General features: G+C 46.4%; 6 protein-coding genes across 8 annotated transcripts in view; 2 read left to right on the forward strand and 4 right to left on the reverse strand.

Moving 5' to 3' along the window:
• The window catches only part of LOC123053554 (non-specific lipid transfer protein GPI-anchored 11), a 1,031-nt gene extending 69 nt beyond the window's left edge, over positions 1 to 962 (forward strand). The window contains exons 1-2 of the mRNA XM_044477018.1: positions 1 to 437; positions 562 to 962. The exon at positions 1 to 437 is cut by the window's left edge and continues 69 nt beyond it. Of these exons, the coding sequence (XP_044332953.1) occupies positions 80 to 437; positions 562 to 794 (591 nt within the window). The 5' untranslated portion in view covers positions 1 to 79 and the 3' untranslated portion in view covers positions 795 to 962. The remainder of the gene's footprint in view (positions 438 to 561) is intronic.
• Positions 963 to 1,064: 102 nt separating this feature from the next.
• Positions 1,065 to 2,741, reverse strand: LOC123053553 (uncharacterized). Its single transcript, XM_044477017.1, has 5 exons — positions 2,313 to 2,741; positions 1,993 to 2,086; positions 1,862 to 1,899; positions 1,637 to 1,772; positions 1,065 to 1,565 (listed from the first exon to the last, which is right to left on the reverse strand). Exons 1-5 carry the CDS (start codon positions 2,724 to 2,726, stop codon positions 1,153 to 1,155), a joined length of 1,095 nt encoding a protein of 364 aa, XP_044332952.1. The 5' UTR covers positions 2,727 to 2,741; the 3' UTR covers positions 1,065 to 1,152.
• Positions 2,742 to 5,483: 2,742 nt separating this feature from the next.
• LOC123049471 (lysine histidine transporter-like 6) lies at positions 5,484 to 7,840 on the reverse strand. The gene is made up of 7 exons (XM_044472381.1): positions 7,783 to 7,840; positions 7,501 to 7,628; positions 6,639 to 7,416; positions 6,268 to 6,373; positions 6,097 to 6,188; positions 5,947 to 6,015; positions 5,484 to 5,864 (listed from the first exon to the last, which is right to left on the reverse strand). The coding sequence occupies exons 1-7, from the start codon at positions 7,810 to 7,812 to the stop codon at positions 5,766 to 5,768; spliced, it is 1,302 nt and encodes a 433-aa protein (XP_044328316.1). The 5' UTR covers positions 7,813 to 7,840; the 3' UTR covers positions 5,484 to 5,765.
• A 6,568-nt stretch (positions 7,841 to 14,408) lies between these two features.
• On the forward strand, positions 14,409 to 17,885 carry LOC543463 (14-3-3-like protein GF14-B). Of its 3 annotated transcripts, none has more exons than XM_044477020.1 (6): positions 14,409 to 14,643; positions 15,520 to 15,969; positions 16,048 to 16,126; positions 16,272 to 16,394; positions 17,321 to 17,437; positions 17,538 to 17,885. In XM_044477020.1, the coding sequence occupies exons 2-6, from the start codon at positions 15,560 to 15,562 to the stop codon at positions 17,598 to 17,600; spliced, it is 792 nt and encodes a 263-aa protein (XP_044332955.1). In that variant the 5' UTR covers positions 14,409 to 14,643; positions 15,520 to 15,559; the 3' UTR covers positions 17,601 to 17,885. The 3 variants fall into 3 exon arrangements, with proteins under 3 accessions (XP_044332955.1, XP_044332956.1, XP_044332957.1); XM_044477021.1 differs by having other exon boundaries at positions 14,414 to 14,735; XM_044477022.1 differs by lacking the exon at positions 14,409 to 14,643 and having other exon boundaries at positions 15,500 to 15,969.
• Positions 17,886 to 20,156: 2,271 nt separating this feature from the next.
• On the reverse strand, positions 20,157 to 23,040 carry LOC123053556 (uncharacterized). Its single transcript, XM_044477023.1, has 2 exons — positions 22,449 to 23,040; positions 20,157 to 20,535 (listed from the first exon to the last, which is right to left on the reverse strand). Exons 1-2 carry the CDS (start codon positions 22,806 to 22,808, stop codon positions 20,377 to 20,379), a joined length of 519 nt encoding a protein of 172 aa, XP_044332958.1. The 5' UTR covers positions 22,809 to 23,040; the 3' UTR covers positions 20,157 to 20,376.
• Positions 23,041 to 26,017: 2,977 nt separating this feature from the next.
• LOC123053555 (prohibitin-3, mitochondrial) lies at positions 26,018 to 27,204 on the reverse strand. The gene has a single exon (XM_044477019.1). The coding sequence runs from the start codon at positions 27,083 to 27,085 to the stop codon at positions 26,228 to 26,230; it is 858 nt and encodes a 285-aa protein (XP_044332954.1). The 5' UTR covers positions 27,086 to 27,204; the 3' UTR covers positions 26,018 to 26,227.
• Between the last annotated feature and the right edge of the window lie 43,727 nt (positions 27,205 to 70,931).

Raw genomic sequence — 70,931 nt, forward strand, 5'->3', positions numbered from 1 at the left:
GATGCTATAAATCCCCACCTCCACCGTGGCCAATCACTCGATCAGATTCTTCACAGGCAAACTTGCAGAGAGCAGCACGATGGCACCGATGGCGGCTTCGGCTACTGCATTCTGCGTCGCGCTGCTGCTGGTTTCCCTGCCCCGTGCCCATCCGGCGCCTGAACCACAGACGACGGGGTCGTCGTCGTCCAGCTGCACCACCGAGCTCCTACGCCTCCTCCCCTGCCTCTCGTTCCTCGACGGCGGCGCCGCCGCGCCGCCCGACACGTGCTGCGCCAACCTGGGGAGCATGGTGCACGACCAGCCGCTGTGCCTCTGCCAGGCGCTCAGCCAGTCCGGCTCCGGCAGGTCCCCAGTCGCCGTGAATATGTCCCGCGCCGTGCTGCTGCCTTCCGTCTGCCGGCTCGATCTCCCCGCCGCCGCCAGCGCCTGCTCAGGTACCATAACTCAGCGCTGAATACTCTCCATTCGCGATCTCTTTCTGCAAAATGATTTTCTTCGGCCAGGGAATCTACACATACTGAACTGAAATGTCTCGTTGGATTAATAACTGTCTTGAAGGGCTCCTTCCAGCGGGACAAGAACCATCACCGCCGGTGAGCACGCCAGGCATGAGTGTGAACTCCACTGTTCCATCGACGCCGACGCCGACGACGCCGATGCCACCGCTGACAACAGCCGCACCGACGACCACCAGCCAGAATCCGGGATACAGCAGCGGGTCCAAGCTCATAGCTGATGCCATTTCTGCCGCACTTGGTTTCATGGCGCTGGCAACAGTTTTAGGCTTCTAGCGTTCTGAAAAGATCCTCTAGACTTTCTGCAAACTAGCATTTTCCTAGAGAACTTAGTTATTCCCCCATGTTTTTCTTAGCATCTGTAACAGCAAGAGGATTTAGTGGTTGAAGGAGTAATATGCTCATCCGGATGTTCTCCTGAATAAATAATTTTCACTTCAATTCTTTTTCGATGTCTTCTCCGTTCCATTTGTGCACTGGGTTCTTGTTTCAGCCAAGCACTATCTTGATAAATGATCTAGGGAGTAATTATAGAGTACCACAATGTGCAAAACTCTTTCAAATTTATAAGTCAGTTGGAACATAATCCATATGATAGGAAAAAAAACTACAAGAAAACAGCACAATATAACAGCTAATCCTTTTTCTCTTCTAAGCACAAGAGGTAGGCAACAATGCCAACAACTGGGATAAACCTTGCTACATTCACAAACTCTCTAGCTTTTGGTTTCACGTTCTGAAGATTGTCTCCAATCAACCATGGCTGGAATATCGAGTATAGCAATATGTCCCACAGAAATGCATAAGCAAGCCGCTCGGTCAAGACATAATCCTGCGCATATTGCCACCGGTCCAAGACGCCTCCAAAATCAGCATCTGCACGGCCGAAGAAAGCCCAAACAATGGATAAAATGCAGACCAGGCCACCAGTTATGCCTACACCTGATGCACCTCTCACCATGAGTGAACTCAGTTTTGATGTCTGCGGTGGAGGCTGGTTCTTGTCGACATCGTTGAGCCGGATTGCCATGTAAGGAATCAAGAAAGCTACAAACAAAAATAGATGTAAGATAACCTGAACTGCTCAGCTGGTTCATTTTGGGTCAAGGAGATCATACTATTTGTGAGGAACATCTGACAGCCCCACAAGATGTCGAGCGATCCCTCGTACCGGTCCCTCCTAGCATCTGTGAAGAGGAGCGGTGCAAACAGCAGTGTCCAGGCAATCACAAAATTGAACAATCCTTCTGACACCTAAGCAACGACTGACGAATTAACACACACACTGTACCCATAACCATAAGTAATGTCACAAGAAAATACAGTATGTGTTAGTTTCTTACTGGGTGCATCACAGGGGATTCGAGCAGGTGCACTCCAGCTACACTGACAAGCAAACTCACCATGAATCATGGCCGTAATGCTGTGAGTTTCAGATTGATGTACGCCTGAAAATTCTGGAATTTGCGCGTACCGGAGTTGATCAGGGGCAGGATGAAGAAGAAGTTGAGCGACAGGCCGACCAGGTCAGTGATCGTGGCTTGCGAGATAGCCCACAACGGGTCGCCCTGCATCACGATGCTAATTAATCGATGACTGGCACACTTTCTTTTCATCTTTTGAATGGAATGAATGATTGGTAACCACAGAGCACGATAACTAGCCCCTTTTTTCCGATTAACGATGGCTAAGCTTAAATGATGCTCCAGTTCACAGAAGAAAGTGAACAAAATTTGCTTGCATTGGAGCTAGCGGCATGCAAAGAAAGTGAACATTTGTGTTTTCCGTACGGACCGGAGCGTACGGGAGGAGGAAGAGCCAGAATATGTAGGCGGCCTCGGCGCCCCATAGCGCCGCCTGAAGCAGCGCGCGTGTCCCCTCCCCGTCAGTCGAAGACGCCTCGCCTCCGGCGCCGCCGCGCTTGGCCGCGCACGGCGGAGGGGCCCGGGCCCCTGCTCGCCGCAGCGAGGGGGCGGTGCAAGGCGAGACCATCGGCCGCGCCGCCGCGCGATAGGGGAGAGCATGAGGGGCGAGGAGCGTGGCGCGGTAGGAGGAGGCGGCACTGCAGAGGAGTGGAGGTAGGGGTGGCGCCGCCATGGCCGCGGGCCGGTCGGTGCGGTGAGGGATCGGGCGCGGCGGGGATAAGCGCTTTTGGAGGGGCGCGTCGCGGTGGCGCACGATTGTCTGAGTTCGTGTATACGTGGCCATTCTGGGCACGACACACTTCAACAGCATTATACAAAGTTCGATTGGTCATATGATTTTGGAGAGGATTTTGGGGGAAAAGACATTTATGGTTGCAATAACGTCAACGGTCAATTTTCGCACGAGCCAAAACAATGTTCTGCGATTGCGCTTGTTCTCGATCCGGATACATAAAGGAGGTGTTTGGATTAGAAAGTGGTAATGTAAACGATAAGGATATTAGATCACGCTGGTAACGGGAACGTAATGGATAAATCTCTGTTCCGTTTGGTTGATGCCTGTAAAGGAATTAAAGTTACGGTGTCTGCTTCGGCGTCTTCGCGGCCAGTGGGTGCAATGGAAGGAGAGCAGACAAGGGAGGGGAAAGAGAGTACTGGTGACAGGAGGAGGGAGGGAGCCTGGACCTTGCAGCGAACGGTCCGACCAACGACAAGGGCGAGCTGGGGTGGCGACCAGGACAAGATGCGCGTCCGTGTCGGCGTACGACAATCTACGGGCCACAGGGCCCTTCTACGTTTGGCACACAAAGGGCAACAACAACCGTAGAGCACACGAAGAGTTTACCCAGAATTGGGCCGCTGTGAAACGTAAAACATACTCTTGATGAATTTGAGCTCTGGGTTTACAAGAGTGCAACCTTGTCGGCAGAGTGCTTGGGAGGTGCAACTAGCTACTGTAAATGGGCAGGGTGTCGATCCTTGTAAAGGTAGCAATGGGCCCTTTTTTATAGATGAAAGGGGTCACCATAATAGCAAAATCGTAATTACGGAGGGCAAATAGTGGCTACAACGCTATCATACCTAACCCTGACGGTATAGGACAAAAGCATTAAATGCATCGTTAGGTGTCATGCTGGGGGTGAATACCAGCAAGGGAGCGTTGCTCCACCTGTACCGTCAGCCCAGTTACCTCTTATTATCGCGACACGCCTTCTGGACGGGTGTCAATAAAGTCGTTCTTCGGCAGCGAACTGCCACGTACCCCGACAAGCTCTACCTAACTGTCTGCACGCTCGCCACCTGTCGGCAGACTTCCGACAGACCGCCAAGGTGGAGCGTTGGAGGGAGCTTGTCGGTCTTGAGCTTGCCGGCCCAAAGCTTGCCACCCTGGAACTTGTAGGCAACTTGAGTCTTAATCTTTAGTACTTCTCGATGACCTGCCTTGAGGTCTTCTTCATGATTTTTATGTATCAAGCTTCGAGTGCTTGAAATAAGTTCATCTTCTGCCAAGCCCTTCCCGGCGGGAAGGCTACAACTGTCTGTGCATAGTCAGGGGTATGAACGCCCATATTCAATACACCAACAGTCTGGTTACTCACCAGCCATTAGAGATGGGGGAGGTGGCTCCGAGGGGATCAGGGAGGCGGTGGTGCCGGACTCGAAGGGGATCGGGGTGGCGGGGACGTTGGTCGGGGAGTATGGGGTCGTGGGAAGAGGAGGTGCGTGCGGTAATGCAACCCTTTCCCGGGGGGTGTGGGTGGTATCGATGGAGAGCTGGGCTGTAAGTTCACGGGGGCAGCCCCCCATTACGGCCTACACATAACAAACACGGGTAACATTTTGGTTTACCGCATAAACAGGTTATGACGATTTTTTCCGAACAAACACCTCCAAAGGGTAACCAGAGTACATGTCACCCCAAACATAAACCGTGATAATGTCGGGATTTCTAGACCACCGAACGACCACTATCGGCGAAACAAGCCGCCGCCGCTCTTTTATTAGAGCCAGTTCAGCTTTATCGATCACAGTCAAAAAGTCTTCGTGCACTTGCATCTAAGGACCATCACACCAGAGCTGCAGTTGTCGTCGTTGAAACCTTTGACTTGGTCTCAAGCTTAGTTATGAGCATGCCAACTTTTCTCCTAATTTGTTTTGAATTTTAGCTTCTCTCCTATTTTTTCTAGGCTCACAAGTGTTGCTAGTTCGGGTTTTCATATCGGGTTTCCAATATTTTGTTGGCTAAAATACAACTCTACTAGGAAGTGTTTGGTTGCAGAGCGGTAACGCAAACGCAAACGTAATTGGGTTACACTGTTAACGTAAACGGTATGGGCAAAATTCATACTTTGTTTTGCTACCTACGCTGTAACGTTAATGAATACCAGAGTTGGGCAAGTACCAGCCGAGGGCGAACCGCTGGCTGGAAGCAGATCCAAGCTGTGCATGGCGGGCGAGGAAGGAGGCGGCATCGTTCGTGTCTTGGGAGCGAGGCCCTCACAGCGAGGCTAACAACAATGACAGCAGCGGCGGCTGCAGCGATGGCGCCGACGGCGGACGCAACGACGGCGACCGGAGCGGCGGCGGATGCAACGACGGCGACGGTGGCGGCTGCAGCGACGGCGCCGGCGGCGGACGCAACGACGGCGACGGTGGCGGCTGTTTGCGGCGGCGATGTGGACAGCTGGTGGCGGCAGAAACGCTTTAAGCAGAGGAGATAGCGAGGAGGGAGACACCGCAGCGGCTTTCATTGCGGACAATTTCGTCCGGTAACAGATTTGAACTAGGCTGGGATCTAATACCGCGTTATGTGATTACGGAGCAACCAAAACAAACAAGATTTGACGGGATCCGTTGACGCTGTAATCAGGTTACGATACAAAAGCACGAACCAAACACCTCCTATACTTCAGCACAACATCGTACCGCCGCAAGCAGATGCATATATTAGTTCTAACTAAAACCACAGGTTATTTTATATAAAAAAACTAAAACCATAAAGGATGGCTGGGTGTCTCCCTATCTCTAGTGCCGTTGATTCTTGCTAAAGAATTCATAATAATTTACAGTTGCAACTGTTTTCACGTTGCAACAGATTTGGAACCAAGATGTGACAAAGTACACGATTTGTATTGCAGCATAGTATGGACAAGGTTTATTAAGTGACGGGCACAAGGTACTACGCCGACCACTTGGTTTGACACTCCGCAGAAGCAGGTCACCCTCTGAATCGAAGCCAACGACCTTCAGTGATTCGGTAACAGGCTACTGTTACACTGAAGGCACGACGACTACCTGGAGCTAGCTAGCCGGGCGTACGGTTTCAAGAGTAGAACTGGAACGTGGAGGCGTCCTGGATGATGCTCCTTAACCCGCCCATGGTGGAAACCAGCATCAGCAACACCCCAACGACGATGCACCCCTGCAGCAAAACCAATTGTCAAACAATTGACACAACATATCCTGAACCCTCTCTCTCAATTCAGGTGTCCGGAGATGTGTACCCAGTTGGCGAACCACGGCGCGCTGAACCTCCGAGGCTTCTTGATCTTCAGCCACAGGATGCAGGGGAGCTGCAGCAGCAAAAAAATCATGGAAGCTCAGCCCATAAACACGTACAACATCGTGATCGGTGGCGAGGCAACGGGACTTACGAAGAAGGAGGTGGGCGTGAATCCGAAACCCCCGAAGAAGCCAAGGAGGTCGCCGAAGAACGGGAACGTCACGGCGACGAACAGCGTGAACGCTGCAACGACGTGTAATTCGATCAGTTCATGGACAGATTGATGTATGCATGTCATTTCAACGATGTGATCGATTCTTACCGACGTAGGTTGATCGAGCCACCAGACGGAGCAGCAACCCCGGAGGAACCCTGAACCTCGTGGTCAGAAACGTTTCCATGCTTTCGAATATTGGCATGGCGTATACCTGAAACGTTGCAGTGGAAGTTAAGTTGGTCAGTGGTCAGTTCCATGTTTCAGCCACTGCTGGCTCAGTGCTGCAGTCAACGTTCCAAAAAAACAGGTTCCATGGTGCCAATGATCTCTAAAGCTCATTAGTAACTCCATTGTGCCATATTCTGTGACCACTACAGAAGGCTTTCTAGGAAATGGAAGGTTTCTTTTGACGATTATTATTCTCTGACCACTTTTTGTTTTTGTAGGTTCATGTCATCCAAGAGTATATGGCTTACCTGATAGCTCCCGACGACATGGATGACCACCATCATGTTGGCGGCGGCGACGAGCCAGGGTGGGCGCTCCAGCGCCACGAGCACGTTGTCGCTCACGTCCTGGCCGAACGTCCAGTACCCGATGAAGGCCACGGGGAAGTAGCAGGCGGCGGTGACCATGTAGGCGGCGACGGTGCCCTTCCACATGGGCACCTTGGACGGCTTGGTGGGCGTGGACGGGATGGTGGCCTGGATCTCCAGGACCACGCCGTGCCCGGCGAACGCGAACGCCACCTGCCCCAGCGCGCTGCACACCCGGAACACCGAGTCCGCCGCCGTGCCGGCCTTGTACGCGTAGCTCACCCCGGCGACGGGGCCCTTGGCCAGGCACGCCGCCCACGATATGGTGGAGTAGCTGAGGGACATGACGGCGGCGGCGAGGGAGATGGCGGTGATAGAGTTGAGGTCACGAAGCTGGGAGAGCAGGAACTGGGAGGAGCCGAAGATGCAGATCCAGTAGGACTGGTGCAGGCGCGTGCAGCCCGGGCACACCGACTCGGCGAACTTCTGCAGGCAGTTGCCGCCGGTGACCATGTAGACGACGTCGCAGCCGAGCTGCACGATGAGCTGCTGCGGCACCACCACCCACAGGCCCAGCCGCGGGCCCAGCGCGTGCACGCCCAGGTCACGGTACCGGTCGAACCGCACGCCGGGCACGCACTCGTGTAGCTCGATCAGCAGCCGCAGCGTGTACAGCGTGATGCACCACGACACCAGCAGCGCCACTATCCCTGGCCCCCTGGACACGTACAATAACTGAACTTAGACGTACGTACCACTAGCTGTTAAGCGTTGGTTTGGATCACACGGATGCAAAACCTACCATCCCAGGTGAGCCATGGCGTAGGGCAGGCTGAGCACGCCGGCGCCGACCATCGCGGTGACATTGTGGAACGTCACGTACCACCATTTGGCGCGGCGGGCCGTGCCCTCCTTCTCACCGTCGACCACCTGATGATCAAGAAAGAACCCCCGGTAAGTTTGATGATAGAGCGACACACATGCATGCAGGGCGATGCATCCGTCAGATCATATTGACGCATCTAAGAAACTGCATGCAGGTGTCCAAATCACCGAGTGGGTAATAAGCACTACGCTCCCAGACCTTAGGAAGAACGACTGAAGGCGAGCCCATGGTCAGCAAGCTCCGCACCCACCGGCTGTGTCACTGAACATACGCAACTTGGGAGTGGAGAGGGGGTGTATTTATACCTGTACTAGCTTAACCAGTGAGTGCTTGGCAGTATTAACATATGCTGGAAAAGAGCTCCAGAATTTCAGCGCTTGCAAGTTGCGACGGAGACGTAAAGTTTAATTAAGACACAGATCAATTAGTCAGTAAGAACAATGATTAGGTGCCGAAACAAAAGGAGCGGCGTCGGTTCACCGGGGAATAATCAAGACTTATCGCGGTTTCAGAAGAGGCTAAGAGAATAACCAAAGGAATCTCGGTGCGTTCAATTTCGGGCTAAGTCGATGTACAGAAATCCGTAAAGCAAACATTTGATTTCTTGTGCGTTTGAGAGATGATGATTCGATGTCCTGTCAGTGGATTATTTGGCCATATGGCGCACGAGAGACGCTTTTGTGGCTGCTTCACTCGAGTAAAGGCATTTTCGCCGTCTAGATCCACGGGGACTGTGGCCGTGGCGAATTTCGGTAGTGGCTCAGCGATTTTGGTCGTACGATTAGCGGGTTTAGGTTAGGTACAAACACCTAAAGAGGAGGCACAACGGGAAGGAGCTTGGATATTGTTTTGGGGAGGGAGACCCCCCCCCCCCCCCCCCCTTTTGTTTTTTTTCCATGCACTGCACAAAAGGTGGTAGTACATCATTTTCAAGCACGAGCAGCACATATTTGGAGTAGATCGTCACAAAAGATGCACATTTCCGCGACGGCAGAAACCCAAGCTTTGCTTACTAACGATGCTCTGTTACCGTTGTACAAGAAAGTGGTTAGAAATTCGACCCTCTTAGCTGACGAATGTTCGCTGAGTGCACTGGCGGAGCGTCGGCAGGACCAAGGAGGGTCCGTCCCCCCCCCCCCCCCCCCCCCCCCCCCCCCCGCCCTTCCATGAGAAATATTGCCAAGATAAGTTACCCTAATGCTAAACTCTCTGCTAATCTTCCAGCTTCACTAATCTCCCTAGCACTTTTGGCCCCCTCTTCAATTTGCTTCACACTCCGCCACTGGTTGGGTGGATGGCATTTGCGAACCTTTCCCATGGCAGTTTTAGTTTTAGGGGGGTTACATTTCTTCAAACTAGCATGGCAATTTTTCGAAGAGATGGCAATTTCTTTTTTTGAAAAACCGTCATCTTTTGATGATCCTAGGGCGTTTGCTTGGAGTTTTTTCTCGGAGAACATTTGCCAGTTAGCATTACCATATAAAATACAATTAACACAACAATATAGTTAAAAAACACAGGTCCCATCTTGTCCCGAAAAAGAGTTGGGTCTTTACCATTTTATGTTTTTTACAGATAGATGGAAAACGACATAGTGTGGAAATCCAATACTCAAGTATGGGCGTTATTGTTGAGTGTCGCTCATTGCGAGCAATAGACGGCGCATCACTCGCGTCGTTAGTGCAAGATGGGCCTGGTCCGGCGGCAGACCACACGTATGTTTTTTTATTTCCTTTTTAAAGTCTAGTTCAATTTTCATTTAACAAAAAATTTGAATTCAGAAAAGTTTCACGAATTCAAAAATCTTTGCGATTTTCAAAAAAAAACATGAAATTCAAAAATTATTCACGAATTCAAAAATGTTTGTGAATTCAAAAACATTCCTGAATCAAAAAAGTACATGATATTTAAAATTATTCACGAATTCAAAAATGGTCATGAATTAGAAAATCAATCATGAAAATAAAAAAATGTTCACGAATTCAAGAAATGTTCATCCAAATAAAAAATTTGTAAACATTTTTTAAACCCCGACTTTTGGGGAAAACATGAAGAGCTTTTAAAATTTATGGAAATTTCTTGAAATTGTGGATAATTTATGGAATTCCGAGCAATTTTTGAAAACTTATTCCCTTTTTAAAAATTGAATTTATAAAACCAGAAAAGAAGGAAAAAATTAGAAACCTTCTAGAATGTTCCCAACTGTCGTGGTTTTGTCATGTCAGATGTCCTAGTGAAAGGACTTAGTCGTGGAGCCATCGCGACGGGTTAGCTTAAAGGGGTTAACTTCCGCCAGCAGCGCTGCCAAAGCATCAAATAAGTCGGATAAAACCTGAGCCGGCGGTCGCGCAGGGCCTCCTGCCCCGGCTGCTGTCGCCGCTGCTGATCCGGAAACCATTGCCGCTGCAGTCGAGGAGAGCTAAGCAGGCTGTGTACCGGCCATGAAGATCGCAACCCGGCTCGGTGGATCGGAGGGGTCCGGAATACTGTCACCATCGGAACAGCCCCAAACCGGCCATCTTGCAACTGGTACAATGACTCCGTCTCTCCAGTAGATGACTCGTCATCAGAGTAAACGACGGTTTCACCACCAGATGTCGATCTATCCTCAGATTCCGCTTCGTGGATGACTCCCACGAAGGCACGCTTCATGGCGGGCTGAGCTCGGGCAGGTCTCGCACACTGAGTCGTTTCGACGATGTCGGCGCAGATGTCCAGCTCAGGGCCCGGCTCGCCAATCTTGCCAATGAAGACGTGGATACCGCCGAAGGGGACCCGGTACGCGTACTCGATTGAGCCGCCCTCGGGGCCCCAGCATGTGTTGTCGATGTAGAGCTTGCCGCGACGACTCTTGGTCATCCGGCCCACAGCGTATCCCTTGAGCCCTTCAAAGCTGCCCTCTAATAACTCGAAACCATCGTGCGATAGCCCCACGGTGGGCGCCAACTGTCGTGGTTTTGTCACGGCAGATGTCCTAGTGAAAGGACTTAGTCGTGGAGCCATCGCGACGGGTTAGCTTAAAGGCGTTAAAGCGGACAAAGGACGCAGGGAGTTTATACTGGTTCGGCCCCTTGCGGTGAAGGTAAAGGCCTAATCCAGTTGTTGTGGAATTGCTAGGGTTTCGATGACCAGGGAGCAAATCCGCTATGCCTGGCTCTCGAGTTGTTGTTTTGTTGCCCCTAAACCGCCGCCGGGTCGTCCCTTTATATACATAGGTTGACGCCCGGCGGTTTACAGAATCCTGAGGCCGGCTCATAAACGTGTCTGGTTCGGTTTCTACCTTTCCCTATCTTACAACACAAGTTACATATCGTATGACGGTTTATGTCTACGGGCCATAATCCGTCTTTGGGCCCTGGGCCTTAATGTTAAGTCTCCCCCGTAAAGCGCCACACTCCTTATCTTCATGGGCTACAAATATGATTAACTCATTATGGGGATAACCCGGCCTCTCCTGACCGGTTTATACTCAGTAGTAATATCCCCAACACCAACCGATCAAGAAACCTTCCAAAAAGATTGTTTGTAACGGTTTTCTCGCTCGCTTTCCTAATGGGCCAGCCCATCTTGTACCATATAGTGAGCAATGGGAGGCTTAATGCTCACAACGACCGACACACCGTTTGTGACTCCAGTAGAGACACCATTTTTTTACCTTAGTTTTCTTCTACCATGTACAAAAGCCCAGTAATATGTGCTTAAGAGGCCTGAAATAGAAAACTTTTAGATATAGTATTACATTTCTTTTTTTTCTCACCATCAATACTCCATTGATGTATCAAAATTTCATTTCTTTCTCAAAAAGAAAAATCAAATTCTTCACTTTTTTTAGGCTAATCAAATATTCACTCGTAAATAAAGTAGGGGGTGGTGATGGTCCATTTGCCTTCAGGCCATACCTAAAGGAAAAACTATTGGATCGGCTTCCTCTTCTTTTTAACAGTAAGACTTCATCCATCGTGAAGGAGGAGCCTGCCTCCGACGACGATGGTGTCGACTGGGAGGAGGCGAGGAGGAGATCAGACAAGAAGGCGATGCCGCTCCCCGGTGCCTCAGGCCATGGAGGAGGACGATGAGTAGTTGGCGGTCAAGATCCACACGTCACTCCTTGATGCATCGACCCAAGTGTCACCGTCCCCGCCAAGAGACCACGAGATCGGACACCGCGTCAAGTAGGAGCGACTAATGTCCCTGTCACGTTGCCAACCCGACTCCTGGTGGCACCTGACTACCATGAAGCATGCGCATTTTGTCGTCCTCGCTGTGTCGCTAGCCCTTTTTCCAATGGCGCCTGACTGCGTGAAGTAGGAGCAACAGTTGTCCCCATCGTAGTCGTGCGCCCTCCTGAAGTACCACCTCCAGGGTGACGGGTCCCGCGGCACCTCCTCCTCCTTCTCTACGAGCTTAAAAGCTCTTGACTAGGCGAAGTGGCGGCGACATCGATGCTCAACCTCCTTTCACAAGACCCTGGTGGCCACCCTGGGTCCTCACCGACGAAGAGCTCGTGGTGACATGGCGACGTGGGCCCTGGACGAGTCCAAGACCACCAAGGAGACCGACGCCCACCGTGTGTAATCAAAACTTATAATAGGAAAAAAGACCCCTTAGGACCCATCCTCTTCTCCTTCGCTTTGTGTGACTATCATGAGAAGAATTCCATTCCAAGAAGTCAAATAACAGGAAAAAATGAGGTAAAGATCTGTTGTTACCAGTACCGACGAAATGGAGAAAGTGTCTTCCGGAACGCAATCTACTACATTAGTTGGTGTGGCCAAAGAAGAGGATATCCCATTTTTTGACCCATTGGTCTTCAGATCAGACCCATACCTCGTCGACAGATCAATCGACATCTTCAAGCTCGGGGTCGTCGAGTCGAAGCGCAGTAGTGCACGCTCCGCGAGGAGGAGAAGGGGCAGATGCACGGGCGCACTGCCGCCGCTTGAGACAGATGTCACGGCGGCTCGCCCGGCTCCCTCAACCGCTTCCCGAACGACGATTGTTGTTCAAATGGCCTCGGAGGCCATGCCTACATGTCACCCTATTTAGGTTTAGTTTAGGTTTAATTTGGGATCGTTTGCATGTATAAATTCCGTGCTTGAAATATTCAAAATTGAGGACATCTTGAGAGATTGTGTTCGATGGCAGGACATTTGAGGGTGTCCATTAGATGATCACCATTGGAGATGCCATGGAGTACCCGTTAAAAAACATGGCTCCGTCAAATTAACAAACTCATAGTATTTCCAATTTAACCAAAAACTACCACATTTCACGGACATATGACAGAAAACTACCACTTTACGTTTTTGTCCCGAAAACTACCACTTTTTTATTAATCCGTGGCAAAAAACTACCATGCGAGTAAATCGATTGATTCAGCCATTTTAAACGCGTTTATGACAGCCCTGACCCGCATGTAAGTGCTGACATGGCATCATAAGTCAACACCGTTTGTTTGCCCGTTAAGTGCTGGCATGGCTCGTCTCCCCTCGCCCGCCGGAGTGGTCACCGGAGTGCAGCCCCTGCACTCCCCACGCCGCAGGCGGCGCATGCCTCTCTTGCTCGCCCCGTCGACTCCAACCACGGGCGGGCACGGCCGGGGCGTGGGCAGGGAGCGGGGCGCCCGCGGGCGAGCGCGGCGGGGCCAGGCGTGCGGCCACAGGCGGGCGACCATGGGCACGGCCAGGGGCGCGGCGGCCAGGCACGCCCGGGGGGGCTCGGCCAGGGGCGCGGCGACGGGCGCGCAGCCAGGGCGGCAAGGCCAGGCATGCGGCCACGGGCGCGCGGCCACTGGGCTCGGCTACGGGCGCCCGGCCAGGGGTGCGGCCGCATCTGGAGGAGACGGCGCGACCTGCAGGCGGCGCTCCGGCGCGAGCAGGGCGGCGGGGAGGTCCGGGGGAGGCGGATTCGGGGCGGCGTCTGTCGGATCTGGCGACGACGAGGCTGGACGGTGATGGGGAGGCCTGCCGGCGGCGAGCCCCAGGGCGGCGGCCGCTCGGGGCAAGGCCATGGCGACGGGCGTTAACGGCTGGTCACGAGGGCTTCGCCACGCTGGCACCTAAACGGTGGGGTCGGGCAGTCAGATTCGCGTTTAACCCAGGCAAAGCGAGCAGTTTCCACACTTGGTAGTTTTTTGCCACGGATTAATAAAAAAATGATAGTTTTCGGGAAAAAAACGTAAAGTGGTAGTTTTCTGTCACATGTCCGTGAAATGTGGTAGTTTTTGGTTAAATACTCCAAAAAATTTACCCCTGGCAGGCACTTCATTGGATCTGACGCTCTCTGTCAGTCGCCGAAACTGAACTGAATTTTCTGCGAATCAGGCCTGTCTTGGTCCGCGTCGGCGGGGAGGGAGACAGCTAATCCATTACCAGCGCGCCCACAGGAAACAAACGCAGCCCCATTTTCTTCCCTCCCAGGCGGGCGAAGAAAATTGAATTGAATGGAGCAGGTGGGCGGCCGGCCCGGCTGGCTGGCTGGTCGTTGGCGTCGCCCGAGCCAAGTCACCAACCCGAGGCGCCGAACGCACCGCCGCCGCCCCGCGTCGCCTGTGTCACACGCACACCACGTGAACCCCACCCCACCCCCCGCCGCGCGGGCCCCGCGGCCCCGTCAGCGCCACGCCCCGCCCGTCCGTCCACGCTCCACACCCGCCGAAATCTCCTTTACGCGCCGAAATCTCCTCACGCGCGTCACCCGGACCCATCGGGCAGGGGCGGCGGGGTAGCCACGCACCCCGTGACGAGGGAGAGGCCTTTCCCTCCCTCCCGCGCCGATCCAGTCCAACGACGCTAGGCTGTCGCGGCGGTGGTCGAGCTTATCGGCACGACGCGCCCGGGGCCCGCTGACGCGTGGGGCAGCCTGTCGTCGGTCGTCCCCATCGCAAACCCTCGGTTGTCCCGCTGCGCCGTGGGGCCAGGCGGGGGCACGCGTCGGGCCCCCATTGGGCGCAGGGGTCTCGGGGGGTTGCTTTTCTAGGCCCCCCGGGCGCCGCCTCCTCTCCCCAGTTCGAAAGCCCAAGCGCGACGACGAGACCAGCGGCGACAGACGCAGACGCAGGTACCCAGCCGTTTCCTCCTCAAATCAAATCTCGCCGCCGCACCCCTCAATTCTCCTCCGATTATCGTCGTCGTTCGACTAGATCTTCGCTGGTACCCCCGCCCCTTCCTCCCCTTCTGTCACCCTGATCTGCGCTGTTCTGACGGGATTTGTTGCGCTGAATTCTCGGGCTAAACCTGTTGTTTCGTACAGAATTGTTGCCGTGCGTAGTGAATGGTATTGTTATTGGATCGCTGTGATCTACCCGTGACTGGGTTGATAGGATTTGCCGCACGTCGGATCCCCTCAGAGCCTGGGTTTGGTGTATGTTTTGCATGCGGGAATTTCGTTACTTCGTTTTCGCCCTCTCGTGTCGATATATTACGGCAGATTAGATCCGATGCTTTGAAGTATTGCAGGGGTTGTATTTCGCTCGGATATGCGGGGCACAGTGGTATACAAAATTGGCCTTGTTATTTGTGCCAGTGTACAGTATATAATTCAAAATCAAACCTGTTTTCTGTATTTGGGGTCTATCCGAAAGAACAGTAGTGCTACACAAACGACACCCATGCACGACTGCTGCACGATTCTACACATCCAGCCATCAAAATATTGAATGAAGTCCAGCACGGCCATTTGATCATCAATCGTCCATGAATCGTCCATTTCGCATCGGCTGTGAAGTAGTTTCGCCGAAAGAATTACAGATTTCTTTTGTTTCATAGTGCTTTCCTTGTGGAATTTTGTCTCGTAGCATGCGTATTTGTGCGTGGATCATATAGACTACTCATTGTAGAATTGTGTGTTTGTACATATCCATATCAGTTTTGAGAAGAAAAAAAAGATTTGGTGCGAGCAGTTAGCTGACTGTTGTTTTTCTCTTTGATCCTGCAGATTTGGCATTCAGAAAAAATCAAAATCGTGAACTGTGAAGATGACGGCACCAGCAGAGCTTTCCCGTGAGGAGAATGTGTACATGGCTAAGCTCGCCGAGCAGGCTGAGAGGTACGAGGAGATGGTTGAGTTCATGGAGAAGGTGGCCAAGACTGTCGACTCCGAGGAGCTCACTGTGGAGGAGCGCAACCTCCTCTCTGTTGCATACAAGAATGTGATTGGAGCCCGCCGTGCCTCATGGCGCATCATCTCCTCCATTGAGCAGAAGGAGGAGAGCCGTGGCAATGAGGACCGGGTCACGCTCATCAAGGAATACCGTGGCAAGATCGAAACTGAGCTTAGCAAGATCTGTGATGGCATCCTCAAGCTGCTCGAAACCCACCTTGTCCCGTCCTCCACTGCCCCTGAGTCCAAGGTCTTCTATCTTAAGATGAAGGGTGACTACTACAGGTATGATGGCCCGTAGAGATTCTTCATTAATTATGGGATTGTGAATTTTCATTTAGCTGAAGCAACTGTGATAAATAGGTATCTTGCGGAATTCAAGAGTGGGCCTGAGAGGAAGGATGCTGCTGAGAATACCATGGTGGCATACAAGGCTGCTCAGGTTGATCACTTGTTTTCATATTTAACAATGTCAATTTGTTGGCGAAGAATCATTCTTCTGAATTTGTTAAATTTTTCTTTTGGATTATATAATATGTTCTACTTCTCTTGTTTAAAAAGGTTTGCTTTGCTGTATAATCTTTCAGGATATTGCTTTGGCTGAGCTGGCTCCAACTCATCCGATTAGGCTTGGGCTGGCACTAAACTTCTCGGTGTTCTATTATGAGATCCTCAACTCGCCTGATCGTGCTTGCAATCTCGCAAAGCAGGTTAGTTTTTCTGAGTCAGTTGTTTTTGCCTGTGCATGTTAGTTTTTCCGAGTCAGTTAGATGTTCTGGATTTGCTTGTGACGTGCTAGATACACTATACATGTAATTAAATTATTTTTCTCTGAATGATGCTTTCATGTTTGATAAGGTGAACTGGTAAAATTAATTACAAATAATGTGGCTCGTAATACATGCAGATTTATGAAAAATAGACCAGCAGCAATTTGGCGAATATTTGATCCAAATCACATTGTTTTTGTTTCGTTATATATTTTAGCAGCCAGTTTTTGCTTGTGATCATGGACAGAGCACACAGCAATTCATATTAGTTTGTTTGTGGTCATTTGACTTTAGAACCAATGGAACTTCCATAATCTTTAGCTGTGGTCTGGGAGACAACAAAATCCTTGCATTGCTTGTCAACTGTGGTTGTTGAGTGTGACCACTGCCCACAAAAAGAAACATGTGGTCACTGGTGTACCTAATCTTGTATGATTATATTATCATTAAGTATCTCTCCCTCGTATTATTGATTGAACGCGGGTGTTTGTTGTACTAGCTGTTGTGACTCATGAATGCGAGCTTGTACTTGACCTGTTCTCAGTGCCTTTATATTTGGTGTAGAAGCGCCTTCCAGAGAATAATGGATAAAAATAATCTTCCATAGTTGTGGCAGAACTTGGCCAACAGTTCGGCATGAAGTGCCAATTTTTTTAATAATTAGATTTTTTTATGCAAAATGGAGTATTTTTTATTATATTTTATATGTAACTTTTCATCGTTAATTTCATTTTGGTTATTTATTTTTATGGCCCATTTTGGACTTTCATCTCCAATTGTATTTTAATTATTTACTTATAAGATTTGGATCTTCCTTTAGACATTCTTTGCAACTTGGCATCATGATGACGTTTTTGATTCTACAGGCATTCGATGAGGCCATTTCGGAGCTGGACACCCTGAGCGAAGAATCTTACAAGGACAGCACCTTGATCATGCAACTCCTTCGTGATAACTTGACCCTCTGGACTTCTGACATCACGGTATCATTGATTCCGAAAGCGCATCTTTTAATCTTGTCGTGTTCTTGAAACCACCCCCCTCCTTGAACACCCGTAACCGACTTCCTTGGCTTTTTATCAGGAGGACACCGCTGAGGAGGAGATCAGGGAGGCTCCAAAGAACGACTCAAGCGAGGGGCAGTAAAGCCGGCTTTGCGACGCCCCGCAAGCTACTAGCTAGTGTTTGCTACTGTCAATGACGTTGCAATGTGCTCTGGATCGTGTCATAGTTGTGTTATGGTTGTTGTTGCAAGATTTGGGGCTCCCCATATGTGATGTTGCCAGGGAAGGTTGTGGTCGGTGCTTGTAGCGTAGCAGGCGGTGGCTGCCTCCTGGTCTGGCTTGGGAGGGAGCCCCATAGACTGGTGGTGGCCGTTCGTATTTTCGTTCTGCCTTAATATTGCTTCTTAAACGTGAGTGGTTCTGCATCTGTGTCTGGCCTGTTCTGTTTCAGTTCTTTTGGTGGTTTTTCGTGGGGGTTACTCGCACTGAATCTGGCTTTGTGGCTGGCTCATATGGGAATTGGGATTGCCCGGGTTGTTTGCTCCGGACAAGATTGAAGCGCTGACAAAATGGGTTAATTATTCGATGGACGCAGCCCTTCCTGAACCTGAAATTCTGAAACAGACGTCCTAGCACAACTCCTTCCTCTCCCTAATTCCTGACTCCTATCCTAGCTGCTCTAGCGGTTCCTCTGGCCATTTACTTGTATGTTTACTTCATATGTTCACTTCATATGTTTACTCATATGGCCATTTATATAAGATCACTTCATATGTTTTTATATAAGATCACTTCAAATCCAAGTTAGTTGAACCGAATAAACTGAAGTAAAAAATGAATTTATATTTCTTGTGATGAACAACCAAACAAGTTGTCATTTTTCTTGTACATGAGTCAAATTCACTACTAAGCACATAAATTTTTCTTGTAACATAGTTATTTTTCTCTTTTTAAAATGGTAAACACATCCAAAACCATCAATAGATGAATCAATGCATGCATATACACTTGTATATATTGTGTAAAATTGTATGTGTTTTGAGTCATAAATTTGTAAATTCAAATTCGCGTCAACTTTGGTTTTTATGGTATACACCGAAACCGTATCGAAATAATTTGGTATATACCGAAACCGAACTGTATTTTAAGTTCATACCGTATTTACCGAAGTATTAATACTTTAGAAACCAAAAAAACGGTATAAACCGAACGCACAGAGTGAGTGGCCACCCATAAGCAAGCTAACTCCATCTTGGTGACGGTGATCATAGTAGTGGCGGCGATATTGTGACGAACCCTCAAAGTCGATCCACCATTTACTCACAGTGGTCATAGTCGCCCAAATGCTAGCGATACTATCGCTTAATCTGAGCCAAGCATTGACCTCTTTCCACACCCTAATCTACCGGCAACTCTTGGACTTGGTTGCAAAGAGGGTATATGGGCCAAATTTTACGATGGGCCTATAGACCATGCAAACTCTATTTGTGGATGATCAACCAAGCACAGAACTTGCACTTAGGGGTGCCCACACCTTCCAAATGGTCTTAAGTGAGGGTGTGGTAGTGAGCCCCTCAAACTGCACCTTGTAGGTCAAGGACATCGAGTGCATCCCATTTTTCACGAACTTCAAAATAATCGCATCCTTAGTATCATGCTCGAGGTTTATGCCGACCATCGTCATCTCCCACAGGGTGGCGAATTCACAAATTGTGCTCCAAGGGAGTTCTGCACTGTGCTCGCCTTCTATCGTGAGAGAGGGAAAATCTTCGGGGCAATGTCCTTCAGCCTCATTCCCTCAAGCCATGGTGAATCCCAAAATTTTGCCTTATTGCCATCATCAATAGTAACTTTAGTCTGCCTACCCCAGTCGAAGGCTTGGAGGGACCCACCCATTCAAACCATAGCCAACGAAGTTTGTACTACCTCCGTCCCAAATTAAAAGACGTTTGGGTAGGCTGGTGACAAGTTTGTATGACCTCCATCCCAAATTATAATACCTTTTTTAGGAGTAGGGCATTTTGAAGACCGAGCTCCATGGAGACCTTTATTTTAAAAAATTCAAAATTCAACAAAGTCTTATTGCCATCACCAATAGTAACTTTAGTCTGCCTACCCCAGTCGAAGGCTTGGAGGGACCCACCCATTCAAACCATAGCCAACGAAGTTTGTACTACCTCCGTCCCAAATTAAAAGACGTTTGGGTAGGCTGGTGGCAAGTTTGTATGACCTCCATCCCAAATTATAAGACCTTTTTTAGGAGTAGGGCATTTTGAAGACCGAGCTCCATGGAGACCTTTATTTTAAAAAATTCAAAATTCATCAATTTCAATTCCAAAAAATTCAGAAAAAAATTACACATGCATGCAAGGATGTAAAGTGTATGTGTGAAAAATTTCAAGATGAACAGTAGTATGCTAAAAAGCCATAGATTTGTCTTTTTCGTGTAGCTCACATTTTAATGTATTTCGACTTGAAAATGTGCATACATGTATATTATGTATCTAGGTATATATGTATTTATTTTCAGATTTTTTTAAAACTGAAAAGTTTGAATTTTGAAGTTTTCAAATAAAGGCCTCCATGGAGCTCGGTCTCCATTTGGCATTTCCGCTTTTTTAGGCTACTTTAGCCTACCAAAACATCTTATAATTTAGAACAGAGGAAGTACATATTTAGCAACCTTGCCGTGGCATGATTTTAACCGGCTCGAAGGATGTAAATTGACATCTGAGAGCTTCGCAGGTCAGCAGTACTCAGCAGCAGCATACGTAGATACTTAAAGGTCATAGAGGGATGTTTGTTACTCCTTCTCGGCTGCTTACACTTGCTGCCGTCGAGCACCTAAAACAGCAGTTTAAATTACACATTTGCGCTAAATCTACACTTGTGTGTGAGAAGATAGGTTCCAGGCCTCATCACGGTTTACTCAGTGGCTCGACAGCGGTTCTGAAGAGAAGAATGTACGCCTTGTCGACGGAGAAGTACAGGAAGCCTCCTAGGGAGTGAGTGACGTAGGAGCCAAAGCTTGTGCCGACGATGCAGTGCCAAGCAGGCCCGTATGTCGTGTCGAATTCCTGTAAGCAAACCAAAGCAATGTCCAGCTATTATTAAATGCCAATACAAGCCCCAGAATGTGAGATTGAAACACTACCAAGGATATTTTAATGCTTAATCTTTGAAGAGGAAAAAAAGAAAGCAAACAGCTCACAAGTAAGCAGGTACTAATACCTTAGAGGGAAGAAAGAAACTGCACATAGCCACTTGTCAACTTGACAAGTACAAATAAGAGGAAACTCAAGGCAACAGCGCATGTCAACGAAGTAAAAGAATTATGATGTCCGATAATATAAGATGTTACTACAACCAATATGTGAGTATATCAACTGTAATAACATCTTACATTATGGGACGGAGGGAGTACAATATTACAAACACCCTGGATTATGTACAGAACCAACATGAAAGTTTCTCTGCCATACTGAAAGCACACAATTTTTTAGGTGGGTACTGAAAATACTTGGCGATCATTTATTGCAGTCTGTAAGTAGCATGTTATATGAGTATTCCCATTTTCATCATGCATACAGAAAAGGGGAATAAAACAATGGCTCAAAAGCTGTAATACAACACTGGTGTGTTCAAAGTGGGGGAGATAATGCATGAAGCTTGTTTGTGCTTGCACTGACATCTACTCACACAAAGTTTTAAATCGGACGGTCAAAGGCAAGACAGAGTGAATGCCCTCGCTTGCCAAGTTATTGTTCATAAGCAAGCAATTACTAATTTACATACCAGGATATTGCAGATAAGGACATCAACAAATGACAATTAGGAATAGTAACTAACCGAAATGAACACAAAATCAGTAGTGCCCAACTCATAAGCTCATATCAAGGTTTCCAATTTCAGGATCAATGCTCCAACTTAAAGAGTAGTGCCCAACTCATAAGCTCATATCAAGGTTTCCAATTTCAGGATCCATGCTCCAACTTAAAGAAATATGTTAGTTCTCAGTTGAACTTACAGGAGCCATCAGATGATGGAGTTAACAGCTGAGATCAAGCATCGCTCGACCATGAGAAACTGCTCACTCACACTCAGGTGATCTCAGCTGTTTGATTACTTAATGAGATGACCCTAGAACTACATAATGATTGAAGTAATAAAGGCTCCAGTGGAGCCATGTCAGCAAGCCACTTGCCACCAATAGCATACCTTATTCTACCTACAATCCTCATCCTGCTATTGACCATGTCACTTGTAGTTCTCGACAGCTATAATTGACAATTCTGTCAACATACATCACAGAGCACACACAGAGAGCAGATTTACAAAACCAACTTGTCAAGTTAGCTCCACAAGATTGCAACCCCCATGTTGCGCAAAGTCAAGAGCTCTGCATCGGCATCCCATTCGGTTCCTACAGCATGCTTAGAGATAGCATACACGTTCTACTCATAACATGGTTCCAACTTGCAACTACTAGTAGTAAACTACATGTGGCAGCAGAGCAGAGTATAACTATCCTCCTCGGATGCCCTCTGAGCTTTCAGTATCTCACAAATCAGTATTGTTTTCAGCAATATGGTGGACCACATCCCATAAATGAACACATCGAACAATCTGATCTGGCAACAACAGCGCTCTGCCTCCCATTTCATCTTCTCCGTCAAACTACGTTCAGCATGACAGCTCACTCGCTCTCAAACGCACAACTATCCAAAGCGCACAGCCATTTTAGCTAGTAAGAACATAATGCTAGGATCAAGCTCTGGCTAGATCTTGCTCCCCGGCCCTTTAAATGCGATTGTTCGTTTTACACATCAATCCTGCTCCATTATGTGGTCGTTTGCAGCAATTAATGCTCTATAAACAAGCTTGGACTCCACGAAAACTGCTGATCTAGTATCTGATTGAAGGACCAGCACGGCTAGAAAGACAAATTCGAAAGGGAAGAAGGAAGCAGGGGGTGGTGGTACTAGTGTACCTTCTTGAGCGCGAGCGCGAGGCGCTTGCTCTCGAGGCGCGGCGTGGAGAGGACGACCTCGCGGGCGATCCAGATCGCGCGCCGCTGCAGCGCCAGCGGCATGTCCGCCGCGCGCACCCGCACCGCCACCTTCCTCCCCTCCCCGCTCGCGGCGTCCCCTTTGACCTTCGCCGCCTCCCTTTCCTTGGTCTCCGGCTTAGCGGCCTTGCCCTCCCCGCCGCTGGGCTCCGCCGCCGGTTTGCGCTCCACCTTGGGCTCCGGCTCCGGCTCCGGTTGGGGCGGGTCGTCGAGCCTGGTGCGGCGGACGAGCGAGCTGAGGTAGCGGCTGCGGCGCTCGAGCTCCTCCTGGGCCGGGTCCATGTTGCTTGAGATGGATGTTCCGGCTAGATAGATGTTGACCGGTCGCGGCGCGGACGGCTGGGTGGTCAGGTCAGCAGCGGCGGTGGCAGGGGGGCATGGCCGCGAGTGGGAGGTGTCTGTCTCGGGGTCGGGACGGGAGGTGGTGGTGGCCGGTTGGGTTGGGGTTTCTTGGGGTTTGCCTTGCCCGGAAGAGAAGGGGTGGTGAGTGAGTGCGATTGTTGCCGCTCCTGGAATTCGTGGGAGCAACTTTTGAGACAAAACCTTTTGTTTTGCTTTGGTTTCCAGGTATAATACTCGGCCTACACTTTGTTCGGTTGTTTGTGTGAATTCATGCTGACTAGGGTTGCGATCTGATCCAGGGTGAGATTAGCCAGTAGCTTATCTAGTCCAGATTTCAGTGAAGAGCAAGATGGAACTAGACTTCCATTGTGTGTGTTTGTGCACGTGGTCCCGATTGTCCGTCGATTTGTGCCCAGGGCGGGCGTTTGACCAACTGTCGGGGTCGGCAACCCCACACTCGCTGGCTGAGCCTGAGCGTTCTCCCAGTCCCACCGGCCACGCAGCGAAGACACCTCTACCAACTCGGAGGTCGAGGGATGGCACGATGGCCGCACTCCCCAGATTCCCTAGCCTGGCCGGCACTACCAAGCTTTGCTCGGATGCAGAGTAGCCAAGCTCAGGAGGTTCTAGCCGCTGAAATTCCGCTTAATCGCATCGAATCAGATTAACCAAATACGAGCTAGACGAATCGTGGCAGGATGAGAATGCAACAGAACTGCAACCCAGCGATATCGAATAGCGCAGAGCAAATGTACAACAACGGCACAACTGCACATACATTAGCGCTCGAATTTAAACCACCAAAGAGGCAGACAACACTACTACACTAGCGCATCAATCACTACCAACCAGAGTATAGTCATGGAGCAAAACATATCCAGAATATCCATAGTAAACTTGAATTCCAATATCAAGTCAAGTTAAACAAACCGACTTCCCAAGGATTTCACAAATCAAAGATGAAGGATTCAAGCTTATACGCAACAGAGGATTAACAAATCAACCTAGGGATAACAAGCTACGCGTCAGCCTATGACAGTATCTATCAAGAACTCCAACAAGAATAAGAAATGGTTTTGTTTTTCTTCCCTAGAATTCTACCTACAATATCAACCAATGTCCACAAACCACCAAAACATGAAAGCAGAATTTACAATACCAACCAAGGTCGACAAACCAACATGAAAGCAAACATGAAGGCAGTTCAATTTCAAAATGTGGAAACCTGTCTATTCATTTTTATTTATTTATACTAGTTTTGTTGCTCGGTCAGTGATCAACAAAAGAAAAGAAAATGAACTAAGAACACTGGCTGCCTTGAAGCATATACACACAGGATTAACAGTCGTGAATACTCATCATTAGCCTAGGGATGATGAGCTCGGCATCAGCCTACAACCGTAGTACCATCACAGTATCAGTGTAATGAAGAACTCCAACAAGAATTAACAGTCATGAAGCAAGCATAGACACTTCACGAAACACTTCCAAGTTTTTTTAGAACAAGCTTCAACATGCATATAAGAGGGGGGCAGATGGCCTACAACATCAATTTAAGTCCAGGCCAAATAAAAAACAACCAAAACACTTTGAAATGATTCAAGTTCAAAATTTGGAAACACCTTCATTTTTTATTTGTACTTGCTTGGTTGCTCAGTTTGCAATCAACAAGAAGACGAACTAGGTCACTGGCTGCCAGTTTCCATGGTCCAGAATACTCTTGTAATAATAGTTGAACCAAATAGCAATTATGCAGAATTAAACAGGAAGCAACATCCCGAGTCTTGAACAAGCATGGGATAAAGAATTCCTGTAAATCAAGAAATGCACTAGATGGGACACAAACATGCATTACAGGACTATTGTTGAGATATTTTAGAGCTAAACTCCATCAATGCACTAGAATTTATTAGGCAAGGCATAATCCACACTATTCAGCTAAACTGAAACATCACAGCAAAAACCTATCGTCCACTGGCATACCAAATCCATAATTGCCTCTTGTAACACTAGTGAAGAAAATACCAAGTTAAATGGAGCGTTACTTCGCATGAGCCCAATAGTATGAGCACCCAAACAAGGAAATTATCACCAAAAGGTAACCACACTGCTGAGCTAAATCAAACATCAAAGCATCAACCTATCATTCACTAGGACATTATATCCAGAAATAATTCTTGTCACCATAGAAGCAAACCCCAAGTTAAAGGACAAGACCTAAACAATACTATCCAGCGAAATCTAAACATCACAGTACAGCACATATCAAATCACTAATTTGCTCTACCAACACTAGAGAAGCAAATACAAAGTTAAATGGAACATTACTTTGCACGAGATCAATAGCTTCTAAACAGTTCATGAGCTTGCAAAGAAGAAAATTATCACAAATAGGGCTAATATTCAATCATGTGTTAACCATACTGTTGAGCTAAAAACATCACAGCAACAACCTATCATTCACTGGCATATCACACTATAGAAGAAAAGGCAAGTTAAAAGGATGCATTACTTCCAAGAAGCTAAAGCTAGTAAACAACCTGTCATCCACTGGCATCTCATTATCTAGAATTGACCCTTACAACAGTATAGAAGCAAAGGCAAGTTAAAAGGATGCATTACTCCCAAGAAGCTAAAGCTAGTAAGCAACCTATCATTCACTGGCATATCATATCTAGAATTGACCCTTGTAACACTATAGAAGCAAAGGCAAGTTAAGAACCTCCCAAGAAGCTAAAGCTAGTAAACAACCAGTAGATGAGCACCATTGATCTGAATCAAACATCACAGCATCAACCTATAGTTCACTGGCATATCATACCCAGAATTGACTCTTGTAACAGTATAGAAGCCAACCCCATGTTTTACTTCCAATGAGCTAAAGCTACTAAACGGCAGTACATCAGTTGCAGAACAAGCAAGCCTAATATGCAACCAGACATAGCACTGCCAATTTTAAAGCCTCCTAAGAATTATATTTTTGAAGCAGCGCCTCTAAAACAAAGATGGCATCCATGAAAGGCAAGAAATGTGCAAGCAGGCAACATCAATAAGTAGTCACGACTGATGCAAGCAACACCCGCAGCGTTCGAAACAATAAAATCAAACAAGCAAACAACATAAGCATAAGTACGTAACTAGCATGCAAATTCAACACCACCAGAAAGCTTAATCTGACAAATCATAAGCAAGATATCCAGATCCAGACCTTATTTGGATCAAAAGACTACCAGATTTTGTCCCAAGACATTCAAACTTAATAAGATCCTACAGCAACAGATATCATTGTCTCTCCAAACCATATTTTAGTCCGTCATGACGCAAGATGATGTTTGGGCAAGTAAAACAGGAGTGGTAAATCACCGGCCGCCGAATCCAGCAGCGTTGAGGCCGAGCAGCATCTTGCCGTTGTCACCAGAGGGGATGTAGGCAACGTTGGGTGAGCGGGCCAGCTCCGCGGCTATCTCCTTGGCAGCCTCGATCCTCCTGAGCTCGATCAGCCCTGTCCCAGCGATGGCGGTGGCCTCAGAAATGAGCCGTGCAGACTCACTTTCTCCCTCAGCACGCACGATGGCAGCGCGCCTCTCCTGCTCGGCCTTGGCGACCAGGAACTTGGAGCGCTCAGCCTCCTGCTGCGCGACCTGCTTCTTCTCGACGGCCTGGGAGAAGTCGGCGCCGTAGGAGAGGTGGGTGATGGCGACGTCGTCGAGTATGATGTTGAACTCGCGGGCCCTTTTGATGAGGGAGTCGCGGACGAGCGCCGACACATGGGGGCGGTCGGTGAGGAGCTGGTCGGCGTTGAACTGGGCGACGACGGCCTTGAGCACCTCGTTCCCGATGGAGGGGAGCACCTTGTCGTCGTACTCGAGGCCGAGGGAGGTGAAGATGGTCGGCAGGTTGACGACGTCGGGGCGGGAGAGGAGGCGGAGGGTGAGGTTTACCATCTGCAGGTCCTTGGTGCCGGAGTTGGAGGAGAAGTTGTGCGGGCGCGTGCGGATGTCGAAGATGTAGGGCTTCTGGAGCCACGGCACGATGAAGTGGGTGCCCTCGCCGACGGTATCCGGCAGCACTCCGCGGAACCGGTCGAAGACGACGGCGCGCTCGCCGCCGTCCACGGTGTAGAGCGACGCCGAGAGGAGGGAGGCCGCGGCGCCGAGGCCAGCCGCCGCCTTGGCGATGTTGGTGAGGAACGAGACCGCCGCGGGACCGCCGGACATGGTCGCCTTCCGGGGGGGATTTCGGGACGGCGGCGCGGGAGTAAAACCCTAGCGAGGGATTTCGTCTGGGTGCGGGCTTGGGGAGGGGAATGGGGGGTGTGGGGCGGCTGGATCTGGCTGCCTGTGGGTTTTGTTTGGGTTTATTTCTTGGGAGAGAAGAAGCTAGACGGTGGGGTCTGGCTGAATGACAGGTGGTGGCCCGGTGTCAGTCTTCGGATTGGGCGAGAAGAAAGAAACCTTTTTCGAGAAATTGAGAAGAAGAAAGAAACTCGTGCTTGTACCGGAGAATGGGCCATTTGGGCCACTAGCCGGTGCGGCAAGAAACTTTACTTGGAAAAGAAGAAGGGCGCAGCAGACGAGGCCGGCTTAGCGCGGATACAGGCCTGCAGCGTTTTTTTCTTTCTTTTTTTACACTTTTTGCGTTCGTTTTTCTGCTCATATATCTAAATATTCTGAGTATGTCTATTATAGAATTACTTTATACTATAATTTTTTTGAAAAACTAGGTGAATGCCCGTGCGTTGCTACGGGACAACAAAGATATATACATTGATCAATAATCAAATGGTCATTAATCTACTTCGCTGACTTCGAGCACCATCTTATTGACATTATATTGTCAGTTCCTCTCTAATTTATTTCAACCCTTTTGTTTGCTCACATATATTATAGTTGACCAGTACAATATGTATTCTCTCCACCACCACCACCAAGTTGGGAGTCAAATATGTTACATACACATGTATATGTTGAAAACAATGACACGTGGCAGAAGATGCCCGTATTCTATGGCATCGATGAATATAAGGCAACATTGCATGGCCTCACCTTCAACTCTGCATTGTTGTAAAAAGAGGTTCATCACGGTTATGTTATTCTTCGGTTCAACCTCCAGCTCCATATCCATTGCACCGACATTCCGTTGTGAAGATCTGAAAGAATAAGCAACTCGTTTGAGGCCGTTATAACCTACTTTTGTGGTTGTTTGCACATGAAAATAACCTGACCGGTGCAACTACAACTATTGCATGGAGAATACAGGAAAAAATAATCAAACATGTCCATATATATTATATTAGTGAGAAATTTGATAATATCAAGTTTACAACAGTATGTAAATTAGCTCGCTTGCAATTTATATCAGACACTAAATTAATATGAAAAGTCACACAGACCTTGCTTATCTCTCTCCTGGGGCTTCATTCAGTTTGGGAGGAGCGGATAAGGGGCTAGAAGCAGAAGTAGCACATCTGCGCAAATCGTGCACAGTACTCAATTGCTGCTCCTCGTCGGCATCACGATTTAGCCCCTAGGTAAAACTGCTCTGGCCCTGCACCTTTTACTCTCCCCCCATACGTGAGTAGCAGCGGCTAGCAAGCCCACGCCGGCGTCCACCCCCGCCCGTCCCTCTCTACTCTCTCCCTACACCTCCAAACGACACTCACCATGATCACCCCCAGCCATGGCAGATAGCACCTTCCTTTGAGCTCCTCCCCGTGTACAGCCCCTCACAATGATCCACCATCCCGCCTGTCCATTGTTCTCCTCCGGACAAGGCCCTCTATTCTGCACTTCTGCTTGATTTGAGAAAAAATCAGGGGAAGGGAACGAACTTGTGACGCGGATGAGAAGAAATGAAGAATAGTGGCGGATCGACGGAGGAGGCGAGAGGTGTCGAGGTCAGCCGAGGTTCGTCTCCTTGCCGCCAGGTCATGATGGAGCACGGGAGTGATCTGCATCTAAATTTTATTTTTGTTTTTATAAGGCAAGTACCTATCGGTGGGCTGGTTTTCAGGCAGAAAATCGGATGCGATATGATAACGTGCAAAGAATTGATTGCCATGCATGAATGAATTGATAACGCGCGTCTAGCCGTGGAGGGGGTGGATGAAGGAAGGAGTTTGATGACCGTCATGAATGAATTGATTGCCATGCATGAATTGATTCCGTTTGGATTGATTGCGTCTCGTTACATTATGTGAAAAACAGAGGGACAAAACCGGTGGAGGGGGAAAGAAAATCGCTACAGGGGAGAAAACCTGTAAGGAGAAAACCGGTGGAGGGGGAAAGAAAATCGCTACAGGGAGAGGGGTTCGTAGTACGAGAGGTTGGACGAAAGGGGAAAGGTAAGAGGGGAAACGGAACACTACGTTTCTTTTAGGTAGTAGAGATGTTAATCAGCATTAAAAATGTTAATATAAAAAATATATCTGACATGTAAAAAAGTATATCAAAATGTACAATGCATATGGAAAAAGGTAGAAATAAAAAATTATAATTTTCAATATTTGTTGAAAACTGTTAATCATGCATTTGAAAATTAAATTTGTACAGAAAAAAATGTTTCCGATGTATACATAAATGTAAAATGTGTACGGAAACATGTAGACATAAAAATTATAAGTTTCAAAAAAAACTTAATCATGTATTTGAACAATGTTAGGCATGCATATAATTTTTTTCCTATTGTATACAAAAAATATAGAATGTGTATGGAAAAGTAGACATAAAAATATATGTTTGAAAAAAATGTTCATCATGAATTTGAAAAATGTTAAACGTGAAAATATAAAATGTTCCTGATGTATACAAAAAATGTACAATGTTTATATGGAAAAAATTAGAAATCAAAATATATATGTTTAAAAAAATGTTAATCATGTATATTAAAAATGTTAAACGTATATATAAGAAATGTTCCCGATGTATACAAAAAAATGTACAATGTGTATGAAAAAAGTAGACACCCACAAATATTAGTTGTAAAAAAGCGAGATATAGCATTCGTTGCTACAGATTGATATCCATGTGCGCCCAAAATAAGAAGAAAATCAGATTCATACCACTCACACTCTCTAATGGCTAAAATGGGCTAAAGAGATTCAGAGTGGGCTCATACATGGGCAGTGGCAGTACACACCATCCTTCGTTTCACTTTATGAAGGCTTGCATTTTAAGAAGAGGAATAAAGCAACGAAAAATAGATAATGTGCACTCAAGCTGGATATGATGGAGGTGCGTGACATGATTGAATGGAGTTATTTGCGAGCCATCATGCTAAAGCTTAACTTTGGTGTCCAATGGGTGGACATCATCACATCTTTGATCAGCTCAGTAACTTTTTCGATGAAATTTAATGAGAGGAATTTGAATGAATTCAAACCATCTCATGGTATTCATCAAGGGGACCCGATCTCCCGTGCCTAGCAACACAGGGTCTCACTAGTGCAGGAACCCCGTACTAACCGCGTGCGCAAGTGCACACTACCTGTGTGTTGGTCACACATCGTCGGTACGACGCTTCTGGTAATTCACTACTAGCATGGTGCATGACACACGCCGCTAGTGGCTAAACTATCAGCAGCATGTGTAGTGCACGTCTTTTATAAGAGGAAAAACAGTAGCGTGCACTCCAGTCTAAACACTTTTAATTACGAATCAAACTAGTGACGTTTATTTCTCCCCACTAGTGGAAAAACGGCTAGCCACAACGATCATTTGTGGCGTGCCATTTTTCATCAACGCCAACACTATTTTTTTTTTAAATAGTGTCGGCGTCTGCCAAATTGGTATATCAGCTATAAGTTGCTATTGCTAACGTTGCCAATACTACCTACGCCACTACTATGTGAGCCCAGTTGTCGTGACCAGTTGCAGTATATTGCTGTCGTGCGATTTATAAACACGCCATAGATACTTAACTTTGTGTTGTCGTGTCTTCGTTCGGAACGCCAGCACTAAGTTGTGACTATATATAGATGTGTTGACAGCCCCTTGTTCTCAAATACATTCACTTACATTCTCCACAAAATTCTACTCCCTCTTAGTCAGCTGCTTTGGTGACAATGGACCCACCGGAGCTTGTCGAATCGGCACGAGCCCCCCGTTCGAGCCCACGTCGGCGGGGCGTGTTGCAAGTTTGGGACTCCGCCGCCTTGGCCGAGCTCTCATCTGCCCCGTTGGCCACGACATGCGCTCGCCACGGCCAATGCAGCCAACCTGTCCGGCGAATCATCCCATTGCAGCATGACGTCCCTTCGACGATCCGGCAGCTATGCCACCGGCGCCGGAGCTGTCAGGAATCGAGCGAGGGCACCTGTGCTGCTTTTTTGTGGTTGTGGACGCCCTGCTGATAAGCATATGTCGCACACACAAAATAATTCAGAGCGAGAGTTCTACATCTGCGGTAACCGTGGAAAGGTAATATGACTGAAAATACCTTGATATTGATCTATTCTGCTAATTTGCACAATTCATGATCATTAATATATGTGTGTGTATATTCTGATCCATAGGCGTTAGGGACAAAATATTGCTACACATGGATATGGGTTGATCTCATGCAGAAGTATGTGAGCGAGTTGCTCGAGTACTCCATTGGTGAACTAAGACAACAGATAGATGAGATGTAGCTCAAGACTAATGTGATGCGCGGCTAAATCCAAAAATTCAAAATGCTTCGATATATATATATATATATATATATATATATATATATATATATATATATATATATATATATATATATGACAAATGTTTCCTATAAGCAGTGGTAGTTACCACCACTTGCGTTTTATATGTTGTATGTAGTATCTGTCGAAACCGAGAGTATGTACGTGTAGTATGTAGTATATAACAATGATTAGGTAGTATATATATAAATTTTTAGGTAGTATGTACCATTTTTTAGTATGCTCTTTTTTACGTACAAATATGTACGTATTTCATAAATATAACAAAAACTATGGGCTCATATGCAATTTTTTCACGTAACTTGCTTTGAAATATCTTAGATATAATATATGAACATATTTAAAATAATAAAATAGTATATATAGTATCACTTGGTAGTATATGAAATATGTGGGGTAACTACCACCGGGTGGTAGGATGGATTTTTCACTTGGTAGTATATGAAATGCGCGCAGACTCACAATATCGGCTGCGCTATTGTGAGTCGCATTTTGACTTAAGCTACGCTCCGGCCCCTCTTAATCAGGCGCGCGACCCGGCACCCTCTTAATCAGGCGCGCGACCCGGCACGAAGAAGCCAGGTTGTTTGAGGGTAACGGCATGCGGGGAAAAAAAGTAACATATTTAATTCTGTTACCATCTGTTTGTCCCATACATTCTGATCTTGGGTCACTATTCATTGCCAGTAATATATTAAGTATGGATGGTAACGAAGCAAGGTTTTTTACCGGGCACTGAGATATCGAAGGTTTCATCCTAAACATTGCCGGTAATAGAATAAGGGTAGATAGTAATGTATTACTACATGCTCACAAATTGGCCGCTAATTGCACGCTCGGCGCACCGCTCGGCTATTGGAACCCCAGCTCCGCCTTGTTGTAGCAAATGATGGTAAATAGAAAAGAAAAGTATGGTAATATATTTAATGTTCGTTACCATTGCCACGTGCCTCAGTTCCATATCGTATCCTTTTTGTTAATGGCAGTAAATGTGCTAGCGTATGTGGTAATGGAATGCAATGCTTTTACCAAGTTACAGCCCCACGGTATGCCCCATGGCTCCACCACTAATGATGGTAAAAAAAGGAACTATATGGTGATGGAATAATTGTATTACTAGTGCCGTGAACCACTGCTTGCTATGTGGTAATTGCATTACCATATATGGACCCCTCCTATCACTAAGCATGGTAAAGGTATGAACATATATGATAATGGAATAATTGTATTATTATTGTCGTGAACCAATGCTTGCTATGTGGAAACTGCATTACCATATATGTATATGGGTCAGTAAAGAGACCTGCTTCGGTTACTATAGAAAAAGAAATATTTTACTTTTTTCATGAAGGCATATGACAACACCGTACAAATCTGTATTACTATCGATTGCTACAACTTTATGATCAAAATATGATAAGCTCAGAAGGTCATACGGGGCGTTCTGTGTGCATGATCCACTAGTAAAATCCATCAACTAATTACGACTGAATTTGTAACCGCACTGCGGGAGGGGTGGGGACTAAAATATCCGACTGATTAGCGTGCGCACCGTGGGCCGGAGCGTACGCTTAGTCATATACTATCATGTGGTACTATATATACTACTTTACCATTTTAAATATATTCGTATACTATATCTAAGATATTTCAGAGCAAGTTACATGAAAAAATTGCATATGAGCCCATATTTTTTGTTATATTTGTGAAATACGTACATATTTATACGTAAAAAAGAGCATACTCAAAACATGGTATATACTACCTAAAAATTAGTATATATACTACCTAATCATTGTTATATACTACATATTACACGTGCATACTCTCGATTTCGACGGATACTACATATAACATACAAAACGCAAGTGATGGTAACTACCACTGCTTGTAGGAAACATTTATCCTATATATATATATATATATATATATATATATATATATATATAATTTTCATCTTTCAACTATTATGTATCTATGCTAAATTAATGAGATCGGTCGATGTTGGCCGGTGTTCTCTAATTACTGGTTTCCCTTGTATGGTTACATATTTACACAAAATAATTAGTAAAAATAATAATATAATAAATAATAGGAAAATAAAATAATAAAATAATAAACTAACCATCTATATAAATATAAAAAACAATATGTCTAACACATAAGTAAAAGTAAAAAACAATACGTGTAACAGATAGCAATGGCGTTGGCCGCGTAGGCCAACGCCAGCAATTACCCCGGCGCCCCGGCAGGAGATATTGATTAAATTAATCCCTCCCCACACACACAACCATCGATCCTCATTAATTCGTCGTCGCCCTCGCCTCCGCTTACCCCGCCTCCCTCGCCTCCATTGCTTCCACCGTCGCCTCTGCCTCCACCACCAAAGTCCCCGTCGTCGTTGCCTCCGCCTCCACCGCCAAAGTCCCCATCCTCGTCGCCTCCGTCCCCGTCCCCACCGTCGTCCCCGTTCCCGTCGCCGTCGCCTCCGTCGAAGCCCCCGTCGTCGTCGCCTCCACATCCACCCCGGCCCCATCGCACCCCGCAACGCCTCCTCATCGTCTACCGCCGCCACGGGTGAGTTCTACTTAGTGTAGTGTAATAGTAGTGTAGAATAATATCGAATTTTGTGTATACGAGTAGTGTAAGATTGTATTTCTAGTAGTGTACTTGTGGTGAAGGAATGTAGTGTAGTTGTAGACTAGCTATGATTTTAGATAGTGTAATTTTATTGTATTTCTAATAGTGTACTTGTGGTGAAAGAATGTAGTGTAGTTGTAGACTATGATTTTAGATAGTGTAATTTTATTGTATTTATAGTAGTGTACTTATGGTGAAAGCACGTTTTATGCATTGTAGGTTTTGCAGGTACTCGTTAATATGCCCATTACTAACTTGTTAGTTATATATATGCATCGTCATAGATGGCTCCAAAGTTTTGGGGTGTGTGACAGAAGGGAAATAAGAACTATGCCACCATTAGGAAGGACAATGTCGTCCACGTACTTGGCCATTGGGACACCCCGGAGTTAGCGGCGCGCGCTTATGATGCCATGGCAGTAGAGTTCTTTTAGGAAGGGGCATATCTGAACTTCCCTGAGTGTCGTGAGTTCGTGATGTTCCTCGCGCCTGAGGACATGAGGATATGCACTAGGGTTGAGGAGAAGGAGAGCAAAGATGCTGAGATGCAGTTCTTTGACCCAATGGTGAGCGAGCTTGCGAGAGATGACAAACTCGTGGAGGCCAACAAGATGATGTTACTCCAGTATGCAACCAGGAAGAGCGCAGAGGAGGATCCCATAGACTAGGATGCCTTGGAGCGTGAGGAGGAGGGTCAGCAAGGGTGTCGTCGTAGGTCCACTAGGCACGACCACGAGGCCGGTCCCTCTGGCCACTAGCTTAGCGCGCACTACCTATTTCATATGAACTGTTTAACTTTATGCATGTTTTATGTTTGAACTACACATGGGTAGAACTGTTTTTTTACAAGTACGTATGTGTCAATAACTAGATGTGCGGATAGCGCTGGTTCGTACTAACTGCTTATGTTGCATTATATTTATGTGCATCTGTTATGTATGCTTATTTTTCTCAACTTCATGCATGAAAACAGTAAATGGATGCCCCATGTGAGACCTGTGGTTCAGTGAGATGCCAAAGGGATAAGAAGTTCTTCATAGATCTGCGAATGACTTCTTCACTAGGACGGTATGTTTTAGTTGAATATGTTCTGATTGAGTTTCATATGATGCATACGGTTGTGCCCAAAATTGTGTAACTAGATAGCTACTTCTTTCTTTCAATTTTGCTCAGGTCATCCCTTGCGGGGCAAGGCGTGACTTCTTAGAGAAGTTTAAAGTTCCAGTTGATGCAACCATCACATTCCAGTGCACCCTCATGAAGATGCTGACGGTCCAAAAATTCAATTGTCTTGTCACCAACGATACAAACCGCACCTACTTCGGTTGCCCTGGTTGGAAAGCCCTTGCAAATGCTTATAAGATGGAAGCTGGAGAGAGAGCCACATTCTACCTTGACTACGATCGTGACGAGATCATGGTCTACTACAAGCTTGCTGGCAGCGATGATGGTTCACTTACTCCAGACTATGACCCTGACTTCGTTCGCTAAAAATTCGTAGTTAGCTAGTTGGCATGCATGGAAGATATCATGTTATTATCACCTCTATTTATTTGAACTTGTAGATTCATATGTGTGTTACTTTGCCTACTTTGTTGAACTATATCAATAAGTGCATTGTTGAACTTAAATGTTGTCATTGGGTCTATTTATAGTTGATTTATTAACTGTTCTTAAACTGGATTATGCTGTCATTTTTGCTGAAATCGTTGTTGTACAACTTTTATTTCAAATTTGAAAATCAAATTATTGGCGTCGAGAAAACATGAAGCATCACAACTGATGATTAATACTGCTGGCGTGGACCACGCGGCACACCATTACCGTCCAAAATACTGATGGTGTAGGTACCAACGCCAACGCTAATTTTTAATATGGCGTCGACCCCCTATGTCGGCAAGGTGGTTTTTAGCACGCCGGGACTAGCATTTTCTGCACTAGTGCCTTGATCGCCGCTGGTAACAATTACCCAAATAAAAATAATAATCATTTATTATATTTGGCTGGATTTGTACCCAACTTTGTTGCAATGACATCATCTCTGAGACAAAGGCCGTCTTATGCTGCCATGGCAGCTAGAAATGATCAAAATGTTGTCATGCAACATTTGATAGCCTAGGATGGTGTCATGGCAACTTTTTTGAGCCAAAGGGCACAAACTATTTATGTTGTCTAGAAACCATTTTGGGACCCTGGCCGCATGGGGGGCTGGGGGCTTCCGGTGCTTCCTGGATTCTTCTATCTTCAAAAAAAATCCATGTTAATCCCCCAGTTATTTTGAGCTCCGTAAATATGGTTTTCTGTAAAAAGCAAAAACATGTAGAAAATAACTGGCTTTGGACACTTAATTGTTAGGTTAGTCAATGAAAAATAATAAAAAATGATATAAAAGTATTTAAAAGTGATATTATAATAACATGAAATAATAAAAAATTATAGATACGTTTGAGAAGTATCATCGAGCACGCCGATCATCTTATCTCCAGCCTCGATAATGTAGGCGTCACAGATCTCCTTCCATTCGTTGACGACGAGGTAACTATCTTTGGTGACGTTGAGTAGGTGCATGGTATGTCCATCTCGTCAAAGAAAACAACTCACATGTCACCACTACGCCGAGCCTGCATTTTCTCAAGCAAGACACGTCTTGGGAGTTCTCTTGCAAGAACACAATTGCTAAGCATTGGTCATACCACATGTTTTGGTCTTTCTATTAATCAGCGTCTGGAATGCCTATCCCATGCTATGAGGTTGATGATGAACTCTTCAATGCCTCCGCTGACATATCGTTGGGTGATGGAGAAACCGCAAAGTTCTTGGCCTCCCCTGGCGTAATGGAAAGGTGTCAAAATATGTGGCCCCAGGCCTCTTCATTTTTGCAAGAAAAAATCTTCGAGTCGCCGATGCCTTCGCGAATGATCGCTGGATGAAAGGCCTTGAACGCCTCTCAACGATTGATGACCTTCGGTCCTTCATCTTGCTATGGAGGCAAATCCAACGCCAACATCTGGTATCACCTGGATACCTGGAAGTGGAATGCAAACAATTCATATTTTTTGCCTCTGCATATGCATGCTAGTTTGTCGGATCCATACCACAACCTCACCTTGAGAAAAGATGGGGCCTGAAAATGGAGAGAAAAAACATTTTTTTTCCACATGGTTGTTCGCTCAAAATAGGCTACTAACCACTTATCGACTCTAGGCAAGAGGAAGCAAGCACAACCTTGTGCTCTTTGTGTGATCAAGTTCTTGAGTCAGCCATTCATCTCATATATACATTCCCATTCATTGTTGAAGCATGGTTCAAACTTGGCCAGTGAATGCCACAACTTGCAGCTATTGAAATCACCCAGTTCATCTCAATCACAGATTGTTGGGTCTCTTTCAACTCAAAGTCAAAACCGACCGCCGTGGCTGCTGCTTTTTTTGCCTGGCACTTGTGGAATGAATAGAACCGCTGCACCTTCCTGGACTCTGCCTCATGGGCGGACTTTGCCATTTGCATGATCAAAGCTGACTTAGATTTACTAGATGTAGTTCTTTAGACTTTGTTTTTATGTAGACATCGCCACTGGACGACCGTAATCATCTCTTGTAAATCCCTTATCTTTAATAAAAAGGAAGAACTCATGTCGCTTTGGCTAAAAATAGACATGACTTGTAAGCGTGTGTCACTCGTAGTTTCCGCTTACGAGTCTACTGTGAAGCACGGAAGTGGAGTAGACTAACGAATTGATTGAACCTGTTGCGAACATGATGTAGGTGTGTGACCTTCTTGATTGAGGCTGGAGTAGTAAAAATTGTTTGTACCCTGATGCACATTAGCCCATGCAGATTTGCCTCTGTGTTTAAGTCAATGACATCTATTAATACCCCCTCCTGGTAAACTATCGAGACATGGCTGCAGATGAGTTCCACCTCCGATTGCAAACTCACAGTGGCATTAAAATTTAAAGAATATAATGCATTTCAGGGGGTTTATATAAGCATCTTGGAGCGAAGAGGTGCCGAATGAGGTGTCGCGGGAGCCCAAGTACTGGTCCAGGCACCCCTTGGACGCATGGGGCCAGGGGACTCCATGGTCCATCTTTGGCATGTGTGTACTTGCCTTCCTTTTCCATGAAGTGCCATATTTTTCTTTTTCTTTTGTTATTCTTATAAATACTTAAAATCAGTGTTACGAAGACATGAAACTGGCCTTTCTGGCACGGGGTTAATATGTTAGTCCATTTTTTTTTGCATGATAAGGCAAAATATAACATGAAACATACAAAAATTACATATATGTTTAGAATGTATCTGTTGGAAATATGCCCTAGAGGCAATAATAAATAGGTTATTATTATATTTCCTTGTTCATGATAATTGTTTATTATCCATGCTAAAATTGTATTGATAGGAAACTCAGATACATGTGTGGATACATAGACAACACCATGTCCCTAGTAAGCCTCTAGTTGACTAGCTCGTTGATCAATAGATGGTTACGGTTTCCTGACCATGGACATTGGATGTCGTTGATAACGGGATCACATCATTAGGAGAATGATGTGATGGACAATGACCCAATCCTAAGCCTAGCACAAGATCGTGTAGTTCGTTTGCTAAGTGCTTTTCTAATGTCAAGTATCATTTCCTTAGACCATGAGATTGTGCAACTCCCGGATACCGTAGGAATGCTTTGGGTGCACCAAACATCACAACGTAACTGGGTGACTATAAAGGTGCATTACGGGTATCTCCGAAAGTGTCTGTTGGGTTGGCACGAATCGAGACTGGGATTTGTCACTCCGTGTAAACGGAGAGGTATCTCTGGGCCCACTCGGTAGGACATCATCATAATGTGCACAATGTGACCAAGGAGTTGATCACGGGATGATGTGTTACGGAACGAGTAAAGAGACTTGCCGGTAACGAGATTGAACAAGGTATCGGGATACCGACGATCGAATCTCGGGCAAGTAACATACCGATAGACAAAGGGTATTGTATACGGGATTGATTGAATCCTCGACATCGTGGTTCATCCGATGAGAACATCGTGGAACATGTGGGAGCCAACATGGGTATCCAGATCCCGCTGTTGGTTATTGACCGGAGAGTCGTCTCGGTCATGTCTGCATGTCTCCCGAACCCGTAGGGTCTACACACTTAAGGTTCGGTGACGCTAGGGTTATAGAGATATTAGTATGCGGTAACCCGAAAGTTGTTCGGAGTCCCGGATGAGATCTCGGACGTCACAAGGAGTTCCGGAATGGTCCGGAGGTAAAGATTTATATATGGGAAGTCTTATTTTGGTCGCCGGAAAAGTTTCGCGCATTATCGGTATTGTACCGGGAGTGCCGAAAGGGGTCCGGGGGTCCACCAAGGGGGTCCACCAGCCCCGGGGGGCCACATGGGCTGTAGGAGGTGCGCCTTGGCCCATATGGGCCAAGGGAACCAGCCCCAAGAGGCCCATGCGCCAAGAGATAAGATAAACGGAGAGTCCTAAAGGGGGAAGGCACCTCCGAGGTGCCTTGGGGGGGAAGGACTCCTCCCTGGCCGCACCCTTCCTTGGAGGAAGGGCCAAGGCTGCCCCCCTCTCCCTTGGCCCTATATATAGTGGGGGGAAGGGAGGGCAGCAATATCCAAGCCCTGGCGCCTCCCTCTCCCTCCCGTGACACCTCTCCCTCCTCCCGCAGCGCTTGGCGAAGCCCTGTTGGAATCCCGCTACTTCCACCACCACGCCGTCGTGCTGCTGGATCTCCATCAACCTCTCCTTCCCCCTTGCTGGATCAAGAAGGAGGAGACGTCGCTGCTCCGTACGTGTGTTGAACGCGGAGGTGCCGTCCGTTCGGCGCTAGGATCATCGGTGATTTGGATCACGACGAGTACGACTCCATCAACCCCGTTCTCTTGAACGCTTCCGCTCGTGATCTACAAGGGTATGTAGATGCACTCCTTCCCTCTCGTTGCTAGTAAACTCCATAGATTGATCTTGGTGATGCGTAGAAAATTTTGAATTTCTGCTACGTTCCCCAACAGTATCAACCATCCATGTCGATACAAATTAGATTCGACTGAATAAAGCCAGTAGTTATACATAATGTGGGCATCTTTGAGCAAACAAAAAATAAATAAAATAAACAACAATAGACAAATTAGATAACAAAGAAAGAGGAAATGAATTACTATATTGCTATATAGAGCACCAACTGTTGTCTTCTATGTGAAGATTAACAATCAAAGAGAGCAGTGTTTCCCACAATGTAACCACTTGTTCCTGGCCGCATAAGATAGAGCCCAATAGAACCCTGGTCTCCAAGCCCCCGATGCAAAATGCATAACCAAACAAAGGTGATCAGCTCTCCTCCCATTGCTAGTGTTCGGGCGTGCTCTTCGGGACGACACTTGCCAGCTGCGTAGATGAGCAACCATAACCACACCTGAATTAGCACTCCAAAAACTGCATGGGGACCATGCTCCGGCAATAACATCCTTTCCACCCCCTCCTCCAACCCTAGTTCATCCCAAAGAATACGTGAAGTTTCATCAAGGAGATCATAGATTGATGCTTTATCAAACATCTCATTGCTCCTAACTTGAATTTTCTTCTTCAAGTTTGCTACTACCTCGTCCACGTTGTTGTTGACTGGCAACATGGTAGGGTTCACGATCAGAAGGTGCATCATGTAGTTAGAGAGCCCCTTACCTTGATCCATGAGCGTTTGAGTCTCTTCAGAAATGTCAGCCACAAAAACACGGGTCATTTGTATCAGACACTCTGTCCAAATGTGCAGGGCTAGCAAGGCTGTCTCGAAAGGCAACCGATCAATTACTATTTCAAAATGAGACATTGAAGCAGGCAAGCTCAAAGCATCAATCCAGTATAGTTGATTCTGTAGGGGATCGTAGCAGAATTTTTAAAAAAAATTCCTACGCATCACCAAGATCCATCTATGGAGTATACTAGCAACGAGGGGAAAGGAGTGCATCTACATACCCTTGTAGATCGCGAGCGGAAGCGTTCCAATGAACGGGTTGATGGAGTCGTACTCGCCGTGATCCAAATCACCGATGACCGAGTGCCGAACGGACGGCACCTCCGCGTTCAACACACGTACGGAGCAGCGACATCTCCTCCTTCTTGATCCAGCAAGGGGGAAGGAGAGGTTGATGGAGATCCAGCAGCACGACGGCGTGGTGGTGGAAGTAGCGGGGTCTCGGCAGGGCTTCGCCAAGCTTCTGCGAGAGGGAGAGGTGTTGCAGGGGGAGAGGGAGGCGCCAGGGGCTGTCATGTTGCTGCCCTCCCTCCCCCCACTATATATAGGCCCCCTGGGAGGGGGGGGCGCCGGCCTGGATCCCATCTGCAAGGGGGGGGGGGCGGCGGCCAGGGGGAAACTTACCCCCCAAGGCAAGTGGGGCGCCCCCTCCACCCTAGGGTTTCCAACCCTAGGCGCAGGGGGGAGGCCCATGGGGGGCGCCCCAGCCCACTTCAGCCCATGGGGCCCTCCGGGATAGGTGGCCCCACCCGGTGGACCCCCGGGACCCTTCCGGTGGTCCCGGTACACTACCGGTGACCCCCGAAACTTTCCCGGTGGCCGAAACTTGACTTCCTATATATAATTCTTCACCTCCGGACCATTCCAGAACTCCTCGTGACGTCCGGGATCTCATCCGGGACTCCGAACAACTTTCGGGTTTCCGCATACTAATATCTCTACAACCCTAGCGTCACCGAACCTTAAGTGTGTAGACCCTACGGGTTCGGGAGACATGCAGACATGACCGAGACGCCTCTCCGGTCAATAACCAACAGCGGGATCTGGATACCCATGTTGGCTCCCACATGTTCCACGATGGTCTCATCGGATGAACCACGATGTTGAGGATTCAATCAATCCCGTATACAATTCCCTTTGTCAATCGGTACGTTACTTGCCCGAGATTCGATCGTCGGTATCCCAATACCTTGTTCAATCTCGTTACCGGCAAGTCACTTTACTCGTACCGTAATGCATGATCCCGTAGCTAACTCCTTAGTCACATTGAGCTCATTATGATGATGCATTACCGAGTGGGCCCAGAGATACCTCTCCGTCATACGGAGTGACAAATCCCAGTCTCGATCCGTGCCAACCCAACAGACACTTTCGGAGATACCCGTAATGCACCTTTATAGTCACCCAGTTACGTTGTGACGTTTGGTACACCCAAAGCACTCCTACGGTATCCGGGAGTTGCACGATCTCATGGTCTAAGGAAATGATACTTGACATTGGAAAAGCTCTAGCAAACGAACTACACGATCTTTTATGCTATGCTTAGGATTGGGTCTTGTCCATCACATCATTCTCCTAATGATGTGATCCCGTTATCAACGACATCCAATGTCCATGGTCAGGAAACCGTAACCATCTGTTGATCAACGAGCTAGTCAACTAGAGGCTTACTAGGGACATGGTGTTGTCTATGTATCCACACATGTATCTGAGTTTCCTATCAATACAATTCTAGCATGGATAATAAACGATTATCATGAACAAGGAAATATAATAATAACCAATTTATTATTGCCTCTAGGGCATATTTCCAACAGTCTCCCACTTGCACTAGAGTCAATAATCTAGTTCACATCACCATGTGATTAACACTCACAGGTCACATCACCATGTGACCAACATCCAAAGAGTTCACTAGAGTCAACAATCTAGTTCACATCATTATGTGATTAACACTCAATGAGTTCTGGTTTGATCATGTCATGCTTGTGAGAGAGGTTATTAGTCAACGGGTCTGAACCTTTCAGATCCGTGTGTGCTTTACGAATATCTATGTCATCTTGTGGATGCTACCACGCGCTACTTGGAGCCATTTCAAATAACTGTTCTACTATACGAATCCGGTTTACTACTCAGAGTCTTCCGGATTAGTGTCAAAGTTCGCATCGACGTAACCCTTTACGACGAACTCCTTTTCACCTCCATAATCGAGAAAATTCCTTAGTCCACTACTTCCTCCGTTCCTAAATATAAGTCTTTTTAGAGATTTCACTACAGACTACATACAGAACAAAATGAGTGAATCTATACTCTAAAATATGTCTATATACATCTGTATGTAGTTTGTATTGAAATCCTAGAAAGACTTATATTTAGGAACGGAGGGAGTAGATACTAAGGACAAGTTCGACCGCTGTCATGTGATCCGTTCCCGGATCACTATTGTACCCCTTGACCAACTCATGGCAAGGCACACTTCATGTGCGGTACACAGCATAACATACTATAGAGCCTACGTCTAAAGCATAGGGGACGACCTTTGTCCTTTCTCTCTCTTCTGCTGTGGTCAGGTCTTGAGTCTTACTCAATAATCACACCTTGTAACACAGCCAAGAACTCCTTCTTTGCTGATCTATTTTGAACTCTTTCAAAATCATGTCAAGGTGTGCGTTCTTTGAAAGTATCATCAGACGTCTTGATCTATCTCTATAGATCTTGATGCCCAATATGTAAGCAGCTTTATCCAGGTCTTCCTTTGAAAAACTCCTTTCAAACAACCCTTTATGCTTTCCAGAAATTTTACATCATTTCGGATCAACAATATGTCATTCACATATACTTATCAGAAATGTTGTAGTGCTCCCACTCACTTTATTGTAGATACAAGTTTCTAACAAACTTTGTATAAACCCAAAAACTTTGATCACTCCATCAAAGCGTATATTCTGACTCCGAGATGCTTGCTCTAGTCCATGGAAGGATCACTGGAGCTAGCATACCTTTTAGCATCCTTAGGATCGACAAAACCTTTCTGATTGTATCACATACAACCTTTCCTTACGAAAACTGGTAAGGAAACTTGTTTTGACATCCATCTGCCAGATTTCATAAATGCAGCTAATACTAACATGATTCCGACGGACTTAAGCATCGCTACGGATGAGAAAATCTCATCGTAGTCAACTCCTTGAACTTGTGAAAATACTCTTTGCCACAAGTCGAGCTTCATAGACGGTAACATTACCGTCCACGTCCGTCTTCTTCTTAAAGATCCATTTATCTCAATGGCTTGCCGATCACCGGGCAAGTTCACCAAAGTCCATGCTTTGTTCTGATACATGGATTCTATCTCGGATTTCATGGTTTCTAACCATTTGTCGGAATATGGGCCCACCATCGCTTCTCCATAGCTCGTAGGTTCATTGTTGTCTAACAACATGATATCTAAGACAGGATTACCGTACCACTCAGGAGTAGTACATATCCTTGTCGACCTACTAGGTTTGGTAGTGACTTGATCCGAAGTTTCATGATCACTATCATAAGCTTCCACTTCAATTGGTGTAGGTGCCACAGGAACAACTTCCTGTGCCCTGCTACACACTAGTTGAAGTTATGGTTCAATAACCTCATCAAGTCTCCACCATCCTCCCACTCAATTCTTTCGAGAGAAACTTTTCCTCGAGAAAGGACTCGTTTCTAGAAGCAATTACTTTCGCTTCCAGATCTGAAATAGGAGGTATACCCAACTGTTTTGGGTTTTCTATGAAGATGCATTTATCCGCTTTGGGTTCGAGCTTATCAGCTTGAAACTTTTTCACATAAGCATCGCAGCCCCAAACTTTTAAGAAACGACAACTTAGGTTTCTCTAAACGGTGTCGTCTCAACGGAATTGCGTGGTGCCCCTTTTAAAGTGAATGCGGTTATCTCTAATGCCTAACCCATAAACGATAGTGGTAATTCGATAAGATACATCATGGCATGCACCATATCCAATAGGGTGCAGTTATGATGTTCGGACACACCATCACACTGTGGTGTTCCAGGCGGTATTTATTGTGAAACACTTTCCACAATGTCTTAATTGTGTGCCAAACTCGTAACTCAGATACTCATCTCTATGATCATATCACAGACATTTTATCCTCTTGTCACGACGATCTTCAACTTCACTCTGAAATTACTTGAACCTTTCAATAATTCAGACTTGTGTTTCATCAAGTAAATACACTCAGCATCTACTCAAATCATCTGTGAAGTAAGAACATAACGATATCCACTGCATGCCTCAGCACTCATTGGACTGCATACATCAAAATGTATTACTTCCAATAAGTTGCTCTCTTGTTCCATCTCACTGAAAACGAGGCCTTTCAGTCATCTTGCCCATGTGGTATGATTTGCATGTCTCAAGCGATTCAAAATCAAGTGAGTCCAAACGATCCATCTGCATGGAGTTTCTTCATGCATATATGCCAATAGCCATGGTTCGCATGTCTCAATCTTTTAAAAAATGAGTGAGTCCAAAGATCCATCTACATGGAGCTTCTTCATGCGTTTTATACCAATATGACTCAAGTGGCAGTGCCACAAGTATGTGGTACTATCATTACTATCTTATATCTTTTGGCATGAACATGTGTATCACTACGATCGAGATTCATTTTAGGTGCAAGACCATTGAAGGTATTATTCAAATAAACAGAGTAACCATTATTCTCCTTAAGTGAATAACCGTATTGCGATAAACATAATCCAATCATGTTTATGCAAACGCCAAACGCCAAATAACAATTATTTAGGTTTAACACCAATCTCGATGGTAGAGGGAGCATGCGATGCTTGATCACATCAACCTTGGAGACACTTCCAACACATATCGTCATCTCACCTTTAGCTAGTCTCCGTTTATTCCGCAGTTTTTATTTTGAGTTACTAACACTTAGCAACCGAACCGGTATCTAATACCCTGGTGCTGCTAGGAGTACTAGTAAAGTACACATTCATTTAATGTATATCCAATATACTTCTGTCGACCTTGCCTGCCTTCTCATCTACCAAGTATCTAGGGTAGTTCTGCTTCAGTGACCGTTCCCCTCATTACAGGAGCACTTAGTCTCGGGTTTGGGTTTAACTTTGGGATTCTTCGCTAGAGCAGCAAATGATTTGCTGTTTCATGAAGTATCCCTTCTTGCCCTTGCCCTTCTAGAAACTAGTGGTTTTACTAACCATCAACAATTGATGCTCCTTCTTGATTTCTACTTTCGCGGTGTCAAACATCGCGAGTTGCTCAAGGATCATCATATCTATCCCTGATATGTTATAGTTCATCACGAAGCTCTAATAGCTTGGTGGCAGTGACTATGGAGAACCATCACTATCTCATCTGGAAGATTAACTCCCACTCGATTCAAGCGATTGTGGTACTCAGACAATCTGAGCACATGCTCAACGATTGAGCTTTTCTCCCTCAGTTTGCAGGCTTAAGAAACTTGTCAGAGGTCTCATACCTCTTGACGTAGGCACTAGTCCGAAATCCCAATTTCAGTCTTCGGAACATCTCATATGTTCTGCGACGTTTCAAAAACCGTCTTTGGTGCCACAATTCTAAACCGTTAGCACTACGCACTGAACTATCACGTAGTCATCAAAACGTGTATGTCAGATGTTCCGCAACATCTACAGACGACGCTGAGGTTCAGCATACCGAGCGGTGCATTAAGGACATAAGCCTTCTGTGCAGCAATGAGGACAATCCTCAGTTTACGGACCCAGTCCGCATAATTGCTACTACCAACTTTCAACTAAATTTTCTCTAGGAACATATCTTAACCAGTAGAACTAAAGCGCAAGCTATGACATAATTTGCAAAGACCTTCTGACTATGTTCATGATAATTAAGTTCATCTGATTAATGAACTCCCACTCAGATAGACATCCTCTAGTCATCTAAGTGATACATGATCCGAGTCAAACTAGGCCGTGTCCGATCATCACGTGAGACGGACTAGTCATCATCGGTGAACATCTCCATGTTGATCGTATCTACTATACGACTCATGTTCGACCTTTCGATCTCTTGTGTTCCGAGGCCATGTCTGTACATGCTAGGCTCGTCAAGTCAACCTAAGTGTTTCGCATGTGTTCCGAGGCCATGTCTGTACATGCTAGGCTCGTCAACACCCGTTGTATTCGAACGTTAGAATCTATCACACCCGATCATCACGTGGTGCTTCGAAACAACGAACCTTCGCAACGGTGCACAGTTAGGGGGAACACGTCTCTTGAAATTTTAGCGAGGGATCATCTTATTTATGCTACCGTCATTCTAAGCAAATAAGATGTAAACATGATAAACATCACATGCAAATCATAAAGTGACGTGATATGGCCAATATCATCCTGCGCCTTTGATCTCCATCTTCGAGGCGCGGCATGATCACCTTCGTCACCGGCATGACACCATGATCTCCATCATCATGATCTCCATCATTGTGTCTTCATGAAGTTGTCTCGCCAACTATTACTTCTACTACTATGGCTAACGGTTAGCAATAAAGTAAAGTAATTACATGGCGTTTTCATTGACATGCAGGTCATACAATAAATTAAGACAACTCCTATGGCTCCTGCCGGTTGTCATTCTCATCGACATGCAAGTCGTGATTCCTATTACAAGAACATGATCAATCTCATACATCACATATATCATTCATCACATCCTTTTTGGCCATATCACATCACATAGCATACCCTACAAAAACAAGTTAGACGTCCTCTAATTGTTGTTGCATGTTTTACGTGGCTGCTATGGGTTTCTAGCAAGAACGTTTCTTACCTACGCAAAAGCCACAACGTGATATGCCAATTTCTATTTACCCTTCATAAGGACCCTTTTCATCGAATCCGATCCGACTAAAGTGGGAGAGACAGACACCCGCTAGCCACCTTATGCAACTAGTGCATGTCAGTCGGTGGAACCTGTCTCACGTAAGAGTACGTGTAAGGTCGGTCCGGGCCGCTTCATCCCACGATGCCGCCGAATCAAGATAAGACTAGTAACGGCAAGAAGAATTGACAACATCAACGCCCACAACTACTTTGTGTTCTACTCGTGCATAGTAACTACGCATAGGCCTGGCTCATGATGCCACTGTAGGGGATCGTAGCAGAATTAAAAAAAAATTCCTACGCATCACCAAGATCCATCTATGGAGTATACTAGCAACGAGGGGAAAGGAGTGCATCTACATACCCTTGTAGATCGCGAGCGGAAGCGTTCCAATGAACGGGTTGATGGAGTCGTACTCGCCGTGATCCAAATCACCGATGACCGAGTGCCGAACGGACGGCACCTCCGCATTCAACACACGTACGGAGCAGCGACGTCTCCTCCTTCTTGATCCAGCAAGGGGGAAGGAGAGGTTGATGGAGATCCAGCAGCACGACGGCGTGGTGGTGGAAGTAGCGGGGTCTCGGCAGGGCTTCGCCAAGCTTCTGCGAGAGGGAGAGGTGTTGCAGGGGGAGAGGGAGGCGCCAGGAGCTGTCATGTTGCTGCCCTCCCTCCCCCCACTATATATAGGCCCCTGGGAGGGGGGGCGCCGGCCTGGATCCCATCTGCAAGGGGGGGGGGGCGGCCAGGGGGAAACTTACCCCCCAAGGCAAGTGGGGCACCCCCACCCTAGGGTTTCCAACCCTAGGCGCAGGGGGGAGGCCCATGGGGGGCGCCCCAGCCCACTAAGGGCTGGTTCCCTTCCCACTTCAGCCCATGGGGCCCTCCGAGATAGGTGGCCCCACCCGATGGACCCCCGGGACCCTTCCGGTGGTCCCGGTACACTACCGGTGACCCCCGAAACTTTCCCGGTGGCCGAAACTTGACTTCCTATATATAATTCTTCACCTCCGGACCATTCCGGAACTCCTCGTGACGTCCGGGATCTCATCCGGGACTCTGAACAACTTTCGGGTTTCCGCATACTAATATCTCTACAACCCTAGCGTCACCGAACCTTAAGTGTGTAGACCCTACGGGTTCGGGAGACATGCAGACATGACCGAGACGCCTCTCCGGTCAATAACCAACAGCGGGATCTGGATACCCATGTTGGCTCCCACATGTTCCACGATGATCTCATCGGATGAACCACGATGTCGAGGATTCAATCAATCCCGTATACAATTCCCTTTGTCAATCGGTACGTTACTTGCCCGAGATTCGATCGTCGGTATCCCAATACCTTGTTCAATCTCGTTACCGGCAAGTCACTTTACTCGTACCGTAATGCATGATCCCGTAGCTAACTCCTTAGTCACATTGAGCTCATTATGATGATGCATTACCGAGTGGGCCCAGAGATACCTCTCCGTCATACGGAGTGACAAATCCCAGTCTCGATCCGTGCCAACCCAACAGACACTTTCGGAGATACCCGTAATGCACCTTTATAGTCACCCAGTTACGTTGTGACGTTTGGTACACCCAAAGCACTCCTACGGTATCCGGGAGTTGCACGATCTCATGGTCTAAGGAAATGATACTTGACATTGGAAAAGCTCTAGCAAATGAACTACATGATCTTTTATGCTATGCTTAGGATTGGGTCTTGTCCATCACATCATTCTCCTAATGATGTGATCCCGTTATCAACGACATCCAATGTCCATGGTCAGGAAACCGTAACCATCTATTGATCAACGAGCTAGTCAACTAGAGGCTTACTAGGGACATGGTGTTGTCTATGTATCCACACATGTATCTGAGTTTCCTATCAATACAATTCTAGCATGGATAATAAACGATTATCATGAACAAGGAAATATAATAATAACCAATTTATTATTGCCTCTAGGGCATATTTCGAACAGATTTATTGTTCTGTCGATGAGCTGTTTGATCCCTGTTGGAACTTCAACATACTCGATGTGTCTCATTTTGTTCCAGAGCTCATTAAGTCCAAACACACCCACCATCTTTGTGATTGTGCTAAATAAGATGCCACACTTGTTGTCAGCAATGCTAGAACTAACTAAGTTGTACTGCCCCATGGAGTTTGACCACCACGGCCTAGTTTTTGGCTGCGTTTTCATGAAGATAAACCAGGCTACTCGAGCGAGAACACGGAACCCTCGAGTTTCCAAAGTGGCCCATGTTTGCGGAGAAATCATTAGAATGAAGACTGAACAACCTTCTAAGAAAACAACCCCTATGAATAATATATAGGTCATGGCAGTGTCTAGGATGGAAAATTTGTATGTTTGCTTAGCAGTACCCATCATCAAGATGAAGAGCACAGTGGCGACCATCGTGGAGGTAAGAGACACACACCAAAGGATAATGCCAATTTTTGTGTGGATAATCCTTGATTTTGTGAATAGGAGGTCATACATGATGCTAAGCTCAATCTCTAACCTTTTGAAAAATAGTTGAGAATGATTTCCTTCCTCATGTTGTTCTTCATAAAAAGTATAGATGGAATCTTGCAAGGTTTGCATCATTTGCAAAATTATCTGTTTAGCGAATAAATGTTTGACATGTTGTTGACAATCAAGAGCACCCTTCACAATTGTTGGATATGTAAACTCAGTTCCAACTTCTTGTTGTACTTCACGTGATTGCACCACTTCTATGTGACTGGAGCCCTTAAGGGATTTCTTGCTCCCTTGCTTGAGTGCCCATATCCTCTCCACATAGTTGATGATCCCCGTGATAAATACAAAGATAACCAGAACCGTGATCCGGTCATACGCTGCCACAGACTTGCATAGTACATACAAAACTAGGGAGACTTGGACTATCAAATTTAGCATGTGCCTCAACCATAGCTCATTGTCCTCAATGGAAAAGGCAGTTAAAGTGTCTTGGCCGCCAAGGTGGACGAGAAGAAAAGGTGCCCACAAGACTTTGAGGAGTTGTGTTTGGTTCGACATTGCATGATCATTGTTTGTAGTGGTGGTGGGTAAATGACGATAGAGGTAGCCTAGTGCGTATATGGCAACAGAGTCGGCTGCTAGGTATGCCAACCAAAGTGGAAGCTGAAGTAGCATATGGTTGTTGCGACGCCTGAGGCCACCAAAGAAAAAGATGAAGAGTTGCAAGGCCAAGATTAGGAGAATCAATAGCTCGATTTCCCAATCATTAAATAGCTGGACAATGATACTGGGCGGATAACCAACCATTGTGGGTTCTCTCCATTCTTGATTAACGGCTGCACATTCGCAAGTGATCATGTATTAGTATAAGGATATCAACTCTTTGAGATAACAAGGTATACTTCACATTAACTCATTAGTACTCTCTCTGACCCAAAATCTAAAGCATATTAGGTTTTGCTAGGAAACACCTTTGACTAGCATTAATTTACTCCGCTACTATGACACACACATGATACGTCTTCGATGCATCTATACATTTTAATTGTTTCATGCTATTATCATACAACTTTTATATTTTTTGCAACATTCCATATTATTTTTATTTGGGCTAACCTATTAACCTAGTGCCAAAGGCCACTTCCTGTTTTTTATTGTTTTGGGGTTTTTTAGGTGAAAATTCATGGAGCCAAAATGACCTGAATTTTGTTGTGAATTTTTATGAGAACTATCACAATTTTGGGTGAAGGAATCAATGCGACAGTTCCCGAGGGCTCACAAGGGTAGGGGCGTGGCCACCCCTGTCCATGCCATCGGCCCTTATGGTCAGCCCTTCAGTCGGCTGGAGCTCTCCTTCGGCCGCAAGAAAGCTAATTCCTGGATAAAAATCCCCTCAAAATTTCAGCCCGATTAGAGTTACGGATCTCCGGCTATAGAAGAAACGGCGCTTGGCCTCAGAAATAGTCACGAAAACAGAGAAAAAAATAAAGAGAAATCCAATCTCGGAGGGGCTCTCGCCCTCCAGGAGCCATGGAGACCAAGGACCAGTGGAGGAATCATCTCCCTATATGGGGGAGAGTCCAAGGAAGATCAAGAAGGAGGGATGCCTGCCTCCCCATCTCTTCTGGTAATGCCGGAGCGCCGCCGGGGGAACCATCGTCGCGGCGATCATCTCCATCAACTTGGTTGTCTTCATCAACACCTCCATCACCTTCCTCCCTTTCTATTCAGCGGTCCACTCTCCCGCAACCCACTGTACTCCTTTACTTGAACATGGTTTTTGATGCTATAAATTATTATACAATGATTTGCCTTATCCTATTATGTTTGAGTAGTTTTGTTTTGTCCTATGGGTAATTGGTGATCATGATTGTTTTGAGTTGCGTGTTTTATTTTATTGCTATCCTTTAGTGCCCATCATATGAGCGCGCACGTATATGGATCACATCATATGGTTAGTTGTATGTTGAGAGGATTATGCATAGGCCGTCCGAAGCGACAAAAATTACCAAGGCTAAGTGTAGGGATCAATGCGTATGGGATGAATGGGGTCAATTTATCTTAATGCTATGATTGAGGTTTACCTTGATAAACTTGTTAGTAGTTGTGGATGCTTGCTAATAGTTCCAATCATAAGTGCCTAAAATTTCGAGTAAGGATAGTAGCAGTAGCAGAGGCTATAACCACGATTATCTGTCTAGTTATCAATTGCCTAGGGACAATTTCACACATCCTACCACCATTTTTTTCCACACTCGCTATATTTATTTTATGGTTTTTATTTAAATTTAGATACCACCTAACTTTCCTTTCCAAGTTATTTATATTCTTGCAAACCTAGCTCATTACACTTGCAAAGTAGTTTTATTTCTTGTTTCTAGGTAAAACACTCATTTAATGTGCGTAGAGTTGTATCAGTGGTTCATAGAATTCGAGAAAATATTAATCTTACCTTTAGCTTCTCGTTGGTTCGACACTCTTACTTATCGAAAAGGCTACAACTGATTCCCTACACTTGTGGGTTATCAACGCGCTCGCGCACACAATAGTGCTAGTAAAATTGTATAGAAAATCTAGTAAAACGGCGTAAAAAGAAGAGTAAGTGCAAAACACCGTTTTGCTATCTAAGTCACAAATTTAGTACATTGTTCAAAAAATTACTGTATTTTGTACTCTATGTTACTATATTTTGTACACTTATTACTAGGGACCAGATGTAGAATAAGCTATATGCATGCTAAATTCATGCTTAGAATAGCCTCTACGCGCGCGCGCGTGTGTGTTTGTAACATAGAGTTGATGTTCTTAGACCCATTATTTTGTTAACATATATAAAAATTTAAGTGTTGGCTATATAATTTGTAATGTCCTATTAAGAATTTAACAAATGATGCATGCATGACTATGGTATGGGCCAGGTCAAGCTAATCTTCTTCAACCTTCTTCTGAGCTAGCTACGCTTACATGGCAAAGAATACATACTCAGAAGTTATGTTCCGCAGTAGTGCGGATACCATGCAATGTGTGCAACATTGACGTTCCAGAGAGAAAACATGAGCATAGTGCTTACATGATGTTCATACATGAATGTGTAATTGCCAACGTAAATTGAAGTCAGAGCCAGGATAAGTAAAACGGGCAACTACAGGAAGCAAAAGCGTACCTGCGACGATCGGTCGAGTTGCACTTCGTCGGTGTAGTTACCCTCTCATGTCAGCTCTGGTGCTATTGTGTTGTATAGTTGTATATGCATGTGTTGGAGAAGAAGAAGAAGAAGAAGAAGAAGAAGAAGAGCGGTTTGAGTAATTTTCCCAACGCGGATGGGCCTTTATCCCTTTCTCTTACGTAGTGCTTAACCAAGTAGGGATTCCTTCCTTGGTGGGTTTAAGTTCCTGATCTAGGTACAAATTAAATGTCGTACATATATATTATGGTTAACTGTTGATAACAACCTCAACCTGTCCGCTAGATATGCGTTGCCTAAAGTGCAAGTCTTCGTTTGATTCTGTTTAGTACTAGTACGCGTGCTTTGACGACTTGCGTAGCCTTTTGCAGCACTGTTAGCATCTGTACATGTTTGATCAAATCAAGTGTTTTTTATAACAGCACGTGTACATAGATCTGTTCTTGCATACAGGGAGCTTTGTTCTCGCATTCAACGTAGTACTCCACAGAAGGTAGGAGAGGAAGGGTACGCGCCGGAGTCGCGAAAATTTGCACGGCACGCAGCTGTGAGGCACGCACCTGCCGAAACACATGCGGTCGTCGATCTGCGTCGCGATCCGGACATATGTGTCCACGAAAATTGATTGTGAAATGGATGTAAATTCTTAACTATCTAAATATGACATACATGTTTATTCTGTACAAATACTTCCACGGGACCTGACCTTCCTATACGCCTTTCTATATACGCGTATGCTATGCCTGTTCTGTTACATACCCTGTTCCACGAGTTTTCTACACTATTCATCTTCTTCTTTCTTCGTCTCTGTCATGTTCTACCCTTATGCTCGAGTTCTATTTTCTCCTCTTCTTTTTATATTTCTCTTCCTTCTGTCCAGTTACTTCCCTTTACGTCGTCTCCACTCATCCGTTCGGCCTGTCCTACCCCTTTGCTAATACATGCATCGTTCTTCTGATAAAAAATTGCTACACTTTTTTCCCAACCTTTTCTTTTCTCTTCCCTCAAATATGCATCCTTCTATTCTTTCATAGTTGCATCCTTCTACTGTCAAATATTCATTTGTCGAAAGACTTTGATGCCTTCCTTATGATCATATCAGATACCATTTGCATTTCATTCTTCAAAGTGCACTACATTTTGTATGATTTATTTTTATTTTCAGTACTAAGATGTTTTTTCTTGTTCTACCAAGTTACAGTCTACGAAACGGATCTGTTTTGCGACGAAAGTTACTTTGTACATTCAGTTTTACCCGTAGGAACTTGTGCCAATTTCTAATAATTTATTACTGCACACAACCAACAAGTCATGCTGTCAACTTAGCCAACATTAATATTCGCGATGTGCAGACCGCAGACGCCTCATCTTCTTTCTCGCTCATATTTCCCCATCGTCTTTCGTGGTACCCCGTTGAACCGGATGCCCAACGTTCCAGCCCAGAGATCAATGTCTTCTGGAACACGGTATAGCTTGATACAGGATAAACCACAATTTATTAGAGTTTATGTGAGACTTTCTTCACTTTTTGTCTTTTTATAAACCTCCATCATCATTCTCTTTGCCATCCTAAGTGCCAAGACCGTGGCTCATGCTCAAGTAGTGCGTGGGAGTTGAATAGCTGAAGCGAGAAAAGTATGATTTAATTGCTTGGTTTGGCGTCTGGGTTACTACATGACTTGATGTTACTATGCAAGGATGAAAGATCATGTCATGCTTATCATGATTAGGCGTACATGGTTTTATTTTCTTTAGCATTCTTATTTGGAAAGATAATGATTGTTTATTCACATGCCTATGTATTATTATTTAATGTCAAATTTATAGACTATTGACATGAATCACTTTTTGTTGGAAATATGCCCTAGAGGCAATAATAAAATGGTTATTATTATATTTCCTTGTTCATGATAATTGTCTATTGTTCATGCTATAATTGTATTAATCGGAAACTGTAATACATGTGTGAATGCATAGACTACAACATGTCCCTAGTGAGCCTCTAGTTGACTAGCTCGTTGATCAATAGATGGTTGTGGTTTCCCTGACCATGGACATTGGATGTCGTTGATAACGGGATCACATCATTAGGAGAATGATGTGATGGACAAGACCCAATCCTAAGCATAGCACAAGATCGCGTAGTTCGTTTGCTAGAGCTTTTCTAATGTCAAGTATCATTTCCTTAGAGCATGAGATTGTGCAACTCCCGGATACCGTAGGAATGCTTTGGGTGTATCAAACGTCACAACGTAACTGGGTGGCTATAAAGGTGCACTACAGGTATCACCGAAAGTGTCTGTTGGGTTGGCATGAATCGAGACTGGGATTTGTCACTCCGTATGACGGAGAGGTATCTCTGGGCCACTCGGTAATGCATCATCGTAATGAGCTCAATGTAACTAAGGAGTTAGCCACGGGATCACGCATTACGGAACAAGTAAAGAGACTTGCCGGTAACGAGATTGAACAAGGTATAGGGATACCGACGATCGACTCTCGGGCAATTAACATACCGATGGACAAAGGGAATTGTATACGGGATTGATTGAATCCCCGACATCGTGGGGTTGGGGAACGTAGTAATTTCAAAAAAAATCCTACGCACACGCAAGATCATGGCGATGCATAGAAACGAGCGGGGAGAGCGTGTCCACGTACCCTCGTAGACCGAAAGCGGAAGCGTTAGCACAACGCGGTTGATGTAGTCGTACGTCTTCACGATCCGACCGATCAAGTACCGAACGTACGACACCTCCGAGTTCAGCACACGTTCAGCTCGATGACGTCCCTCGAACTCCGATCCAGCCGAGTGTTGAGGGAGAGTTTTGTCAGCACGACGGCGTGGTGACGATGATGATGTTCTACCGACGCAGGGCTTCGCCTAAGCACTGCTACGATATTATCGAGGTGGACTATGGTTGAGGGGGGCACCACACACAGCTAAAAGATCAATGATCAGTTGTTGTGTCTATGGGGTGCCCCCTGCCCCCGTATATAAAGGAGCAAGGGGGGAGAGGCGGCCCACCAGGAGGAGGCGCGCCAGGAGGAGTCCTACTCCCACCGGGAGTAGGACTTCCTCCCTTCCTTGTTGGATTAAGAGAAGGGGGGAAGGAGGAGGGAGAGAGGAAGGAAAGGGGGGCGCCGCCCCCCCTCCTTGTCCAATTCGGACTAGAGGGGGAGGGGGCGCGCGGCCTGCCCTGGCCGCCCCTCCTCTTCTCCACTAAGGCCCATGTAGGCCCAATAAACCCCCCGGGGGGTTCCGGTAACCCACGGTACTCCGGTATATATCCGATAGCCCCCGGAACCATTCCGGTGTCCGAATATAGTCATCCAATATATCAATCTTCATGTCTCGACCATTTCGAGACTCCTCGTCATGTCTGTGATCACATCCGGGACTCCGAACTACCTTCGGTACATCAAAACATATAAACTCATAATATAACTGTCATCGAAACTTTAAGCGTGCGGACCCTACGGGTTCGAGAACTATGTAGACATGACCGAGACACGTCTCCGGCCAATAACCAATAGCGGAACCTGGATGCTCATATTGGCTCCCACATATTCTACGAACATCTTTATCGGTCAAACCGCATAACAACATACGTTGTTCCCTTTGTCATCGGTATGTTACTTGCCCGAGATTCGATCGTCGGTATCTCAATACCTAGTTCAATCTCGTTACCAGCAAGTCTTTTTACTCGTTTCGTAATACATCATCCCACAAGTAACTCATTAGTTGCAATGCTTGCAAGGCTTAAGTGATGTGCATTACCGAGTGGGCCCAGAGATACCTCTCCGGCAATCGGAGTGACAAATCCTAATCTCGAAATACGCCAACCCAACAAGTACCTTTGGAGACACCTGTAGAGCACCTTTATAATCACCCAGTTATGTTGTGACGTTTGGTAGCACACAAAGTGTTCCTCCGGTAAACGGGAGTTGCATAATCTCATAGTCATAGGAACATGTATAAGTCATGAAGAAAGCAATAGCAGAATACTAAACGATCGTGTGCTAAGCTAACGGAATGGGTCAAGTCAATCACATCATTCTCCTAATGATGTGATCCCGTTAATCAAATGACAACTCATGTCAATGGCTAGGAAACATAACCATCTTTGATCAACGAGCTAGTCAAGTAGAGGCATACTAGTGACACTCTGTTTGTCTATGTATTCACACAAGTATTATGTTTCCGGTTAATACAATTCTAGCATGAATAATAAACATTTATCATGATATAAGGAAATAAATAATAACTTTATTATTGCCTCTAGGGCATATTTCCTTCAGTCTCCCACTTGCACTAGAGTCAATAATCTAGATTACACAGTAATGATTCTAACACCCATGGAGCCTTGGTGCTGATCATGTTTTGCTCGTGGAAGAGGCTTAGTCAACGGGTCTGCAACATTCAGATCCGTATGTATCTTGCAAATTTCTATGTCTCCCACCTGGACTAGATCCCGGATGGAATTGAAGCGTCTCTTGATGTGCTTGGTTCTCTTGTGAAATCTGGATTCCTTTGCCAAGGCAATTGCACCAGTATTGTCACAAAAGATTTTCATTGGACCCGATGCACTAGGTATGACACCTAGATCGGATATGAACTCCTTCATCCAGACTCCTTCATTTGCTGCTTCCGAAGCAGCTATGTACTCCGCTTCACACGTAGATCCCGCCACAACGCTTTGTTTAGAACTGCACCAACTGACAGCTCCACCGTTCAATGTAAACACGTATCCGGTTTGCGATTTAGAATCGTCCGGATCAGTGTCAAAGCTTGCATCGACGTAACCATTTACGACTAGCTCTTTGTCACCTCCATAAACGAGAAACATATCCTTAGTCCTTTTCAGGTATTTCAGGATGTTCTTGACCGCTGTCCAGTGATCCACTCCTGGATTACTTTGGTACCTCCCTGCTAAACTTATAGCAAGGCACACATCAGGTCTGGTACACAGCATTGCATACATGATAGAGCCTATGGCTGAAGCATAGGGAACATCTTTCATCTTCTCTCTATCTTCTGCAGTGGTCGGGCATTGAGTCTTACTCAACTTCACACCTTGTAACACAGGCAAGAACCCTTTCTTTGCTTGATCCATTTTGAACTTCTTCAAAACTTTGTCAAGGTATGTGCTTTGTGAAAGTCCAATTAAGCGTCTTGATCTATCTCTATAGATCTTGATGCCCAATATATAAGCAGCTTCACCGAGGTCCTTCATTGAAAAACTCTTATTCAAGTATCCCTTTATGCTATCCAGAAATTCTATATCATTTCCAATCAGTAATATGTCATCCACATATAATATCAGAAATGCTACAGAGCTCCCACTCACTTTCTTGTAAATACAGGCTTCTCCAAAAGTCTGTATAAAACCAAATGCTTTGATCACACTATCAAAGCGTTTATTCCAACTCCGAGAGGCTTGCACCAGTCCATAAATGGATCGCTGGAGCTTGCACACTTTGTTAGCTCCTTTTGGATCGACAAAACCTTCCGGTTGCATCATATACAACTCTTCTTCCAGAAATCCATTCAGGAATGCAGTTTTGACATCCATTTGCCAAATTTCATAATCATAAAATGCGGCAATTGCTAACATGATTCGGACAGACTTAAGCATCGCTACGGGTGAGAAAGTCTCATCGTAGTCAATCCCTTGAACTTGTCGAAAACCTTTCGCAACAAGTCGAGCTTTATAGACAGTAACATTACCGTCAGCGTCAGTCTTCTTCTTGAAGATCCATTTATTCTCAATGGCTTGCCGATCATCGGGCAAGTCAACCAAAGTCCACACTTTGTTCTCATACATGGATCCCATCTCAGATTTCATGGCCTCAAGCCATTTTGCGGAATCTGGGCTCACCATCGCTTCTTCATAGTTCGTAGGTTCGTCATGGTCTAGTAACATAACCTCCAGAACAGGATTACCGTACCACTCTGGTGCGGATCTTACTCTGGTTGACCTACGAGGTTCAGTAACAACTTGATCTGAAGTTTCATGATCATCATCATTAACTTCCTCACTAATTGGTGTAGGTGTCACAGGAACCGGTTTCTGTGATGAACTACTTTCCAATAAGGGAGCAGGTACAGTTACCTCATCAAGTTCTACTTTCCTCCCACTCACTTCTTTCGAGAGAAACTCCTTCTCTAGAAAGATTCCAAATTTAGCAACAAAAGTCTTGCCTTCGGATCTGTGATAGAAGGTGTACCCAACAGTCTCTTTTGGGTATCCTATGAAGACACATTTTTCCGATTTGGGTTCGAGCTTATCAGGTTGAAGCTTTTTCACATAAGCATCGCAGCCCCAAACTTTAAGAAACGACAACTTTGGTTTCTTGCCAAACCACAGTTCATAAGGCGTCGTCTCAACGGATTTCGATGGTGCCCTATTTAACGTGAATGCAGCCGTCTCTAAAGCATAACCCCAAAACGATAGCGGTAAATCAGTAAGAGACATCATAGATCGCACCATATCTAGTAAAGTACGATTACGACGTTCGGACACACCATTACGCTGTGGTGTTCCGGGTGGCGTGAGTTGCGAAACTATTCCGCATTGTTTCAAATGAAGACCAAACTCGTAACTCAAATATTCTCCTCCACGATCAGATCGTAGAAACTTTATTTTCTTGTTACGATGATTTTCAACTTCACTCTGAAATTCTTTGAACTTTTCAAATGTTTCAGACTTATGTTTCATTAAGTAGATATACCCATATCTGCTTAAATCATCTGTGAAGGTGAGAAAATAACGATACCCGCCGCGAGCCTCAATATTCATCGGACCACATACATCTGTATGTATGATTTCCAACAAATCTGTTGCTCGCTCCATAGTTCCGGAGAACGGCGTTTTAGTCATCTTGCCCATGAGGCACGGTTCGCAAGTACCAAGTGATTCATAATCAAGTGGTTCCAAAAGTCCATCAGTATGGAGTTTCTTCATGCGCTTTACACCGATATGACCTAAACGGCAGTGCCACAAATAAGTTGCACTATCATTATCAACTCTGCATCTTTTGGCTTCAATATTATGAATATGTGTATCACTACTATCGAGATTCAACAAAAATAGACCACTCTTCAAGGGTGCATGACCATAAAAGATATTACTCATATAAATAGAACAACCATTATTCTCTGATTTAAATGAATAACCGTCTCGCATCAAACAAGATCCAGATATAATGTTCATGCTCAACGCTGGCACCAAATAACAATTATTCAGGTCTAAAACTAATCCCGAAGGTAGATGTAGAGGTAGCGTGCCGACCGCGATCACATCGACTTTGGAACCATTTCCCACGCGCATCGTCACCTCGTCCTTAGCCAATCTTCGCTTAATCCGTAGTCCCTGTTTCGAGTTGCAAATATTAGCAACAGAACCAGTATCAAATACCCAGGTGCTACTGCGAGCATTAGTAAGGTACACATCAATAACATGTATATCACATATACCTTTGTTCACCTTGCCATCCTTCTTATCCGCCAAATACTTGGGGCAGTTCCGCTTCCAGTGACCAGTCTGTTTGCAGTAGAAGCACTCAGTCTCAGGCTTAGGTCCAGACTTGGGTTTCTTCTCCTGAGCAGCAACTTGTTTGCTGTTCTTCTTGAAGTTCCCCTTCTTCTTCCCTTTGCCCTTTTTCTTGAAACTGGTGGTCTTGTTGACCATCAACACTTGATGCTCCTTCTTGATTTCTACCTCCGCAGCCTTTAGCATTGCGAAGAGCTCGGGAATTGTCTTATCCATCCCTTGCATGTTATAGTTCATCACGAAGCTCTTGTAGCTTGGTGGCAGTGATTGAAGAATTCTGTCAATGACGCTATCATCCGGAAGATTAACTCCCAGTTGAATCAAGTGATTGTTATACCCAGACATTTTGAGTATATGCTCACTGACAGAACTATTCTCCTCCATCTTACAGCTGTAGAACTTATTGGAGACTTCATATCTCTCAATCCGGGCATTTGCTTGAAATATTAACTTCAACTCCTGGAACATCTCATATGCTCCATGACGTTCAAAACGTCGTTGAAGTCCCGGTTCTAAGCCGTAAAGCATGGCACACTGAACTATCGAGTAGTCATCAGCTTTGCTCTGCCAGACGTTCATAACATCTGGTGTTGCTCCTGCAGCAGGTCTGGCACCTAGCGGTGCTTCCAGGACGTAATTCTTCTGTGCAGCAATGAGGATAATCCTCAAGTTACGGACCCAGTCCGTGTAATTGCTACCATCATCTTTCAACTTTGCTTTCTCAAGGAACGCATTAAAATTCAACGGAACAACAGCACGGGCCATCTATCTACAATCAACATAGACAAGCAAAATACTATCAGGTACTAAGTTCATGATAAATTTAAGTTCAATTAATCATATTACTTAAGAACTCCCACTTAGATAGACATCCCTCTAATCCTCTAAGTGATCACGTGATCCAAATCAACTAAACCATGTCCGATCATCACGTGAGATGGAGTAGTTTCAATGGTGAACATCACTATGTTGATCATATCTACTATATGATTCACGCTCGACCTTTCGGTCTCAGTGTTCCGAGGCCATATCTGTTATATGCTAGGCTCGTCAAGTTTAACCTGAGTATTCCGCGTGTGCAACTATTTTTCACCCGTTGTATTAGAACGTAGAGCCTATCACACCCGATCATCACGTGGTGTCTCAGCACGAAGAACTTTCGCAACGGTGCATACTCAGGGAGAACACTTATACCTTGATAATTTAGTGAGAGATCATCTTATAATGCTACCATCAATCAAAGCAAGATAAGATGCATAAAAGATAAACATCACATGCAATCAATATAAGTGATATGATATGGCCATCATCATCTTGTGCCTGTGATCTCCATCTCCGAAGCACCGTCATGATCACCATCGTCACCGGCGCGACACCTTGATCTCCATCGTAGCATCGTTGTTGTCTCGCCATCTTATGCTTCTACGACTATCGCTACCGCTTAGTGATAAAGTAAAGCATTACAGGGCGTTTGCATTGAATACAATAAAGCGACAACCATATGGCTCCTGCCAGTTGCCGATAACTCGGTTACAAAACATGATCATCTCATACAATAAAATTTAGCATCATGCCTTGACCATATCACATCACAACATGCCCTGCAAAAACAAGTTAGACGTCCTCTACTTTGTTGTTGCAAGTTTTACGTGGCTGCTATGGGCTGAGCAAGAACCGTTCTTACCTACGCATCAAAACCACAACGATAGTTTGTCAAGTTGGTGCTGTTTTAACCTTCTCAAGGACCGGGCGTAGCCACACTCGGTTCAACTAAAGTTGGAGAAACTGACACCCGCCAGCCACCTGTGTGCAAAGCACGTCGGTAGAACCAGTCTCGCGTAAGCGTACGCGTAATGTCGGTCCGGGCCGCTTCATCCAACAATACCGCCGAACCAAAGTATGACATGCTGGTAAGCAGTATGACTTGTATCGCCCACAACTCACTTGTGTTCTACTCGTGCATATGACATCTACGCATAAAACCTGGCTCGGATGCCACTATTGGGGAACGTAGTAATTTCAAAAAAATTCCTACGCACACGCAAGATCATGGTGATGCATAGCAACAAGCGGGGAGAGTGTGTCCATGTACCCTCGTAGACCGAAAGCGGAAGCGCTAGCACAACGCGGTTGATGTAGTCGTACGTCTTCATGATCCGACCGGTCAAGTACCGAACGTACGACACCTCCGAGTTCAGCACACGTTCAGCTCATTGACGTCCCTCGAACTCCGATCCAGCCGAGTGTTGAGGGAGGGTTTCGTCAGCACGACGGCGTGGTGACGATGATGATGTTCTACCGACGCAGGGCTTCGCCTAAGCACCGCTACGATATTATCGAGGTGGACTATGGTGGAGGGGGGCACCGCACACGGCTAAAAGATCAATGATCAATTGTTGTGTCTATGGGGTGCCCCTGCCCCCGTATATAAAGGAACAAGGGGGGAGAGGCGGCCGGCCAGGAGGAGGCGCGCCAGCAGGAGTCCTACTCCCACCGGGAGTAGGACTCCCTCCCTTCCTTGTTGGATTAGGAGAAGGGGGAAGGAGGAGGGAGACAGGAAGGAAAGGGGGGCGCCGCCCCCCTCCTTGTCCAATTCGGACTAGAGGGGGAGGGGGCGTGCGGCCTACCCTGGCCGCACCTTCTCTTCTCCATAAGGCCCATGTAGGCCCAATAAACCCCCCCGGGGGGGTTCCGGTAACCCCCGGTACTCCGGTATATATTCGATAACCCTCGGAACCATTCCGGTGTCCGAATATAGTCACCCAATATATCAATCTTCATGTCTTGATCATTCGAGACTCCTCGTCATGTCCGTGATCACATCCGGGACTCCGAACTACCTTCGGTACATCAAAACATATAAACTCATAATATAACTGTCATCGAAACTTTAAGCGTGCGGACCCTACGGGTTCGAGAACTATGTAGACATGACCGAGACACGTCTCCGGCCAATAACCAATAGCGGAACCTGGATGCTCATATTGGCTCCCACATATTCTGCGAAGATCTTTATCGGTCAAACCGCATAACAACATACGTTGTTCCCTTTGTCATCGGTATGTTATTTGCCCGAGATTCGATCGTCGGTATCTCAATACCTAGTTCAATCTCGTTACCAGCAAGTCTCTTTACTCGTTCTGTAATATGTCATCCCGCAACTAACTCATTAGTTGCAATGCTTGCAAGGCTTAAGTGATGTGCATTACCGAGTGGGCCTAGTGATACCTCTCCGACAATCGGAGTGAAAAATCCTAATCTTGAAATACGCCAACCCAACAAGTACCTTTGGAGACACCTGTAGAACACCTTTATAATCACCCAGTTACGTTGTGATGTTTGGTAGCACACAAAGTGTTCCTCCGGTAAATGGGAGTTGCATAATCTCGTAGTCATAGGAACATGTATAAGTCATGAAGAAAGCAATAGCATAATACTCAATGCTCGTGTGCTAAGCTAATGGAATGGGTCAAGTCAATCACATCATTGTCCTAATGATGTGATCCCGTTAATCAAATGACAACTCACGTCAATGGCTAGGAAACATAACCATCTTTGATCAACGAGCTAGTCAAGTAGAGGCATACTAGTGACACTCTGTTTGTCTATGTATTCACACAAGTATTATGTTTCCGATTAATACAATTCTAGCATGAATAATAAACATTTATCATGATATAAGGAAATAAATAATAACTTTATTATTGCCTCTAGGGCATATTTCCTTCACGTGGTTCATCCGATGAGATCATCATGGAACATGTGGGAGCCAATATGGGTATCCCGATCCCGCTATTGGTTATTGGCCGGAGAGGCATCTCGGTCATGTCTGCATGGTTCCCGAACCCGTAGGGTCTACACACTTAAGGTTCGGTGACGCTAGAGTTGTAATGGGAATTGTATGTGGTTACCGAAAGTTGTTCGGAGTCTCGGGTGAGATCCCGGATGTCACGAGGAGTTCTGGAATGGTCTGGAGGTAAATATTTATATATGGGAAGTCCTATTTTGGCCACCGGAAAATGTTCGGGATTTTTCGGTATTGTACCAGGAAGGTTCTAGAAGGTTCCGGAGTGGGGCCCACCTGCATGGGGGGACCCACATGAACATGGGTAGTGGGGGCAAGGCCCCACACCCCTGGTCAAGGCACACCAAGATCCCCCTTAGAAGGAACAGTATCATATCCCGAAGGGATAAGATCAAGATCCCTAAAAAGGGAGATAGCAATCGGTGGGGAAGGGAAAGGATGGGATTTCTTTCCTCCCACCTTTGCCAACGCCCCAATGGACTTGGAGGGCAAGAAACCAGCCCCCTCCACCTCTATATATAGTGGGGAGGCGCATGGGAGCTGCAACCCTTTGCCCCTGGCGCAGCCCTCCCCACAACTCCTCCTCCTCCTCCGTTGAGCATAGCGAAGCTCTGCCGGAGAACCACGAGCTCCACCACCACGCTGTCGTGCTGCCGGAGTTCTCCCTCAACTTATCCTCTCTCCTTGCTGGATCAAGAAGGAGGAGACGTCCCCGGGCTGTATGTGTGTTGAACGCGGAGGCACCGTCTGTTCGACGCTTGGATCGGATCTTCCGCGATTTGAATCGCCGCGAGTACGACTCCATCAACCACGTTCTTGTAACGCTTCCACTTAGCGATCTTCAAGGGTATGAAGATGTACTCCCTCTCTCGTTGCTAGCATCTCCTAGATTGATTTTGGTGACACGTAGGATTTTTTTTGAATTATTACTACGTTCCACAACAGTGGCATCATGAGCTAGGTCTATGCGTAGATTCTGTGCACGAGTAGAACACAAGTAGTTTTGGGCGATGATTTGGTCAATTTGCTTGCCGTTACTAGTCCTATCTTGATTCGGTGGCATTGTGGGATGACGCGGCCCGGACCGACCTTACACGTACGCTTACGTGAGACAGGTTCCACCGACTGACATGCACTTGTTGCATAAGGTGGCTAGCGGGTGTCTGTCTCTCCCACTTTAGTTGGATCGGATTCGATGAAGAGGGTCCTTAAGAAGGGTAAATAGCAATTGGCATATCAACATTGTGGCTTTTGCGTAGGTAAGAAACGTTCTTGCTAGAAACCCATAGCAGCCACGTAAAACATGCAACAACAATTAGAGGACGTCTAACTTGTTTTTGCAGGGTATGCTATGTGATGTGATATGGCCAAAAGGAAGTGATGAATTATATATGTGATGTATGAGATTGATCATGTTCTTTTAATAGGAATCATGACTTGCATGTCGATGAGTATGACAACCGGCAGGAGCCATAGGAGTTGTCTTAATTTATTGTATGACCTGCGAGTCAATGTAAATGCCATGTAATTACTTTACTTTATTGCTAACCATTAGCCATGGTAGTAGAAGTAATAGTTGGCGAGACAACTTCATGAAGACACGATGATGTAGATCATGATGATGGAGATCATGGTGTCATGCCGGTGACGAAGGTGATCATGCCGCGCCTCGAAGATGGAGATCAAAGGCGCAAGATGATATTGGCCATATCCTGTCACTTTATGATTTGCATGTGATGTTTATCATGTTTACATCTTATTTGCATAGAACGACGGTAGCATAAATAAGATGATCCCTCACTAAAAATTTCAAGAAATGTGTTCCCCCTAACTGTGCACCGTTGCGAAGGTTCGTTGTTTCGAAGCACCACATGATGATCGGGTGTGATAGATTCTAACGTTCGCATACAACGGGTGTAAGCCAGATTTACACATGCAAAACACTTAGGTTGACTTGACGAGCCTAGCATGTACAGACATGGACTCGGAACACGAGAGACCGAAAGGTCGAACATGAGTCGTATAGTAGATGCGATCAACATGGAGATGTTCACCGTTGATGACTAGTCTGTCTCACGTGATGATCGGACACGGCCTAGTCGATTCGGATCATGTATCACTTAGATGACTAGAGGGATGTCTATCTAAGTGGGAGTTCATTAAATAATTTGATTACATGAACTTAATTATCATGAACTTAGTCTAAAATTGTCTTTACAATCTATCTTGTAGATCCAATGGCCCACGCTAATGTTGCCCTTAACTTCAACGCGTTCCTAGAGAAAACCAAGCTGAAAGACGATGGAAGCAACTATACTGACTGGGTCCGTAACTTGAGGATCATCCTCATAGCTTCCAAGAAAGCATATGTCCTTGAAGCACCGCTAGGTGATGCACCCATTTTCCCAGCAACTCAAGACGTTATGAACGCCTGACAGTCACGTAGTGATCATTACTCCGTGGTTCATTGCGGCATGCTTTACAGCTTAGAGTCGGGGCTCCAAAAGCGTTTTGAGCAGCACGGAGCATATGAGATGTTCCAAGAGCTGAAAATTGTTTTCCAAGCTCATGCCCGGGTCGAGAGATATGAAGTCTCCGACAAGTTCTACAGTTGTCACTACAAAAAAAAAGACACATCCGTGACATTTTGGGCCGAACGAAGAAAAATTCTGTCATACTTATGACACTTCTATGACGATATTGTTACAAAACCCGGTATCATCATAGATGTGGTGGGGTCCTACTTCTATGACAAAAAATCATGACAGAAAATGGGCTTTTCGTCCTGGGCGGGCCGGAGACGCAGCTGCATGACATTCTTTGGGCCATCCATGACGGAAAAAACCGTGGTAGAAGCGAGGGCGAGGAAAATATCGGGGTGTTCCCGGTTACGGTGGGTGGTCGGGGCCGAGCAATGCGCGTTTCTCTTGTACACACACGCGCGTGGGTGCGAGGCGTTGGGCTCTAACTGAACCCGAGCGATTGCACTGCAGGCTACACGTTACTGAACCTGAGCGATCGATCGATGGCTGTTAATTGAACCCGATCGAGCGATTCCTTCGCTACTGCTGCTAACTGAAGCCGATCGATGCTGCCTCTGGATGAACAATGAGCGTTGCTGGGGGGGGGGGTTTGGATGAACAGTTCCCAGTGGGGGGTTGGGGTGGATGAACAGGACCCCGTGGTGTTGCCTCTGGATGAACAGGACCCCGATCGATCAAGCCGGTTGGGGCTGGATGAACAGGACCCCGTGGAGGGATGGATGAACAGGACCACCCCGTGGAGGGCTGGATGAACAGTAGATGGTGGAGGCCTGGATGAACAGTAGCCCGTGGAGGGGTGGTTGAACAGGAGCCCGTGGAGAGGGCCGGTTGGACAGTAGCCGGTGGAGTAGCGCGCGGTGGAGGCTGGATGAACAAGAGCCCGTGGATGAACAGTCGCAGGTGGAGGCTGGAGGAGGTCGACGGTGGATGAACAGTAGCCCGTGGAGGCTGGAGGGGGTCGACGGTGGAGATGAACAGTATCCCGTGGAGTCCCGTTTTGCGGTACGCCACACCCCTCCCGATGAACAGGACCCCCGTTTCGACCGTAGCGCTCCAACACAAGTCCGTTTCCTCCGTTTTGCGGTACGCCACACCCCTCCCGATCAACAGGACCCCCGTTTCGACCATAGGAGGTCCGTTTCCTCCGTTTTGCGGTACACCAGACCCCTCCCGATGAACAGGATCCCGTTTCGACCGTGGCCGGTCGAACACAAGGCCGTTTCCTCCGTTCTGCGGTACGCCAGGCCTCGTTTCCATCGGCTGTTCCGTCCAAGCCCTCCCGATGAACACGACGACGCATTCCGTTCTGATCCAGCTGGTTGGCTCCCCATGAACACGACGACGAAGCAGTTTCTCCATTCCGACCCAGCCATGTACACGATCCCTGGCCGTACGTATGCGCGAGTAGGCGTTCGAGACCCTGCCCATATGTACATACGTGGCCGTATTTTCTTTCTTGCACACTGGCCGCTGTACGTACGTGTACATGCTACGTGCGCGCCTCTACTACGACACGTGCGCGCCTCTACATCGACCAGTATGTACGTACACGTTCGCAACCAGATGATAATGCTACGTATGCTTCGACCAGGTGGGTCCCGACTGTCAGGCACTTCCTTGCCTGCGAAGATGCAGCTGGTGGGTCCCAGCAGTCAGGGGGGCGAATCGTTTTTTTGCCCGGACGCACTTCCTTGCATGCGAAGATGTAGCTGGTGGGTCCCAGTAGTCAGGGGAAAACATTATTTTCATGAAATACGGTGGCCCGTCCGGTGGGTCCCTGCTGTCAGGTGGAGGAATAATTATTTTGCGCGTAATAAGGAGGCACTTCCTTGCGGCCGTCGTGGACCCAACTGTTAGCCTCTCCACGTACAGTACTCATCCGATGGAAGTCGTTTCTTGACCATGTTGACCACGCCACGCCGAGAGCACTAGGGCGGTGGACGACGGCGAGGCCTAGGAAGGGGACGACGCGGAGCCGGGGAAGACGCGGTAGTGGAAGCCCGCGCGGAGAGGAGTACGACGGTTCACTGGTTCGGCTGCGGTGTGAGGCTGCCGTCGCCGCAGGGCCTGGCCAGCGGTGGGAATAGTAGGGGGCGATGAGGCCTCCGTGGCAGCACAGCCGGCCACGGGAGGCAGGAGCATGCGACACGACCGGCGCTGCTTTGGGCGGCTGGAGCAAGAAGACCAGAGGTTGAAGAAGCACTATGGCCGTTGGATGGACATCGTACGGTCACTGGAGCTAGAATCGTTCATATTGACTAAGTTGACAAAGCACTCCGTCCCCATCAACTTAGTAGGCCCACAAGTCAGCCTCCCACCAAGGTGGGTCCCAACTAGCAGGGGGAGTATTCATTTTTTTGTGCGTAATAAGGAGGCACTTCCGGTGGGTCCGAGCTGACAGCGGGGGGAACGTTTTTTTCGCGAAATAGGGTGGCCCGTCCGGTGGGTCCCAGCAGTCAGGGGGGAAACGTTTTTTCGCCAAATACGGTGGCACGTTCGGTGGGTACCTGCTGTCAGGTGGGGGAATAATTATTTTCCGCGTAATAAGGAGGCACTTCCTTGCGGCTGCCGTGGACCCAGCTGTCAGCCTCTCCACGACAGTACTCTTCCGATGGAAGTCGTTCCTTGACCACGCTGCACCGAGAGCACCAGGGCGGTGGACGATGGCGAGGCCTAGGAAGGGGCGACGCGGAGCCAGGGAAGACGCGGCAATGGATGCCCACGCGGAGAGGAGTACAAGGGTTCACTGGTTCGGCTGCGGTGTGAGGCTGCCGTCGCCGCAGAATAACAGGGGGTGTGGGTGAGTAGAGGGATGCCCTGGCCAGCGGTGGGAGTAGTAGGGGCGGTGAGGCCTGCACGGGAGGCGGGAGCAGGCGGTCCCGCCGGCGCTGGATTTGGCGGCTGGAGCAAGAAGATCAGAGATTGAAGAAACACGACGGCCGTTGGATTGACATCCAACGGTTACGTCTGCTAGAATCGTTTCTTGACGTATATAATAACTAAAAAAATCTTGCATATGCGTCAACTTAATAGGCCCATAAGTCAGACCATTCCCTCTTTTTTTAATAATTTTTATATAGCTCATTGCGACTTCTTATGCAATTTATTGCATTCCTTTTTTGGTTGGCCAGGGCCATTTTTGCATATTTCTGTGGGTTCCAAACTATTTTTAATACCGAAATGTCGAGCCAGATTTAAAGTACTTTGAAGATATATTTAAATTAGGTTAATGCCCAGTGAAATAGGAATCTGAAAATGTGAAAAAATTCAGAAATTATAAAGTAGTTGCCAATTTGTCATCTGTTTTTATATTTACAACCCATTTCATATTACTTTCAAGATTTGCACGCGTCTTGAAAGAGTTGCAGCCCATCAGGGCATAGAAAAATAAATAGGCCTGGATTGGGTATTCTTCAGAAAAAATAAACCGGGCTCATTTTCACAAAGAAAAAATAGCTGGGCTGGTCACATGGTGAACACAAAATATAAGCCTGGGCTAGACGGGCCACAGCC

This window comes from Triticum aestivum, chromosome 2D (assembly GCF_018294505.1).
Source record: "Triticum aestivum cultivar Chinese Spring chromosome 2D, IWGSC CS RefSeq v2.1, whole genome shotgun sequence".
NCBI classification, from domain to species: Eukaryota; Viridiplantae; Streptophyta; class Magnoliopsida; order Poales; family Poaceae; genus Triticum; species Triticum aestivum.

What these genes read in the sequence shown, in the direction of transcription:
- LOC123053553 (XM_044477017.1), bottom strand. Translation starts at nt 2,726, where the DNA reads ATGGCCACGTATACACGAACTCAGACAATCGTGCGCCACCGCGACGCG. An exon ending in CCTGCCCCTGATCAACTCCG is followed by an intron (nt 1,900 to 1,992) that starts GTACGCGCAAAT and finishes TTGTCAGTGTAG; the next exon opens with CTGGAGTGCACCTGCTCGAA. An exon ending in AATCCCCTGTGATGCACCCA is followed by an intron (nt 1,773 to 1,861) that starts GTAAGAAACTAA and finishes GTCGTTGCTTAG; the next exon opens with GTGTCAGAAGGATTGTTCAA.
- LOC123049471 (XM_044472381.1), bottom strand. Translation starts at nt 7,812, where the DNA reads ATGGGCTCGCCTTCAGTCGTTCTTCCTAAG. An exon ending in GCCATGGCTCACCTGGGATG is followed by an intron (nt 7,417 to 7,500) that starts GTAGGTTTTGCA and finishes GTACGTGTCCAG; the next exon opens with GGGGCCAGGGATAGTGGCGC. An exon ending in CGCCGTGGTTCGCCAACTGG is followed by an intron (nt 5,865 to 5,946) that starts GTACACATCTCC and finishes GTTTTGCTGCAG; the next exon opens with GGGTGCATCGTCGTTGGGGT.
- LOC543463 (XM_044477020.1), top strand. Translation starts at nt 15,560, where the DNA reads ATGACGGCACCAGCAGAGCTTTCCCGTGAGGAGAATGTGTACATGGCT. An exon ending in ATGAAGGGTGACTACTACAG is followed by an intron (nt 15,970 to 16,047) that starts GTATGATGGCCC and finishes TGTGATAAATAG; the next exon opens with GTATCTTGCGGAATTCAAGA. An exon ending in TGGCATACAAGGCTGCTCAG is followed by an intron (nt 16,127 to 16,271) that starts GTTGATCACTTG and finishes ATAATCTTTCAG; the next exon opens with GATATTGCTTTGGCTGAGCT.
- LOC123053556 (XM_044477023.1), bottom strand. Translation starts at nt 22,808, where the DNA reads ATGGACCCGGCCCAGGAGGAGCTCGAGCGCCGCAGCCGCTACCTCAGC. An exon ending in TCGCGCTCGCGCTCAAGAAG is followed by an intron (nt 20,536 to 22,448) that starts GTACACTAGTAC and finishes GTTTGCTTACAG; the next exon opens with GAATTCGACACGACATACGG.
- LOC123053555 (XM_044477019.1), bottom strand. Translation starts at nt 27,085, where the DNA reads ATGTCCGGCGGTCCCGCGGCGGTCTCGTTCCTCACCAACATCGCCAAG.